Genomic DNA, 72,089 nt, shown 5'->3' with positions numbered 1-72,089 from the left:
GTAAATGTAATGTAAATGTAAATGGTATTATCAGTTTTGAGAATGTAGCAGACGTAGAGGATTATAATGTAAAGGAGCTCATTCAAATACTGAGGTTCTAAACCATTCAGGGCTTTATAAGTAATAAGCAATATATTAAAATCTATACAGGTTTACAAATGCTAGAAACGTGGCTTTCTAAGGAAATGTTTCAAGGGTAATCTATTAAAGATTAGTACGTTAGCACACTAACATAAGCTAACAAATATCAACAACAGAATTATTAGGCCATATGGGTCAGAAACAGGCTTTAAAATTAAGATAATTCCACTTAAATTACAAGAAAAAAATAGGCCTTTAAACAGTACTGGTCCAGAAATCCACATTTTTAATTTGCTGTCAGGATAGCTGATTTTAAACGCTAAATACAGCTATTCGTCACTGATAAAATCCTGAGAAAACTACATGGTCTTGTCAAACATGTTTGTAGAAGCACAAGATAGTATAATTTTGAACTCACCATCATGTAAATGTTTACACAAAAACATATAAAAGGTCTGGTAGAAACGTGATGTCCCGTATCCTCCAGTCTTGACCTTTGACCATTTATGATAGTTCTAGGTTAAATTTATAATACTTCAGCCCTATTTGGTTTATTCTAACATGCACTCCAAATTATTTTTTAGCAACAGAATCAAATCAACATCTTTACTAATGACTGGTGTAAGTTGAAAACTCATATTAATATTAAATCTCAACCCCAAAAAAATTTCTGTAGCCTTTTTAATGTGCCATTAAAAGTACGCTGGTATATTTAAGGTCTACACGGTGTACTTCACAAATAAATGTACACAGCAGATGGCAGTGCTGCTCAAAAGCAACAATACATTCCCAAATATCTGTTTATTTTTACTGAGTAATTTACTGTTGTGTTTAAAGGACTTATGTGTTTTTGTTTTAAAAACACTATTTTAATTATTCAGTGTTTGCTAATATTAGCATTCAGCATTGCTAATGTTTTTCTTGTAATGTACAGTAGATGGTGCAGTGTGCATTTACCTTCACATTGGTCTTAGCTGAGGCTATTAGATGGCAGTCAAGCCCCAGTATAATAGAGGTGCAAAAAATAAAGATGCTGCTTTGCATCGCTCTGAGCAGCAGCCACTGGGTGCAAGATCCTGCCAAATCTCTACAGAAGCATTAACTAGAAAGAATGTATGACTCAGAGACAGGCAGGATCATGTTTGTCATGGCCTATCTCAGAAGCCAGAAAGGCTTAATACCATACAGTAATGGCATATTACACATTCATATGGAGGACAGCCAGGAGCATGTCTGAGCTCCTGTGATTGTGGAACTGTAGGTAATTTCACATTTGTCAATATTGAGTAACAAGTCCAAATTCACCTGTAGCCAGTTCTTAGTCGTTCATGTACAAAATGATTACTGCAGAAACACTTAAATCTTTATGTTAAAAGAAATCTGTACATGGCTATAATTAACTATTTTATACTGAAAATTAACAGAATTATAATTATCCAAAGCTGGTCATTATGGATGGTTCTCTAGGAGGAGAACTGTCTGAGCTCACTAAGCCTTCTGAACATGAGGAAACTGAATGTCCCAATTCAGCATTTTATTTAAAAAAGTTTTTTTTTTTTTAAATAGTTATTTCGTACGTTACATAAGCAGAGGAGAGAGCAGTCCTCCAGAACCGCGGACAAGAGCTTCCATCACAAACAATGCGAATGGAACGACTTCATGCACATCTGAATCTGTCTGAATCAAACAACACTATGTGATGCAATATAACATCTGCAAAACAAATATGAACTCTTGAAAGACAGTCAAAAAACTTATATAACATCAACAATATTGTGTGGGTTTTTGTGGTGAGAGTTAAAAAAATATTGAGGTCACATATCTCTTTAATATAGCACAAGAGGGTTTTACTTCTGTCATGTGACAGCTCTCAACTTCTCCTTGGGATTTAAATAAGAGCAGAAAACCAGTATGTTGTAGAAGAGTAAGATTCATATTATGAACACAGACAATGCTCTCATACAGTTGTTCTCTGCTGTTCTTATGGGACATAAAACATCAGACTTCGTACATAAAGAAAACCATCATTGCTGGTGTCTTCCAGGAATAAGATCAGTGTAAAATATTATGATTAAATTACTGTAGAAATATCAAAAACAGTGTTTTCCTAAACCCTGATCAGAAAGCAGTGAGAAAACAGGACAATGAATGCTATTTATGCATTGTGTTATTTTACATTATTTATATATTATGCAGGAATGAAAGAAATCTCTTAATGCTTGCCTGTGACAAATACAAAAATGACATCAAACTATTGATACTAACTAAAGAGGAATCAGATCTAAAGTTTCCATTCATTTAAATTCACATATATATGATTAGCAGTTTTAACATCATATTCTTTCAAAGCAGTTTTACAGAAAATGCTATATATAAGATATAAATAACATGTATGCTTTTATCAGAATTGACAGAGTCAAATGTCCATATAGCGGAACTATGCAGTTCTAGTATTATACAAATCATGCAGTTGGTTAATTTCAGATATTAATTTAAGAAGAAACTATTAACACATTAAAGCAATATTATATAAAGTGTTTATGATTACAATATACAGAAAAATAATTTGTGTGTTTTTATGCTGATTCAGAAGATATTGGATTAGGGTTAGGGTTATTGGGCTATGCTCTCAATGTCAAATGCAGAATTGTTAATCCATGCATTTATGACCTCAAGGTTAGATTATTGTAATGCTTTATTGGGTGGTTTTTCTGCACACTTAGTAAACAAACTACAGCTGGTCCAAAATGCAGCAGCAAGAGTTCTTACTAGAACCAGGAAGTATGACCATATTAGCCCGGTCCTGTCAATACTTCACTGGCTCCCTATCAAACATTGTATAAATTAGAAAATATTGCTTATTACTTATTAAGCCCTGAATGGTTTAGCACCTCAGTATTTGAATGAGCTCCTTTTACATTATAATCCTCTACGACCGCTACGTTCTCAAAACTCATGCAATTTGATAATACCTAGAATATCAAAATCAACTGCGGGCGGCAGATCATTTTTCTATTTGGTGCCTAAACTCTTAAATAACCTACCTAACATTGTTCGGGAGGCAGACACACTCTTGCAGTTTAAATCTAGATTAAAGACTCATCTCTTTAACCTGGCTTACACATAACATACTAATATGATTTTAATATCCAAATCGGTTAAAGGATTTTTAGGCTGCATTAATTAGGTGAACCGGAACTGGGAACACTTCCCATAACACCCTATGTACTTGCTACATCATTAGAAGAATGGCATCTACGCTAATATTTGTCTGTTTTTATCTTATTCCGAGGTCACCGTAGCCACCAGATCCAGTCTGTATCTAGATCAGAGGTTCACTGCAGTCACCCGGATCCAGTACGTATCCAGACCAGGTGGTGGATCAGGACCTAGAGAGGACCCAACTGAGCCTGGTTTCTCAAAGTTTTTTTCTCCATTCTGTCACCGATGGAGTTTCGTGTCCTTGCCGCTGTCGGATCTGGCTTGCTTAGTTGGGGTCACTTCAGGAAACTTTAGGAAAACAGTGTGTCAATAATGTAAAATGATAGTTAAAGGCAGTTCATCATTGAATTCAGTAATGTCATTTCTGTTCAGTTTAAATAGTGTCTGTGCAATTATTTGCAATCAAGTCAACGATATTGCTGTAGATGAAGTGACTCCAACTAAGTCACCTTTATTTATTTATTTATATAGCGCTTTACACAAAATACATTGTGTCAAAGCAACTGAACAACTAAGCAAGCCAGAGGCGACAGCAGCAAGGAACCGAAACTCCATCGGTGACAGAATGGAGAAAAAAACCTTGGGAGAAAACAGGCTCAGTTGGGGGCCAGTTCTCCTCTGACCATACAAAACCAGTAGTTCAATTCCAGGCTGCAGCAAAGTCAGATTGTGCAGAAGTACTTCCTTGTTCTAGTATAAACTCTTGCTGCCACATTTTGGACTAGCTGTAGTTTATTTACTAAGCGTGCAGAACAACCACCCAATAAAGCATTACAATAATCTAACGTTGAGGTCATAAATGCATGGATTAACATTTCTGCATTTGACATTGAGAGCATAGGCCGTAATTTAGATATATTTTTGAGATGGAAAAATGTAGTTTTACAAATGCTAGAAACGTGGCTTTCTAAGGAAAGATTGCGATCAAATAGCACACCTAGGTTCCTAACTGATGATGAAGAATTGACGGAGCTACCATCAAGTCTTATACCGTGTTCAAGGTTATTACATGCAGAGTTTTTAGGTCCAATAATTAACACCTCTGTTTTTTACAGAATTTAGCAGTAAGAAATTACTCGTCATCCAGTTTTTTATATCGACTATGAATTCCTTTTTTTTTTTTTTTAATTGGTGTGTTTCACCGGGTCGTGAGGAAATATAGAGCGGGGTATCATCAGCATAGCAGTGAAAGCTAAAACCATGTTTCCTGATGATACCTCCCAGGGGTAACATATAAAGCGTGAAGAGTATCGGCCCTAGTACTGAGCCTTTTGGTACTCCATACTGCACTTGTGATCGATATGATACATCTTCATTCACTGCTACGAACTGATGGCGGTCATACAAGTACAATTTTAACCATGCTAATGCACTTCCATTAATGCCAACAAAGTGTTCAAGTCTATGGAAAAGAATGTTGTGGTCAATTGTGTCAAACACAGCACTAAGATCCAATAAAACTAATAGAGAGACACAACCACGGTCAGATGATAAGAGCAGATCATTTGTAACTCTAAGGAGAGCAGTCTCAGTACTATGATATGGTCTAAATCCTGACTGGAAATCATCACATATACCATTTTTCTCTAAAAAGTAATATAATTGTGAGGATACTGCCTTTTATAATATCTTGGACAGAAAAGGGAGATTCGAGATTGGTCTATAATTAACTAGTTCTTTGGGGTCAAGTTGTGGTTTTTTGATGAGAGGCTTAATAACAGCCACTTTGAAGTTTTTGGCAATGAGGAATTAATAATAGTCAGAAGAGGATCTATGTATTCTGGAAGCACCGCTTTTAGGAGCTTAGATTGTATAGGGTCTATCATACATGTTGTTGGTTTAGACGATTTAACAAGTTTATACAATTCTTCCTCTCCTATAGTAGAGAATGAGTGGAACTGTTCCTCAGGGGGTTTATAGTGCACTGTCTGATGCGATACTATAGCTGACGGCTGAATGGTTGCAACTTTATCTCTAATAGTATCGATTTCAGAAGTAAAGTAGTTCATAAAGTCATTGCTGCTGTGATGTTGGGAAATGTCAACACTTGCTTAGGCTTTATTTTTCGTTAATTTAGACACTGTATTGAATAAATACCTGGGGTTATGTTTGTTTTATTCTAAAAGAGAAGAAAAGTAATCAGATCTAGCAGTTTTAATGCTTTTCTGTAGGATAGGTTACTTTCCCACCAAGCAATACGAAATCCCTCTAGTTTTGTTTTCCTCCAGCTGCGCTCCATTTTTTGGGCTGCTCTCTTTAGGGTGCGAGTATGTTCATTATACCATGGTGTCATCCTGGTTTTGGAGTAGGTCCTGAAACATGTTGTTTTTACACTGTTAAAGAGTTGGATTCCCATGCTAAACATGGACAAAGTTTCAAAAATTAAGTTGTAGGTTTGTCACAAGTTTCGGAAAGTTTTTTTTGAGTATGGGTCTGTGTGACGTTAGATGGAGGGGAATTTCCTTATATGGGTCCTAAGAGCACTTCTCCCAGAAGAGCGCACGCGTGCCCATAGAGCAGAGCGGAGCAGAGACATTCACTGATTAGAGCGAGAGCGTTGCGAAATGTCACAAAAGAATGTGTTTTTGGTTGCGAGGGCAACACAACCCTGCACAGATTACCAAAAAAAAAAACATTAAGGGACCAGTGGACGGAGTTTATTTTTTACAGAGCATCGACGGAGTTGTGCAAGTGTTTTTGTTTGTTCCCTGCATTTCGAAGATGCTTGTTTTACAATCAAGGCCCAGTTTGATGTCGGATTTCCGTATCGTTTATTTCTTAAGGATGATGCAATCCAAACGAAAAAGGGTCACGATCGTGTGTTGGAACCGCAGGCGGTGAGTAAAACTGCTTCAGATATCTCTGTGTTGTTAACTTAGCTATCGGCGCGTAAGCACATCAAGTAAACCTTGTACACCTTTAAAGAAAAATAAAAGACGACAAAGTGGAACTTAGTAATTTTCCAAAACCGCTAAGCAAATATATACGGTTTATACAGTTTATAATACATACCACATAGAGACGTCCTGTTGTAGTCGTTGCTGCTGCTGCTCTCGTTCAGTTTCAGCCTCGGGATCTGATTCTGGATCATAAATAAATGGCTGAATCTGACTGTTAGCCATGGTTTGTTTTGGATGATGTTTTTTTTTTTCTCACGGTAATGTCACAACTTCCAAACACTCTCAACGCAAAAGCCTACTCGCGCTTGTGATTCTTTAGCTCCGCCCACACATCACGCCTCCAGCGGCTCGTGTTTTTCCGAAAAAAATCAGCACAGACTATTTTTCTCTTATAAATATAATAAAACTAAAGACGTTTTGGAGATATGAAGGATGCAGTACTACTCTATAGGTACTTAAGATTAACAGGAGATTGAGTGAAAATGAGCATTTCACCCCCCCTTTAATAAAGTCTGTATGGTGCCCTGATGGCCTGTATACAGTAGCCAATAAAATAAAAAAACATAAGGGGATTTATCATTAATATTTGTTTCTCTGTATAATGTTATATGAAGCACCATTACTTCAAACGAGTTATACTTGAAGCCTGCCCTCTGAGAAATCCTGAAAACGTTGTTATTGAGACGCGGCTCATGATTATAATCTTTGGGGGTGGACTCCTTTAAAATAATGTAATCATCAGGTTTTAGCCAGGTTTCTGTCAAACAGAGCACATCTAGATTATCATCATAGATATCATCGTGCTAATCCTGATCCGGCTAATTGGGTTCTTCGAACACACCTGTTTTGTATGATTAGTATCTCTGGATTGAGTTATCTGAGATAATTGCGCATTCATGTGTTGTCTTAAAAGGTGATATGTATCGATACTCGAAACCGTGATCAGCAGTACAGCGATTGGCTGGTGGCAAGACGGCAATGTAATGACGTCATATAATTTAAAACGACACCTGACGAAAAACTTGACAAATTTCTGGACTTTTATAAGGAAACAGCCAAGCAAACAAAACTACATTAATGTTATAATAGAGACATGAAACAGATAATAGATACATGCTTTTATTTTATTAGAATTTTTTTCATGATTTCCAATTATTTAGATTCACAATTTATAATAGTTGTGCAGTCTTTACATTTTTATTTCAATGTAGAAGTTATCTATTCATTTCATTTTATATTTGGAAAGATTTGTTACCTGACAGCATTAATGAAAGTTTCTTAAGGGTCAATATCATGTTATCTGCATCTCCTGGGCTCCATCAAGTCACTCTTATAATAGCAGTCATCACTCAAAATAATGCATGACTCTATTATCTGTATAGCATGTGTGAAAGAATTTAATACAATTATGAAGTAATAATTTTATGTAGGGCCGGGACTTTAACGCGTTAATTGAGATTAATTAATTACACAAAAAATAACACGTTAACTAAGATCAATTAAAGAAAAAAAAATTCCCGCATTTTTAATAACTTATTTTTGTACCACGGAACGTTTCTCACTGGATGAGTTTCGCCGGACCGATTATACTGAAGCACCAACTTGCGTCCGGATATCACCGCAGCACATCCGAGTCTCAGGTATCACCTCAAAGCAAAACATATAGCAGCTAGCGTGGACTTTACACTTTATGTTGAACTATGTATTATTTTGTTGGTGCAACTGGCAGTTTATGTTGAACTCTTTATTGTTTTGGCCAAGGTTATTGAGAGTTGGACTTAGTATGTTATGGCCTCTGAAGCAACAGAGAGATGTTTTCTAATAATCAGGGTTTCCAGTGTTCTGAATGTAATTGACAGTATTGTGTTTTACTTAAAAAAAAAAAAAAAAAAACCTTTACAGAAGGTTCCAGCACCTATAAGCTTCCTGAATTTCTGAAATGTACTATTTCTAAATATGCTATTGCTACAATTAATGGCAAAAATTGCACTGGTCTGCTAGACTTGGTTGAACAAAGATAAAAAATATTTTGTTGCTTAAGCTTATGTATTCAGTCATTATTCAATGGTATACTATAAATCCATGTGAAAAACATTACTTCTCACTGTTCTCAGGTCAAATATTTATATGCGATTAAAATGTGATTAATTTCGATTAATTACAAAACCTCTAATTAATTAGATTAATTTTTTTAATCGAGTCCCGGCCCTAATTTTATGACAAATAAATATTTCAGTGAGTAAAACTGGCTGTGTCTATAGTAGGATGTTATGGACTACACAACATTTTTATATTATTTAAAAAACATTTTTAATTATTAATATTTTAAATTATTGTCCCTGTATCAGTACGATACTTTTGTAATAAAGTAGCGGTGGTAGCAGACATATTTTGAGTATCAGTTCTGGTTGAAAAGAAGCGATCTAATCCTGTTTACATGAAATAAGCCTGTTCCCGAGCAGGTTTAAGCTTACGGACCTGTTGCTATGACAGCACCTCTGGGATGAGCTTCGAAGAACCAAACGATCCAAGATCACGCCAAATCGTCAACATACAAATCCAGCTAACTGAGTTAGCGACGTACAAACGGGCCCCTGATATTCAATAAGCCAAGCTTTATCATTTATCTGTATTGCATCTGTTTTTTATTTGTTAAACCTCAATTAAAATGTTAATCTTAACATGGTTTGGACGTTTTCTGTATTTTCTAGTTCGGGGAACAGACACAGTCTCTATAGTGTGATATCTAGGTGAAAGAGTCTCAATGCGCTGAGAATTAACTGACCTCTGTGACGTGAGGCAGCTAGCAGATGGTGTAAAATATGTGCAAGATTCGCACTGCGTGTGGGATGCTGGATGTGCAGCATTTATTCTTATTTGTTTTATCTTTATCGATTAGTTCGAATTAGTAATTTGCATCGGTTTGTTTGAAGGAATTTTTTTTTTCTTTTTAACATCCACCGACGCTCCACTCAGGGCTCCCGTAGTTTAGATTGGGCTCAACCCTCCCCGTGCATCTGCCACAGAGACATGCTGCAGAGTATGAGTATTAGTGGAGCGGTGTTATTCTGACTGGAGCGAGTGAGAACCACGACGCTCACACTCGCTCCAGTCCGAATAACACCGCTCCACTAATACTCATACTCTGCAGACCTGAAGCGCTCTCTATAATGATTACAATTCATGGCAACAGCCCGTAATATAAGTGCATATTCAGCAAGAATTCATGTTAAACATATATAGCTTGATCAGAAGGTTACAATGACTGCAAGAGTTGAGCAGGATGTTACAGGCTATAAGAGTTTGTCTGTTTTCTTTAACTAATTATTTTCAGGGTTAAAGCATGATTTGACCAGATACAGCACATGGACACGCAATGGTTTTAGCAATAACGTATACAAACAAATGTAATCTTACAGTGCTACCACATTATGAGTAGACTATCTGATTTTGAAATCTTGAAGAAATTCATCAATCTGTTTAGATAAAATAACTGACAGAAATGTACTGTTATTTTCATCACAAACAAAATTTGCACAGCAGAAAGCAGCAATTAAAGATTTAATTCTTAAAATGTTATTAGCTTGGCAATGTAGTAGGGAAAAAAGAGGTTTACACTTTAAAACACTCCTGTTATTTATTTGTATTTATTATAAGCTACATTATGAATGTAACATTTCAAACATACTGAAATACTTTATCCACAGAGTGAAGGTGGAGCGTGTTTCTGGTATCCGTGAGCATGGATCAGAGTGATTATTAAATGCTCTAAGCTTAAAGGAGAAGTTGTTGTTGCTTCACTCCCCTCACAGACTCTGCTGCTGAGTGAGAGAGATGTTTCACCCTACGAAATAAAGACGACCACGGCAGCATAAGCACAACATATCCGCCAAAAGCAACCTGCAGCAATGCTCCTTGCTCGACTCGCCAAGCCTTACTGTTGTAGGTCGCATGGCAGTAAATAATACGATGATATGACCATGCAGTCAATACAGATATTTAATAAAAACATTAAAAACATGCAGGGATGTAACATAATCCATTAAAAAACCCACGCCAGGTCTATACCAGACACAAGTGGTGTGATCCAACAAAAGACAGAACCCATGATGATGACTACACAGGACACAATCCCCATCAGTTAACGGATTCCTCGTTTTATCTATTTAAATGTACTGACACTGCATTCAGATGATTTGACACTGTAGTGTGATGTCATCAAGTTTAGACACAATTTTGAGCACAGGGGTCGCGCAGACAACTCTGCTCTATTTACAAATAAGATATATAAGAAAAAAAAAAAATACTAAACCAGCGGCATAACGAGATGGAAATATAGACTAGAAATATATTTACACTTGCTCTGTACTCCATTCATGACACTGACTCACTGCGGAGCTGACAGTTTTAATCTGAACAGCTCTTAACACTGATTGGATGGTTAGATGCATGATGGGCTAAGATTAACAATTTTTATTTTTAATTTTTAATTTTTAAGGGCATATGTTATCGCCCAGCACTAAAAGCAAGTAAAGAAGGCTCCCTTTAAAATAACTTAAGTTGTCAATTAATAAAGCTGTTTTTTACATTGTGTGCATTTTGCTGATTATAATGAGAGAACTTGAATTTAATCATCAGGACGTTTTATTAATCAATCCATTCTTTAGCTCTTCAAAGAGCTAAATCGTGCAGGTTTAATTTATTCATTTCTTGTTTTAGGCTAATTAGGCCTAAATAATGGGAACAAAATTATACAGTACTTCACATTTTGCTAAACATGCAAAAATTTCTTAATAAGTTTACAGACAAACTTTAATGCCCTTTGAATGGAACAATTATTCTCACTTCTCACTTAACCATAATAATAATTAATTACATTTATATAGCGCTTTTCTAGGCACTCAAATCGCTTACATAGCCAGGGGGTATCTCCTCATCCACCACCATTGTGCAGCATCCACCTGGATGATGCGACGGCAGCCATAGTGTGCCAGAACACCCACCACACACCAGCTTACTGGTGGATAGGAGACAGAGTGATGAAGCCAATCAGCAGATATGGGGATTGTTAGGAGGCCATGATGGTCAGAGGCCAATGGGCGAATTTAGCCAGGATGCCGAGTTCACACCTCTACTCTTTTCGAAAGACATCCTGGGATTTTTTAATGACCACAGAGAGTCAGGACCTTGGTTTAACGTCTCATCCGAAGGACGGTGCTTGTTGACAGTATAGTGTCCCCATCACTACACAGGGGCGCTAGGACCCACACAGACCACAGGGTGAGCACCGTGGCCTCACTAGCACCTCTTCCAGCAGCAACCTAGTTTTCTCAGAGGTCTCCCATCCAGGTACTGACCAGGCTCAGCACCGCTTAGCTTCAGTGGGCAACCGGTCTTGGGCTCCAGGGTGATATGGCTGCCGGCGAATATCATGGCAGAATATCCTGTGATGTCCACTTTGCAGGGCACTTATTGTCAAATAGAACAAACGTCCTAAGAGAAACATACAAAATGTGCAGACTGGGGCGGGGGGGGGGGGGGGGGATGGGTAGCAAGGACTGGAACTGACAACAAGTACTGTAGAACTGCTGTCTCTGTGACAGAGAATACAAGCTTCTAGGATTCTCTGGTAGGATTTGGCATCCAGCCAGCGACACCTTGGAAACTCTTGACAGAGCAAGCAGCCTTTTGAAACTCAATCATCAAATCCTCTAAAACACCCTAATGATTCCTGATGATTCTATTAATGCTGCACTCTTGGATCCCATGGCAGGAGGAGCTACTTTAACCACAATCCATGGCCAGAAGTCGCTGCCAAGTACCTGCATTAGTGATGTTAGCTCAATCAGTGAGGCTGCCATTTCCAGAAACAAACATCCAGCTTCTCTCTTTCTTTGTGCTCAGAAGTGCAGCGCTTCCTCCAGCTCTCTCAGTACCATGTCAGTCGCTCTCAACAATTCTAACTTTCATATGCACAATTTTTTAATATTAGATGAAAATGAAATGTCTGCTTCTGTAGAGCCCACAAGTCAGTGTAATTCCAACCTTATTTTAATTAAATTTCTGCAAAAATCATTTTTAATAGCCACATTTCTGGTAAATTTAAATCAAACATAATCCCCAAAAATCTTCTAAAAAGAAATAATTTAGTACAGTATATGGTGTATATAATATTTGCACTATTTGTGTAGTGTATGCAACTCAGTTTAGTTGATCTTGTCTAGTCTGTGGTTTACCTGAGAATGTTTGGGGTCATGGTGAACTATATGTAGTCTTGCTATTACAAATCATTACATATTAGTCAATAAGGGGGAAATGTAATTTACTGAGACATACATTTTTGAATGTTCTCGTTCCATTTCATCAGATAATAAAGCAACATTTCAGCCACCTATAACTCGAACCATAATGGCATGGAATTTAATCAAATTATACTATGACTGGTCAAATCAATCTCTGCCTTTGTTAATGAACACACTGCAGGCAAAATGAAAAGTGCAGGTTAAAGCGAGCCAAACACTGCATGTCAGGAAATCTGTCTTGGTTAAGTCAGTGAGGTGGAGGAAAGAACAGGGAATTCATTCATTTTATTGTCCATAGAACAGATTCTGCATTCCATTAGTGTTACTTAAAGATCACAGCCTGGGGTGCTTTCCCAAAACCATAGTTGCGAACTAAGTTAGTAACGTTGTTGGTTGCAATGCAATTTTCCATTGCCAAGCAACAATGTTTTTTTTGGAAATGCACCCCTGATCAGTGCAGCAGATCATGTTGCATGCTGTGACGAGTCAGCTGCCTCCTCCCTGATTATCATCAGCACCCTGTCCTAAATCGCCGCCCTTCACCAGGCTCACGACAGGAGTGGGTGTGTGAGAGGAGGGGCGCTGGACGAGCCAGGGCTGGCGGCATGTGATGGGACACACATGATGGAAATTAAATGGGGTCTCATCACCGCCGCTGTTTAAAAGCCAAACACGCCTCTCTTCGAGAGACCGGTCTCTGCCCCGTGCATGCACACTGGTGTCCTCACGGGTCCAGGAAGGGTGCGTTGGGGGATTCCCTCGCCACCAGAGACGTGAGCCACCGGACCCGCTGTCTAGACGAGAACCGCACACGTTTACACAGCCGACGGGCCAGGATGCCGGGCCGTCCATCTCCTGCAAGCGGCGCGGCCGACGAGAAGGATGCGGCAGCTAGAAGAACTCCGCCCCGTACCTGGACCCTTCCTCCATGAGCACTGCCCGACCAACACGAACCCCGCAGCAGGACGAGGACACCAGATCCCCTGTTTTGAACACTCCTCCCATTTGGCCACTTTTACAATGCAGAAATTAAGTTTACTATTCTCTTTTAGAGCTGCTTTACTACAGACCTGAATTTTGTCTGCATCAGTAAAATATTATTTTCCCGTTTATCACTCTAAAGCTGTAGTGTATAAAGTGCTATAAAAAAAGAAAGTTACTTACTAAGTCTTGTAAAGTGTGAAACAGCATTCCAATTTATATGTTGCCCTAACCCATTCATTTACACTGAACACGTGTGCGGCGCATTACGGCTGCGACAAGGTTTTATTCCGTCCTCCACGCGGTGCCAACTCACACCGGGAGCATATCAGAAGCAGAGCGACTGGATGCGTGAGACCACGTGATTTGCCTGTCCGACGTGTTTTTCGGATTCAAGAATGAATCTCTCGTCGTCCATTTCTTGTCTCCTAACAAGGATATATTGCCAATATACATGCAATACGTTTGGGAGTCTGCACAGGGTGTTTATTTTGAAATTGACAGGGATTTTTGACTTATTTTGTATTTCTGGAGCAACTTGGACGCGCGTCCGTCAAAAATAGATTAGGCGCCTTTATTTAGCGAAGCGGCGCGGCCGGTGTAAACATGAATGGGCGCGATCAGCTCCGGTAGCCGTGTCGCAGCCATAATGCGCCGCACAGGTATTCAGTGTAAATGAGCCGGGTTCACACCGCAAGCTGCAGCAGAGCAGAAGCAGCGCGTATTTTTTTCGGTGCCTATCAGGCACGTGCACAGGTAGGGCTCAACCTGTGCAGAGCACATGCCCTTTTTGCCCTTACACTCCGAAGTGCCCTTTTTTTGGTGGTGTTTTTAAAAAATTTTTTATCAATGCTATTGGTCACCCTTTACATCTGTCTGTTTTACAAATATTTAGCAAATGAAAGTTCTTAAAACGAGCTTGTGTAAATCTTATTCGATCCTCAAGCTGTCAGTAAGCTGATAACTCCGCCCCCTCTATTCATTGAATCAACTGAAGTTCCACATCAGCCGCACAGTAGACAACAGCTGAGCTGAACACAGTTTTGCGAAGGGTAAATAAATATCTTGTTGTTTGAATAAGTACTACTAAACACTATGTCTATAAAGGCTCATATTTTATTTATTGGATGTCTGACTGACTGACTGAGACATGTGGGGTGTCGCCTGAGAGAGGGGGCTAGCATTTGCCATCTAGTCATAGCCAATACATAGCCAACACTTAAATGGCCTGTGCATACAGTAGCATTTAATCTTTTATAAAATGCGATTTTGGCCAAATGCATTTTACCACAGGAAAAACCGAGCGCTCCGTCTATATAGCTACAAAAACTAGTTTGTAACCTGTAGATTAAAGTGTAATGTGAATGTGATGCCGGCAGCGGCAGGCACCGTCGCCGTTTTAATGACGGACAAAAAAAAAAAAAAAAAAAAAAATATATTTACATTTGCACACATTCGCTGGTCAAAAACTATATATTGATAAGTAATACAACAACATATAATTTGTTTTTACCATAATTTGTTTTTACCAATCATAACAGGTGCGCCCCCGCGCTGTTTCGTACTGGAACTTACACAAAGCGACGAGTGATCCTCGTCACCTAGATAACATTTATAAAATATATTTCTAAGAAATTTCTTCTTTGATTTATGATTGCTGATACACTTAATTTATTAACATTTAAGCTAATCATGTTTTGGTATACTCTACGTTTGTCCTCACATGTATAAAATGTAGTAAAACATGGTAGGCGGATGTTGGATATGTTATAGTTACGGTATGGCTATAGTTTCTTATAATCTGGAATTGAGTTGGACATAATTAAATTTCAAAAAAGTTTGTCAAAAATACTTGACTCATTGCTCACCTTCCCCTCTTCTCAATGTCATTCATAATCATGTAAACCAAATAATACAAATTAGCTTATAAAACCAAACAGAATAGCTAAAAAAGAGAAATATATATATATTTTCTTTGCAAAGTTCATAAAAAAAAGTGCATAAAGTTCAATAAAAAAAGATTTTGGTTTCGGTTTGGTGTTATAAGCTAATTTGTATTATTTGTTTAACATGTTTATGTATGAGTCAAGTATTTTTTTTCGCTATAAATGAAATTTAAAAAAAGAGGGAGTACACAAGAGCTGTTGTAATTAGGTTTAAAGAAGCCCTTAAAACCCTGTTTATCTATATTATCTAATATTATTATTATGGTTGTTATTAATCGTGAATAAATCTAAAGCTTTTGAGACTATTATTTGGTGTTAATGTATTTGTCATGAAGATGTGACCATTTCTTCCTGTTATGCAGGCTTACTAAATAATCTTGATATAAAAAAAAGGGAGGGGGGTGCCCTTTTTCAGTTTCAGCACATGCCCCTCAAAAGGTCTGTGCACGGCCCTGGTGCCTATGTTAACAGATGAGAGCGTTCACACCACGCGGCAGAGCATTGCAGAAGCAGAGCAGAAGCAGCAGTGCCGCGATCGTTTAGGAAAGAAAATTAATCTAAAAATGATCATGGCCAAAATACACATGTACTGAAACGAAAAAGGAATTTTGCCCAAAATTTGCATTAATGATATCTCCTGTGTTTTTAGCGAATTACATTTAAAAAAAAAAAAAAAAAAAAAAAAAAAAGTATGATATTTAAATTCACATATTTTCAAAATCTGTCAAAGTACTACAGTTCTATGAAAAAATAAACTTTTTTGCTGAAATACAAAAAATTTAAATAATTTATATTGCTAGTTTAGCTTTTTATTGCATATCTGCATTGATTTATTTATTATTATAGGCATATTCATAAGAATACGACTAATATATATATATATATATATATATATATATATATATATATATGCGCAGAAGAACGGATGTCGTGCTGACAATCATAAACAACAGCACGTGGTGTCACAGGCAGTGGTCTTCAGCGTGCCCCTGGAAAGACAATAATGGACTACACTGGTCTCATCGTGGAAGTTGAGAAATATCAAGTTCTTTATGATCCACACAATGTACTTTACAAAGACTTGCAGGAGAAGGAAAAAGCATGGGATGAAGATGCAGCGGCTCTTATTGCAGATGGTAAGCAATTGTATAGTGTTTTTGATGCTTTCACTGGCACATGAGCAAACAAATCAATATTTGATTCAAAACTGATTCAACTGGAACCATTTATTTACAATTTCTAAATTACAGAAGCACACCAATAACAAAAGCAGGTGATAGGCTATGCATATATAATAAACAAGATGAGCAGGAAGTCAAGGCTGTGAACCATTTACAATACACATAATTTAAAACAGTGTATTAAATTGGTTTTCAGGTTGTCCTTTGGTAAACGTGCTTGCAAACAAACCCAGTGACAAGATGGGAATATGCACCATGTTCTCTCATACGTCGGTTAATGGGATGAACCCAAAGTCTGCGTCTTTCATAATCTCCTTAATAACAAATACAGCGCGATGACCTTTCTTCTATTAACAACACATAGGCTACTGCACGGAAAATAGCTAAAGACAGCAAAACAAAGATGCAACAAAAGTTACAATGAAAAAATTAAAAAAAAAAAAAAAAAAGCTTCTTGCCAAGTCTTTTTATTTAAAAATATTTTAAATGGAAATAAAAGTAATGCGAACTTTATAGAGTACTCTGTCCAAAATCCACTGTTCAGTAGCGCGCTGCCTCCGCTGCCGGTGTGAAAGCAAAATAGGCGCGCGCTGCTTCTGCTATGTCTACCTGCTGCTAACGCGCTGCTTCTGCTCTGCTGCAGCTTGCGGTGTGAACTGTTACCCCTCATTTACACCGAACACGTGTGCGGCGCACCGGAAATACAAAATAAGTCAAAAATCCCTGTCAATTTCAAAATAAACACCCTGTGCAGACTCCCAAACGTATTGCATGTATATTGGCAATATATCCAACAGAATCCACTGTTGATTTAAAAAGCAGCATGACAAGTAATTTCCTTCTGTTGAATTCTGAAAGATGTTAATTATTAGACCAAAAATCTCTGCATGTAAAACACTGTTTAATACTTTATGGCTGCTCTGTTAATTCTTTGTCATCAATTAAGAACCTGTGTGTGCGCTATTTGATAGTTTTTAAAAGGAAAGATTGTTTCCAACATTCAACATGATATTTTGAAATTACAAACAAATTAATGCGTTCATGACCTTAAGGTTAGATTATTTAATGCTTTATTCGGTGGTTGCTATGCACGCTTAGTTAAGTCAAAATTCAGCAGCAAGAGTTCTTATTAGAACCAGGAATTATGACCATATAAGTCTGTTTCTGACAATCCTGCACTGGCTCCCTATTGAACAATGAATACTGTAACAACGTTTGTAGAAATGGAAAGTGGAAAGAATGAGGCACAAACTGGCGAACATTTTAACTTAATCACAAAATGAAATTAAAAGTGGCAGCACCCTATGGATTTCTACTGCATAAAACAAAAAAGCACCATAAATAGCCCAGGCCTAGTTCTCTCTTGCCCTTCAACTGTTGTTACTCCTTCACTTATCCTTCCAGAGCTCCTCCTTGGGACCCAAGATCCGTGAATGGTGCAGGTGTCGCTCATCATTTACTAATTTTTCAGGAGGCCGACACTCTGTCAGTTTAAACTTAGATTGAAGACCCATCTCTTTAACCTGGCACACACATAACACCCTAAAACATTTTATAATTCATATCCATTAAAGCAGTGATCCTCAAATCTGGCTCGCGAGATCCACTTTCCTGCGAAGTTTAGCTCTATCCCTAATCAAACACGCATGAGTTTGCTAATCAGTGTCTTCAGGATCATTAGAAAAATCACAGGCAGGTGTGTTTAATTAGAGTCGGAGCTAAACTCTGCAGGAAACTGGATCTCGCGAGCCAGATTTGAGGATCACTGCATTAAAGGATTGTTAGGATGCATTAATTAGGTCAGCTGGAACCGAGAACACTTCCCATAACACCCAATGTACTCATTACATAAGAAGAATGTTAGATTAACATCGGTCTAAATTACCTAGAGATAACCTGTACAGACCATGTCAACTAGATATGCCCTAGACACAGATCCCCTGTGAAGACCCTGTCACCTTGATGACCATCGGCACAAGACCATAGGAATTAGATTAGTCCTCTGCCCAATCTGACCGGTGTTGTAGACTAGAATTAAACAATCTGTATCGTACAAAGTGCTATAAATAAAAAGGGGATTTGTATGCGGTAATTTTATCAGTGAAAAACAAATATATACATTTCCAGTTTTTGGAAGTCATTCAATAGGTTTTCAAAAATTAGTATTTTCTGTTCCACAAAACACACACATCCAACATTTGGAACCACTCCAGGGTGAGTTAACGGTGACAGAAATTTGGAGTTTTATATATTTTAAAGAAAGGGAGATTGGAAAAAAGAAAAAAACTTTGAGAAGGACAAAGAGGGTTAAACAGGAAGCAGCTGGTCTCTGATAGAATCAGAGTGATATGAGAAAGAGAGAGCGCGCGAGAGACATGTAATTATGATAGGAGTAGACAATCCCAGGTAAGGGCACATCATCATATGTAGATGTGGAAAATGCAAATAGCATCACAGCAGGAAAAACAGCTGGGAGCAAAACATTCAACATGTGACATGTGCTCTCTCGCACAGAGAAGAACAAATTAAATCGGTCACATCAAGCCCATGGCAGACTATATGCAGCACAGACACATTTATTAAGATCCTGTAATTAGGAACTCAGTCAGTGTTTGGCGGATGGGAAAATAAGCTGCAGAAGACAACACCATGTCTGTTTGTCCAGACATAGTATCATCTGCCACTTCAGCGGTAGCATCTTAAATGTCTACTGATGAACTACTGCTTTTCATATTAAATATGAGCTAGATTTTGATGGATAAGGGCAAATGGCAAAAAAAATAATAATATTTACAAGTAAACACTAGGTATCATTTTAAATGTATCACTGCACAGTAAAACTATTAAAAACACTTAATAAAAAAAAAGAAAAAAAAAAAATAAAAAAGAAAAAAAACTTCACATACTCCAATATTCAATTAAAACAATCACCTGTGTTAATGAATAAATCTACTCAATTTCTGAGGCATCCACCAGTATATATCCTTTAAGCAGACTATAAAACAAACACGTTAAAATGGCCCAGATTAACCAAAACCATGAGTCACAACCCTTACCTCCACAATTTACTTTATTAGTGTTCACAAGGCAACGACTGGTTTCATTAACAAACAATGTTGAAAAATACCACACAGCTTCTCCTACTTAACACATGGTCCCACAAAGAGAAAAGCCAAAAGATTTGATTTCCCCCTTTAAAGTACTTTGACTCCTGGGATCTGTTGTCCAACACATTTGTAGTCCCAAGCAAGCCTAATATGGAACCACTACGAATGCTACCTCCACCCCATTACACTAGTTTTACTTGATCTTAGTGCTGCATACCACACCATAGATCATGACATACTCATAGATCGATTACAAAACTATACAGGTATTCAAGGGCAGGCTCTAAGATGGTTTAGATCCTACCGGTCCAATCGCTACCATTTAGCTTATTTAAATGGGGAGTCATCTCATTTATCACCAGTAAAATATGGAGTGCCACAAGGATCTGTCCTAGTACATGTTACCCCTTGGTAATATTATTAGAAAATACGGAATTAGCTTCCACTGTTCTGCTGATGATACTCAGCATATATATATATATATATATATATATATATATATATCCATCCATCAACGAGACCAGATGAAGCTAACGGAGCATGTTAAAAATGTAAAAGATTGGATGACCAATAATTTTCTCCTATTAAATTCGGATAAGACATATATTAATTATTGGACAAAAAAAAAAAAAAAAAAAAAAAAAAAAAAAAAAGTACACAGAATCGTGTAGATTACAGTTCGCAACTAGATTATGTACGGTTACTTCCTCTACAGTCAATAATCTGGGTGTTATATTAGACAGCAACTTGTCTTTTGAAAATCATATTTCCAATGCTACAAAAACTGCATTCTTCCATCTTAGAAACATTGCCAAGCTACAAAACATGTTATCGGTTTCTGATGCAGAAAAGCTAGTTCATGCATTCATGACCTCTAGACTAGACTATTGTAATGCACTTCTAGGTGGTTGTCCTGCATCTTCAATAAACAAGCTACAGGTCGTCCAAAATGCAGCAGCTAGAGTCCTTACCAGGTCAAGAAAATATGATCATATTACCCCAATTTTACAGTCTCTGCACTGGCTACCTATTAAGTTCTGTATCAGTTACAAATTATCATTACTTACCTATAAGGCCCTAAATGGTTTAGCTCCTGTGTACCTAACTAGCATTCTACCACGTTACAATCCATCACGCTCCCTAAGGTCACAAAACGCTGGACTTTTGGTAGTTCCTAGGATAGCAAAGTCCACTAAAGGAGGTAGAGCTTTTTCGTGGTTCAGACACTCGGTTTAAATCTAGATTAAAAATGCATCTTTCAGCCAAGCATTCAAATAATGGATTCTCTTAAATTGTGAGTGTAGTTGAATCTGATCAAATGCACCTTCTTATTCTTTAGCTTGGGTTAAACTAATTAGTTTTTGTTGATTAACTTTGTTGGATCAGCAGCTATGCTAATGAGGTCTCTATTTGTTTCTATGTTTTGGTTTATATTAAAACTATTATAATTATATAACTAGGACTTACTAGGATCCAGAACACCTGAGAAGAGATGATGCTGACCCTCAGAGGACCTCAGATGATGCAAACTCGGAATCAACAAACAGAACTAACAAATATTGCTACAAGTGTGACTGCATCATATAAATTATTAATATTAATAATGTTCATCATCTGGCTGACTATGTCTTGTATTAATTTTTCTAAAAATCCATGTGCGCACAAACTGACAGTCACCACTTATAAGCTACTACTAAATATTGTAGAAACAATTTTCTGTAAAGTTGCTTTGTATCGATTTGTATTGTAAAAAGTGCTATACAAATAAACTTGAATTGAATATTTGGTTAACCTAGCATGTGAACGACCGTCCTGAAGCAGGGTTGCTGACCTTGATCATATCAGTCAAACCCAGAGTCAAGGAAAGCGGTCTCAGATGAAAAGATTGCACTTGCTTCCTTTGGAGTAGATCTCTCTTGACATCTGATGCCCGAGTTTGTCTGTATTGAGCAGTGGAGGAAAGATCAAAACAAATCAATGTCTGCTCCTCTGGAACAGCAACATTTTCTCACAGTTGGATGTCAAATGACCTAGTTCAGCTCAGCAATCTCCTTAAAGGTTACAGCAGCCTCTCCAGCCCTCTAGGAATTTAAACAGCCAATCTCATCACATTTCAGACTTGAAATCCCGAGCTGTAAGCCAGATGCATTTTATTCCTTGAAATAACAACAAAACTTTATTGGCTGATATTTGTCTAAATGAAGTGAAGTGGTAATGTCCCAGAAAGCATTATATCAAACAATATATTAAATGTTTATATAAATATGCAAATATTCTATAATATTTAACAGCTGCTCCCGTTAGCTCTCTTTTTTGGGAAGTTTGGGGCTAATGGGGCCAGACGCTGCAGAACTATAACTAGGACTAATTCATAATGTTTTACAGACTTGTGGAAAGTCGTGGGCTAGTGGTTAGGGAGTATGACTCCTAAACCTACCGTTCAGAAATGGAGACAGGCTTAGTTCGGTGCAGGGCGGCAATCCAATATCAAAAGTCCAGTAACAGAGCACAAGTCAAAGGGGCAGGCAGCAATCCAACAAGTGACAGGCTAGGTAATAACAAAAACGGCAGTCCAAGGAAAACAAGAATAATGCTCCTAAATATTCACCAAAGCAAAACAGTACTTTGCAATGAATCTGAGTGTAAGAGCTCATTAAATAGTCTGAGGTAATGGGGAACAGGTGAAGGGTGATGATCAGTGCCAGGTATGGGGCTGATGGGAAATGAAGTGAGCGGGAAAACTAGTATTCTGGTGATGGAGCCCTCTGGTGGCCCAGAGAGGGAATCACAGAAGCACTTTCCATAACACACACATAGCCTAATAAGTGCACAAACAAAACTTGCCACAGCGCACCAGCAGAAGTTATTATATATTACCTTACTATATCATTAAAGAGGGCATTCCTTGAATCATTTATCAGCATTATATGAATATTTTTTCCCTAGAAAATACTTGTTCATTTATCAAAACATTCTAATTTAACTCTACATTTTTGACCCCTTAAACTTACCCATACCACCAAACCCTAACCTTACTTTCCGGGATTGACTTCTTTATGATTTCTCACGCAATACTGCCTTAGAATTTAGCCAAAAGTATCTCTCCTCTTTCAGCCAGGAATATCACACTCTGTGTTTTTACCTCTGCTTCACTCCTTCTGTCCCATATCAGCACTGCACTTACTGCCAATGCAGCTTTCCTTCATCCACATAGTGTCATATGCTGTCTCTGTTTGAGTGATGCTGTTACCAGTTGTTGGCCTCGTCACCACAGCTTTAGCCTCAACACAGTTACAGCAGAGATTCACATGGCATCTTATCCTATTAAAAATGTGTGTCTGTGAATGTCTGTGTTGGAAAAAAAATAAACATTTAAGAATATGCTTCCTTTCAATTCATCTATAAACTGAATGACCACGTCCACAGGATGTTGAACTGAAATTTGAATTTCATGATTTGAGTTTGTGTAAGAGGCTTTAGTAAAATATTTATTGTAAAAAATAAAATAAAACTGAAAGAAAATTAAACATAACAGAAAGATTTCATTTATTAATCTAACTCAAGATAGGTAGTAGTAGTAGTAGTAGTATAGTAGTATACTTTATCGCTCTCAAAAGGAAAATTGTAGTGGACTACATGTTGCTGCAAAGACATACAGTAAACAAATAATAATAGTAAACAATGATTAAAACCTGTCAAGATAAACACTTGTTAAACAAATACACAGATATTGGTACAAAATAATTCTTAAACTGTTTTGTACTGAACACATCAATATAAATAGCAAGAACAGACCACTTCTTGATCACACATATGAAAATATGTATATTTCATGTTTTTGTGTGTTACTGTAATGCAATTAATTACCAAAATAAAGGCAAACCAGCACTGATGGAGGATGAGAATGTGAGACTCTGCACAAAGTCTAAATGCCCACTGAACTTATGTATTATTTACAAAATTATATTCACGGCAGATTTATGATTCCATTTTAATTTTTAATATAGTTAAATTTAGGAACTGTTCTGGTATTCAAAATAGATTCTGAATACTACATAAGTACACTAGTTACATTTTTATTCACTAGTTAATAATAATAATTGTTAACTGGTGTTGTAATATTTATTCAAGACAAATTTGCCTGCGAGAATTAATGCATGTAATAAATATTATGGATTCCAGCATTGTGCTTTGAACGCTTTACTGTGTAAGTGACGTTAGACATCCCTCAATGTTGATGATATGATCTGTGACTGAAGGGTTCTTTGCGTCTAAGGTCAAAAACAAAAAACATTAACAATTCAAGTCCTTCAGAGTCTTTATTAAAGCTCAGCATTCTTCCCATTATGACTTTAATTCATTCTACCAAAGTACACAAATGATTTAAAGAAAATGAAGATTACATTACAAGTCCTCCTAGGCTGTTAAAGTGAAGGACGTTTGAGAAACACATGAACACTGAGCCCTCAGTTAACTCTAATGCCAAAAACACAGGAACTAAGTAGAGTTTAATTTCCTAACCCACTGAGCCATACTAACCTCAGCATGTGGACCATACAAATGAGATGATCTGGGGCTGCAGAACGTTCCAGAACCAGGTATTAAAGGGACATGTCCTCTCTGAACACTGACCCAAGTTCCTTATTCATGAATGCTGTAATGATTTATATTAATTATTTATTAATAATTATAATTGTTTTATATTAATTATTTATATTGACCTGGAAGAGAATACAGTGCTGAATAAAGTCGTAGTTTTTGTTATTTTTGGATCAAAATGTATTTTTGATGCTTCAACTATTGCTTTACTATTTAGACATTTCAAAAAATCTGACAAATTTTCACTAGTTCACGCTTACATATAATTCGCTGAGGTATGGTATGCGTATTTGGCGTGCTGTCCAGGGAAGGGCTCCGAGCTCGGGAATGGCCCGAACCTAGAGTACCCCCCTTCCCCATCTATTTATAAAGTGAACTCGAAGTGAGGAGATGGGGTGGAGGAGGGATGCTGATAAACCCTCAATGGATAGAGGTAAGTCAGCGATATTTATGCTATGGGATTGACTGCTTGATTATGGTCCACCTGTGTTGGTTAGGCTAAGTATCTGACGCGCTCCTCCCGAATCTTATTAATAAATTACATTTATTGCTGTCTAATCTAACTGCTGTCCTATCTTAATGAAGGTAAAAAAAATAATAATATTAATAAAAAAGAGCCATTATAGGTCTGTGAGAGGCTGGTAGAGGTGGGTTCAGAAACACTGCAGAGTGCAGCTGAAGCTACAAGATGATAATATCCAAAAATAATCTTAGCATGATGGAATCCTCCAGACTAGGGTGAAAATGGCAGCAGAGTAATGCTTTGCTGCTGCTAGATGAAAGTCATTACAATGACACATCCCTTATGAAGCTGCCCTGTGTAAGAACATCAAAGAATGTTGATTCAGAAATATGTCATACTTGTGCAAATCATGTATAAAAAACACTCCAAAAGGTGATTACGCTGCCTTAGGACAAAACTTTATTTGTTCAAAGCAGCATTGCATGTATTCTTTGCAGAGAAAGCAATCCCACAATGCATAATGACAAGATGGTGAACAGGTATGATAAAAAAATAAATAAATAAATAAATAAATAAGTGACATGACTTACAGCCAAGTATGGTGACACATACTCAGAATTGGTGTTCTGCATTTAACCCATGCGTGCGTGCGTGCAGCCATTTATGCTGTGGTACCCAGGGAGCAGTTGGAGGTTCAGTGTCTTGCTCAAGGGCACCTCAGTTGTGGTACTGAGAATGGAAAATGGTGTACATTCATTCAGACTCACAATCTTTGCATTACATGTCCAACTCTCTAACCATTAAGCCACGACTTCCCAAACATACGCAACGGTCACAGTGTTGTCCATGCGGACTAGTAAGTGCTTGCCTCATAAGCGAGATGAGGACGAATCAAGGCAAGGCTCACTGCCAGCAACTCTAGGCAATTGATGTGCCAGTGCAGTTGGGAGCCCATCCAAACCCTGACCCCACCTGCCCATCGAACGTGCCCCCCCCCCCCCCCCGCAGGTGGTGGAGTCATCCGTGTGAACTGCAGCATGACTTGAGAGCTGTTCTAGGGACATTCCTGCCCGAAGAAATCATTATTAATATAATTAATCAAATACTACAAATTACTAGGAAAAAAGTTCAATCTAATGAAATTTTTGCACCCAATACTGGATATATTTTTACACTTAGACTATCATAGCAATAACTTCAGAAACAGCAAACTCTAGATTGTTGAGCTGAGTATCCAGTATGCTTTACACAAGCATGGGGACACTTAATTTCCAGTGATATCGTTGACTTGATTGCACAGATACAATTTAAACAATACAAATTGGATGATGGACATCACTGTATTAAATGATGAACTGCGTTTTTTATTTTTTGACACACTTAACGTCTTATTTAATGATGTTCAGTTGCTTTGCACATAGCGTTTGTAAGCTAACCCTAACTCTAGCATGGGGAAGTCATGGCCTTGTGGTTAGAGAGTTTGACTCCTAATCCTAAGGTTGTGGATTCGAGTCTCAGGCTGGCAATACCACAAATGATGTGCCCTTGAGCAAGACACTGAACCCCCTACTGTTCTCTGGGTGCTGCAGCATAAATTATGTCCACTGCTCTGGGTGTGTGTTCACTGCTGTGTGTGTGCACTTGGGTTAAATGCAGAGCACCATATGGGTCACCATACTTATGTAGGCAGAAGACAGCAAGGCAGTTCACAAGGCTTCAAAACTAAATTATGGTCTTCAACTGTTACAGAATGGGTGGAAACATATGATCCAGATCCTGTCCTGATGGCACACATATTTGAATCCAAACGATGACAAAGTATTTCATCTGCTTTAAGGGTAGAATATTTTTTTTTATCTGAAACTCCCACTAAACTATTAGCTGGTGAAAAATGTGACAGCTTTGGGGGGCTCATCTCTCCTCCGTCTCTTAGCGTGTGATTTATCCCTGTTTAATTATGACTGTGTGTCAGAGCTCAAGGCAGAGGCTAATGATTTTCTGTGCTAAGGGTGAACTCCATTCTGGATTGTGCCAAACTTCGTGTGTTGCTTTAAAATCAAGAAGGAACACAGCAAGTATTGTGTGTATTAAAAATACATCAACAACTTAATAAACACTAATCAGTCTCCAGAAACACTTCAATATCAGAATAATATTCACAGTGGGACTCTTCTTGCTTTCTTTCCTGCTTGTTAGGGTTAGGGTTAATACACGCCATGTTGACCATTTCACAGGACAATTGCAGTTTTCTTTACATGATTTTAACATTATTTAAAATTAACAAAAAACGTTCTTCCATTTTCCCATTTATTACCCAAATAAGATAATGTTATTTGAATGTTTCTTTTTAATATTCTAAGAATCTTAACCTGCAATTTTCTGTTGAGATTAGAACATTATTTAACGGTTACAGAAATATTTATTACATCCTTCCACAAATAATTTTCACCTGAAATATGTTTTTGAATGTTTATTTTTTATATTCTAACAATGTGAAATGTCTAGATTTGTTGTTGTGATTATTACATTATTTAAAGATTACAAATACATTTCTTAGAATATTCATCCAGTGCAACTTACATCATAGGGCTGAGAATCTTGATCCCAGAACGTTTTCTCAACACTATGAGAATGTATATCAAATATTACTGATGCAATAGGAACATTAGATAAACATTAAGAACATTTTGTCCTAACATTTATAAACATCATTGAATGGCCCCCTATTAAACAGAATACAATGGATTCGGTTGACCTCACCTTATGTCCTCTTTCCTCCTCCTCATCTCTGGAGGGTCCTGTTCTCATATATCCCATACAGAGACCCTTGATGTGGATGTTTAGGGACCGGTTTCGCCATTGTACCGTGAGGTAATCGATTGCACTCAGGGCTGCAGCTAATGTGATTTATGAACCTATTTTTGCTGTTATGCTCCATGTACAAATTGTCTTTAGTGATGTAAATTTGCCATCCTCCTGCGTTCTTGCTGACTCCAGGGCCAGTTCACAAAACAAATGTAATTTACTCATGTTTTTCTTTCCTCTGCACTCCAGACATCTGCAAATCAAATAATGCAAGAGACTAAAGGACAGTTCACTTTATCTTTATTGGATTGTGCTTCCCTGCATGCATACTGTCATTAAAACATCACTCATTTTACTGGCTGGGCGGAATGATACAGCTATTAGTCATGACATAAAGATGCAACACAAAAGCTCCATTTTTCTTGTTAATCTACTGCAAATATGTCATCTGTAAACAATCTAATCTAGGGACAGAGAGAAAGGTTTATCACTGTTAAGGTTACATATAAAGCAACACTGAAACATCAGTTTATCTGTGGGGTGTTGGCTGTTTTTTAATAGTTTCACTTGTGCGGTATCACATTTGATCAGAGTATACATCTTGATGATCAAGTGACCATGAACTAATAAATAAATTAGGCTTTACTAAACCACAAAGAAATCAAAAAGGTTTCTATTATTGCACTTGTGTTCCAACAGTAGATGGTAAATAGCATTTGTGCTATAAGAGAAATTAAACATACAAACAATAGAGCTATAAACAGATGCCAGAAGCATCTTGTTTATTGTGTTTAAAAGCATGTACACTCATATAAGAGCAAAGTGGTGTTATTCTTGTAATCACTGAATCTACTTAAGAAAAGCAAGTAAACATAACTGATTTTTACAAATGTGTTGAATTTATTTAATTACACTGTGTTATGTGAACTTTCAGGTTGGTGCAATCGTTAAACTAAACAACTTTAGTTAACTGTACTTAAGAGCATCTAGTTTGTTGGACTGAAGGTCTGTTCCACTTACAGTGGTGGACGAAGTACACAAATCAAGTACTTGAGTAAAAGTACAGATACGTATAGTAAAATATTACTCCAGTAAAAGTAAAAGTACTCCTTTTTCAATCTTACTAAAGTGAAAGTACAAAAGTACTCAAGTTTTTATGTACTTAAGTAAAAAAGTACTGAAAGATAGATGTTTGCAATTTTATATAGGCTACATAATTTAATGTTATATTAGCACATATTTTTTTATAATCCTACTGCTCAAAATACCTGGGATTTTTTCCAAAATAACCACTATATGGAGTCAAGATATATTTTTGTTGTTGATATGGACTACGCTGATGAGAGTGATGTTAACTGTGAAGCTTACACTGTGATGTACCTGAGAGAAAACAGAGATGACCATCTGATTTTCACCAGTAAGAACAAAGTATTTTAAAGTTAGTTGTTTTACAGAACATCAAAGTTACAGTACAGACCAAAAGTTTGGACACATCTCCTCATTGAAAGAGTTTTCTTTATTTTCATGACTATGAAGATTGTAGAGTCACACTGAAGGCATCAAGGGCTATTTGAGCAAGAAGGAGAGTGATGAGGTGCTGCAGATGACCTGGCCTCCACAGTCACCGGACCTGAACCCAATCCAGATGGTTTAGGGGTGAGCTGGACCGCAGACAGAAGGCAAAAGGGACAACAAGTGCTAAGCATCTCTCGGGGAACTCCTTCAAGACTGTTGAAGACCATTTCAGGTGACTACCTCTTGAAGCTCATCAAGAGAATGCCAAGAGTGAGCAAAGCAGTAATCAAAGCAAAAGGTGGCTACTTTGAAGAACCTAGAATATGACATATTTTCAGTTGTTTCAAGCTTTTTTGTTATGTATATAATTCCATATATAATTCCACATGTGTTAATTCATAGTTTTGATGCCTTCAGTGTGAATCTACAATTTTCTTAGTCATAAAAATAAAGAAAACTCTTTGAATGAGAAAGTGTGTCCAAACTTTTGGTCTGTACTGTAACTTTATATATGACATGATAATAAGGCCTGAAGTTAGGAAGAACATTAAGGAAAATATAATTATATTTTCATAATGATTTTTTCCTTCTCAAACCTTGTCTATGGTTTAAAAACTACCCTGGCCAAACGGGGTGCATCTCTTCCCACTTTAATAATTACTGTAGTTACCATGTTCTGAACATCACATCCTTTCTTTTCTACCCAGATGTAATCTCTCTCTCTCTCTCTCTCTCTCTCTCTCTCTCTCTCTCTCTCTCTCTCTCTCTCTATATATATATATATATATATATATATATATATATATATATATAGGTGGTTGAATAAAAATATTTGGACATTATTTATAAAAATTACCTCAACTTAGCACCAACAAGCTTGTTAGCTAGACAGTTAGCATCAGCTGACAATATTTACTTATTTTCAGTACTGTTATGAATAAACATTCATGTCTGTCTACTCGTCTAGTTAATCCAAACAATATACATATGTATAACGTTACTGTTGATAAACAATATAAAAACAGACGTCACATAGGACATTTTAATAAAACTGTTTAACATTATGGCAGCGGGCAATTTGAATGTGCATGAGTTATTGTATTTAATCTGTGTTGTTTAAAAAATATTTTACCTAAAATTGATGTGTCTGCACTCGAGCATTTCAGTGGGCTTAAACAGATCACTCTTTACAACGGATTTAGTTCCCAAACAACTGAAAATTTTGACCTAAATATGATTTTCAGTTACAATAATTAATCCAATATTTCGACATTAATAACTTACTTTTAGCAACATCAGACGCACGCGCGCTCACAAGATCTGCCGGTTCTTACTTCTGGAGACTCGCACTAAACGGTTCATTTGAATCAGTGAGTGGTCGACTCCAGAACAGCTGCAATCGGATCATTCTAATTCGTAAACGAGTCGTTTGGTGCGATTCGCGATCCGATTTAAAGGTTTATTTTGAAAAGACTCAGTTCATTCATGATGAATCAGACACCGCTTCTGCGTGTCGGAGCACATGATATATTATAGGGAGTAACGATATGTTTTATGAAATGTAGTGAAGTAAAAAGTACGATTTTATGCTTCGGAATGTAGTGAAGTAAAAGTAAAAGTTACTCAAAATAAAATTACTCAAGTAAAGTACAGATACTTGAAAAATTTACTTAAGTACAGTAACGAAGTAAAGCTACTCCGTTACTGTCCACCACTGTCCACTTAGATATATTTAGTAATCTTTACTTAGTTGTTATACTTACTAGGTTTTATGAAGTTGCAGCTACTTTCAAGGCAAATAAAAATTACATTTTTTGAGTGACACATACTTAAATTATTTAAGTAGCCACAAAGGAACCAATGACATTCACAAACCAGTGAGCGGCAGCAGTCCACTAATATGTTGCTAATGTGCAACATAACAACAGAAGAAGAAAATAAAAACCGTCTTAATAGACTTTTCACCCATTTCCTCCATGTCTGCAGTTATCTTTCACTAGTTGCATTCACTCATCTCTCAAAATCGTTGAATGTTGAATTTTCGAATTGTTCGAAATTTCAATTTTTGAACTCAAATGTTTGAGAGAACATCACACTTTTTTACTCCACATTACAGTGTTTAGCATTCTCTTTGATTGGGCACTTGGCACTTCATAAGAATTCTTATAATTTTCTTTCTATATATGCAGCAATGCACCATGAAATTGGAATTAGCCACAGAGACTTAACAAATCCATTAAAAGATTTTTTAGGCTGCATTAATTAGGTAAACCAGAACTGGTAACACTTCACATAACACCCGATGTACTTGCTACATCATTAGAAGAATGGCATTTACGCTAATATTAGTCTGTTTCTCTCTTATTCCGAGGTCACCGTAGCCACCAGATCCAGTCTGTGTCCAGATCAGAGGGTCACTGCAGTCACCCGGATCCAGTACGTATCCAGATCAGATGGTGGATCAGCACCTAGAAAGAACCTCTACTGCCCTGAAAGACAGCGGAGACCAGGACAACTAGAGCCCAGATACAGATCCCCTGTAAAGACCTTGTCTCAGATGACCACCCTTATGAAACAAAAATATATTGAAGTATATTGGAAAATATAATGTTATATATTAGGCATATATATTTATATATATTTATTTTTTTCCAATATATTGCAATATATTGAAAGCGGCAATCATTTGTATATTTTGCAATATATTATATAATATATGTATCATCAATATATTACTAAATGTATTAAAATATATAAAATATTAGAAAATAAAAAGGGAAAATAATATATTACAATATATCACAATATATTTTAAGAAATATATTGGTAAATATATTTTTCTTTCGTAAGGGCACCAGGACAAGACCACAGGAAACAGATGATTCTTCTGCACAATCTGACTTTGCTGCAGTCTGGAATTGAACTACTGGTTTCGTCAGGTCAGAGGAGAACTGACCCCAACTGAGCCTGGTTTCTCCCAAGGTTTTTTTCTCCATTCTGTCACCGATGGAGTTTCGGTTCCTTGCCGCTGTCGCCTCTGGCTTGCTTAGTTGGGGTCACTTCATCTACAGCGATATCGTTGACTTGATTGAAAATAAATGCACAGACACTATTTAACTGAATAGAGATGACATCACTGAATTCAATGATGAACTGCCTTTAACTATCATTTTGCATTAATGACACACTTTTTTCTTAATGAATGTTGTTCAGTTGCTTTGACGCAATGTATTTTGTTTAAAGCGCTATATAAATAAAGGTGACTTGACTTGACTTAATCACAAAAATGGGAACAATTACATTTCATTTATTTGTATTAATTGTAACAATAACCATTTTATTTGCTCTTTTTATTGCGCTACTACTGACAAAACATAAAATTGGAAAATAAGAATGACAACTGTAAAACAAAGCAACTGCATAATTTATTCATGCCGCAATGCACTCTGGGAGTCAGTAATTCTGAGTAGTAGTGTTCCTCAGATCACAGATTTAGTTAAGAAAACTTAAATGGCTTAAGTAGATTAAACTCAAAATAATTAAGGAGTACTTTGAAAAGAATAGCAGAGATTTAAACTATGTTTAAAACAATAAAGTTAAGATTAATTAATTGAATTAAGACAATGAGTCTGCACAATTGAATTAAGTAAACTCAACAAATAACTTTTTACAGTGTACTCAAGGGTAGTCACCAAAACTACCATGTGACCAGCAGACGCAAGTTAATACAAAATTAATTAATAAATAATAAAAATAGACAAAATGCATTTGCTAAAAGTAACAAAGTGAAACAAGTGATGCCAAGCCAAGTTTTACCATGGAATTTGACTATTTTTATGCTGTTGTTTTCCGATGGATGTTTTTTATTCAGCAGGTTAAAGCCATCTCTCTCCACTCCCTGGACTGCAATTTGGACGGAGGGGAAAACCATGGGGGAAAAAAACTTGATTGGGCTAGTTTTTAATAGCAATTGGGCAACCCTGGCAGTAACAAACTTTTCTTTTGACAAAACTTCACTGCTCCTCAACCCTCTCTTTTTCCACTCTAGATTCTTCTTCTTGTCATTCCTTGAGTATCAGTGCTCTTGTATGATAAACTGCTGGTATTTTTACTCATTTGTATGTGGTTTAAGATAAAAAATGTTGGATAAATAAATAAAGAGCCATCAAAGCAAGATCAAGAGTGTGAAAGAGAACATCTTGTGGTGTTTCAGTCATTTCCCGCCTGAATAAAGTCCAGTATTTCTTCCTACGTCTGCGGCTTAGAAGTGTAAAGATCCAAGGTTTGCCTTTAGCCCTGTTATATAAACAAAGCCCTAGTGGAGCAGACATTTATCCGCTTAGTGTAAACCAGTGGGACAAAGCAAACATTTGTCTAAAGCATATTGAAACCTAGGGAGTTAAAGGCAGCGTTCCTTAGCGCTCCCCGGTTCTTCAGCAAGCTTTTAATGACCTTTGATGATACAGTGCCAGTCTGAAAAGCCTGAAGGGAAGCCACTGCGTTCTCTGAGCTAAACCTTTAACCTTCACTGAACACAGAAATAACTCTCTCACCTCCATACAGACTGACATCAATGAACAACCTCAACCAAGGACAGATCTAAACACCCTGCGGTGCCAGACTTCTGACCAAATGCTCACGTCTATATTGTTGCTTATTCTGACCAGGAAACCCAAGCTTGGATTGGATGAGCCACTAAAAGTGTCCAATCACATTTTTTTGTTTATGTTGTTTTACATGCTTTAGATGTCAATACTGAAATACAAACAGCTGAAAATGTGTAGAAACTCAGTCTAGAGCAAATAGAGAAATTATTATTTCATACTTCTGTGAGTGGGTATCTTGTTTAATGGTCACACAGTGCCTCAAATCAAACTCAAATCTTTAAGTGATCACGAACCTGCCAAACGCAGCAAATCCAGAAAATAATCCTAGCTCCCTGTGCCAGCCTGGGATGCTGTAAGAACAATTTTGTTTTCATAGACTTATAAAAACAAAAATGTGCCATTAATCATGGTAGTTACATAAAGACAATCAATCAGATAGGAACTTATTACATTTCAGATAAAAAAAATCCAGTTTTGTGTGCATCAATGTTTCATCAATGTTCTGACAGAATGTAAATCTACTGTACTGTGTACTGCATGCTTCAATACATTAAGATTAAAATTAGGATGAAAATATGTTGACCTGTTTTTACATGCAAACAATAATATATACAGCAAGAAACATTTTTCTCTCAAGAGACAGACAAGCCATCAGACAGATAAAAAATGTCAACGGAGCAGCTTGAATGCTCTCAACTTTTATCTTTCTTTCATTTAGGTGGAAGAACAACTCTACTGAGCAGTTTACCAGTGAAAAAGTATCAGTAACACTTCTCACAAACAAATAAATAATGAATAAAACGTGCTGATCGGTTTAAAAGAGAACCACGTGATCAGTCCTGAGCACTTTATCAAAGTGAGCTGAATGCAAAGCTTAGGCTTGCTAGGCTCAAGCTGATGAATGATGAATACAGCAGCATTATGCGGGTGGAACGGATGACTAGGGTAACTAAATTATCTCATTCTTTGACAGAATTACACAAGCAGCTTTGGTCAATATAAAAGTGGAGCGGGGAAACATACCACCCACCTCCATCTTCATTTCAGTATGTTTAACTAATGACAGGCAATAAAAGAAGATGAACATAAGTGTGAAGATGAACATGGCAAATTGTTCAAGTTTATAGTGTCATACATCTTGTGACTTTGTAGTGAGTATACTGTGATTTTTCACTTCCAGTCTCATACATGTCTCGGACCCGTCTCATAAGCAGCGCCTCATAAGCAGCGCCTCATAAGCACCACACACACATTAAACACGGCTCTATGCATATTTTATTCTTAGGAGCTCCTGAACATAACAAAAATTCACCTTCCCATTACAAAGTAACATTGGGCTCCTTAACATGATTACAGGGGCATTTTTTTTCTAACTTTATTCAAATAAACCTTTATGTCAAATTCAAAAGTCTATTTTTTATAAGCTTTTTTCAAAATTTCTAATTAAAACAATGGAATAAGAATAAGTTACAGATCCAATAAAAACTAATAATTAACAAAAATCATTTGCAATACAGAGGTGGCACAGAGCACAAAAGTGGCTTGTAGGTATTTACAGACATATAATGAGGCTCAGAAATGGCATGAGTACAATTAACTTCATACATTATACAACAATTTAAATAACTGAAATGATACTTAAAAAATGTAACTAAAACTGGCATTAGGTGGTGGCAAGTTACTGATTTTATTACGGATTCATTCAGGAATAAAGCATGTGACTGTCTTTATGAATTGAACTGAACTGATGATTCATTTAAAAATGCAGATTCATTCATAAATGAAACATCGCTGTGTTTGAATGGAGATGTGCAGAGGCTGAGTTGTGAGTTTGTTTGAAACTATTTTAGTTGACAAAAATAGAGCAAAATCAGGCAATACTGTTATAGTTAGAGGACGACTGATGTATCGGTTTTGCAGATTAATCGGCACCAATAGTTGATTGCTGGAACAATCGGTTATCGGTAAAAGAATATTTGCCAATACTTTTTCAGGTTTGTGTCCATTACTGGAGCAGCTAAGTCAAGTCAAGTCACCTTTATTTATATAGCGCTTTAAACAAAATACATTGCGTCAAAGCAACTGAACAACATTCATTAGGAAAACAGTGTGTCAATAATGCAAAATGATAGTTAAAGGCAGTTCATCACTGAATTCAGTGATGTCATCTCTGTTCAGTTAAACAGTGTCTGTGCATTTATTTGCAATCAAGTCAACGCTATCGCTGTAGATGAAGTGACCCCAACTAAGCAAGCCAGAGGCGACAACGGCAAGGAACCGAAACTCCATCGGTGACAGAATTCACCTGAACAGAGTGAGAAACTTCAGACCCTGATTTAAATTGCAGCTGACAGAAAAATCCTGCCCTGCCACAGAGTGTCAAACCCCTGGACTAATGTGTTTTTGCCCCTGTGACCCAGTTTCTGTCTCCCTTGGTTTGTTAATTTAATTCCAGGTGTGTCTAGGTTCTTTCCTGTGTTTTCCATGTCCCCATTAATTTAGTAATTCCATGCACCTGTCTGCTCCTTGTTATCCTGTCTTTATAAGCCTTTTCCTTTCAGTTCAGTTTTGTCGGGTCTACAAACAAGTCAGTAAATGTGTCTTCCTCCTGTGTATCTCAGATCATTATTTAGTTTTTTGAAAACTTCATATAGCCAAAACTGTAAATTATACTTCTTGTTACAAGTATGGTAGAACCATCACTTCTACCTAAGTTATCTTCCTGATGTATCCAAATTCCTTAGAAAAGGCCAAAACCTCAGAACAACTTGATGATGTAACAATAAACTATGGACTCTCTCTTTTCTAGCATTTTAAATACAGTTGCTCCTTTATGCTTAAGGAAGGTTAAGGAAACCAGTCTGACACCATGGTATAATGAGCATACTCGCACCCTAAAGAGAGCAGCCCGAAAAATGGAGCGTAGTTGGAGGAAAACAAAACTAGAGGTATTTTGTATTGCTTGGCGGGAAAGTAACAAAAAAAAACTGCTAGGTCCGATTACTTTTCTTTTCTTTTAGAAGAAAACAAATATAACCCCAGGTATATTCTCAATACATTGGCTAAATTAACGAAAAATAAAGCCCCAACAAGTGTTGACATTTCCCAACATCACAGCAGTAATGCCTTTTGAACTACTTTACTTCTAAAATCAATACTATTAGAGATAAAATTGTAACCATTCAGCCGTCAGCTACAGTATCACATCAGACAGTGCACTATAGACCCCCTGAGGAACAGTTCCACTCATTCTCTACTATAGGAGAGGAAGAATTGTATAAACTTGTTAAATCATCTAAACCAACAACATGTATGTTAGACCCTTTACCATCTTATTTTCTAAAAGAAGTGCTCCCAGAAGTCATAGATCCTCTTCTGACTATTATTGATTCCTCATTGTCATTAGGATATGTCCCCAAAACCTCCAAAGTGGCTGTTATTAAGTCTCTCATCAAAAATCCACAACTTGACCCCAAAGAACTAGTTAATTATAGACCAATCTCGAATCTCCCTTTTCTGTCCAAAATACTAGAAAAGGTGGTATCCTCACAATTATATTCCGTCTTAGAGAAAAATGGTATATGTGAGGATTTCCAGTCAGGATTTAGACCGTATCATAGTACTGAGACTGCTCTCCTTAGAGTTACAAATGACCTGCTCTTATCATCTCATCGTGGGTGTATCTCTCTGTTAGTTTTATTGGATCTTAGTGCTGCGTTTGACACAATTGACCACAACATTCTTTTGCATAGACTTGAACACTTTGTTGGCATTAATGGAAGTGCATTAGCATGGTTAAAATTGTACTTATATGATCGCCATCAGTTCGTAGCAGTGAATGAAGATGTATCATATCGATCACAAGTGCAGTATGGAGTACCAAAAGGCTCAGTACTAGGGCCGATACTCTTCACGCTTTATATGTTACCCTTGGGTGATATCATCAGGAAACATGGTGTTAGCTTTCACTGTTATGCTGATGATACTCAGCTCTACGTTTCTTTGCGGCCCCGTGAAACACACTAATTTGAAAAACTAATGGAATGCATAGTTGATATAAAAAACTGGATGACGAGTAATTTCTTACTGCTAAATTCTGAAAAAAATGAGGTGTTAATTATAGGACCTAAAAACTCTGCATGTAATAACCTAGAACACAAGACTTGATGGCTGCTCTGTCAATTCTTCGTCATCAGTTAGGAACCTAGGTGTGCTATTTGATTACAATCTTTGCTTAGAAAGCAACGTTTGTAGCATTTGTAAAACTAAATTTTTCCAATATATCTAAATTACGGCCTATGCTCTCAATGTCAAATGCAGAAATGTTAATCCATGCATTTATGACCTCAAGGTTAGATTATTTTAATGCTTTATTTGGTGGTTGTTCTGCACACTTTGTAAAAAACTACAGCTAGTCTAAAATGCAGTCCTGTCAACACTCCACTGGCTCCATATCAAACATCGTATATAGGGAGAATGAGTCAGACTGTTGTTCGTTATCTGGCTCGGCTCGGTGTTCATATTCAGTTCTCTCTTCACAGCAGTTCAGTCAGAACTGTTTGAGTAAATGAATTACTCCGAGATATTGGTTTGTTTGAACTCAGAGGGAGTGTCAGCCACATTAAAAAAGTTAACAGCTTAAGTCATTTGTGTATTGGAAACGCGAACGATTCAGTTTGATTTGGTGAACTGGTTTAAAAAGATCAGGTTAGATCGAATGATTCGTTCGCGAACCGGATATCACAACTGCTTTGTTTTGAACTCTCTCACAACAGACACGGAAAAGAAGACAATGCTGAAAAAAGTCATATTTTTTGCTATTTTTGGACCAAAATGTCTTTTCGATGCTTCAAAAAATTCTAACTGACCCTCTGATGTCACATGGACTACTTTGATGATGTTTTTCTTACTTTTCTGGACATGGACAGTAGACCGTTCACACAGCTTCAATGGAGAGACTGAGAGCTCTCGGACTAAATCTAAAATATCTTAAACTGTGTTCCAAAGATAAACGTCTTACGGGTTTGGAACAACATGAGGGTTAGTTATTAATGACATCATTTTGCTATTTGGGTCAATTATCCCTTTAAGTGTTCAAGAATAGAAGCAGTTAAAGTGTGAGAGCATACATTGTACTGCTATAATTGAAGAGCGTTGCGAAAAATGTGGACGGAATCGCGGAATCCTGTCATAAAAACGTAATTCACGGTTTAGCGAGGAATGATGCTCACAGAGATTTCAGTGTCTGTCGTCTCACTAAATGAGGACAAAAACACATGAACTACATCTCCAGAACTGCTCTGAGAGTCACTTCATGAGCATTCGATCATTTGATTTGAGCAAAAGCATCATATCACATAAACAGAATTGTCAAAATAAAAGTTAAGTAGAATGTACATAGCATACTACTACTAATACTACTACTAAAATTAAACAAACATTATTTTTAAGGAATAATCGCACATTTCTTCCATTTTTTAATTTTAATAGTAAATTCTTTTTTGTTTGCCAATTTTTTTTTAATTTTCATTCATTAAAATATAAATTAAATAAATGTTTCATGCCTTGATCTGATAACAATAAAAATGTAAATACACAGACTTTGAGGGGGAAAAAATTATTTATTTATGCGTTCAAATAATTAGAAATAATTAATTAAAACAGAATTTGGGAGCAATAAAAAAATATGATAAAAAAAAAACTAAAACATTTCATAGGGCCCTAAATGTATTTTTTATTCAACTTTTTTTTGTAAATAAAGCACTATTTTATACTGTTTTTGTTCAGTAAAAACTAATCATCTATTAAAAACTATCAGTTAATTAATCAGTATCGGCCAGTGTGGTCCAAACTAGCTATCGGTATCGGCAAAACCCACTATCGGTCAACCTCTAGTTATAGTCAGAAACTGTAAGACTGTAAGTAACTTAATGTTAATTTTTTGTTTATTGACATCACTAATTGTTCTTATATGCCAATAACCCCTGCCATTACAGTTTTGTTAATGATAACATATATGCTATTTTGATGTACAAGGTAACGCTACTCTAACATCAGCCTCGTTTTCTGTACTGCTTAGGATAATGTCAGCCTTATGTGGTTCATTGTAACATTCCTGTCATCTGTTTGCAGTGTCACCCGAAGCAGCAGCAGCTTCAGGAGCAGGCATATGAAAAGACTAAAAGAGTGTAATCATTTCATATCTCATTTAATGATTCACATTAGGTAATTTCAACCTTGCACACTCAATGCTGCAAAAGAGTTGCACAATAGTAATAGTCAGCAAAGGAAACACAGTGTGATCATGAAAGAGTTGGTGCTTCGCAACACAGGCAGGGTGAATTTATGAATGAATGTGTGCAAGGTCCTTCACAAAACTATCAGTCTGCTTTATTGTAAATTCTTCCACATGTACAGTACATACATACAGAGAATTGAAATTGCGTTACTCTCAGACCCATGGTGCATACAGATAACATTAACAGTCGAGCCTAAAAATCTAGATCAAATAGAAAATAGAAAATACAACTATACAATAAACTATACAATAAGGGAATGTAAAAAACATAAAAAATCAAAGTTAAATAAAGCAGTGCTAGGCAGATGGAAGATAGAGTGCAAGCCAGTGAAGTGAACAAACAAAGTGCAGATAAAAAGAAAAAAAGATTGTAGTGCAAAAGGTATTACAATCGGTAAGAGACATCCATCATAAGCAGCATCTCTTTCTCTTTCACACCTCACACCTCACCAACAAATATTGCATGAATGAGAGAATCAGGAAAACATTCACAAATTATAAAAACACAAAAATGAGCAGTCACTACTCACTGTCCCCCCCCCCCCCCCATATCATTGTAAAGCAAAGGAACCAGCCACCTCTTTCAGCTTCACTAACATCTACTGAGCCCATCATTCTCCTCATACTTACATCTTTATTAGTACGTTGTTGTTATTTTTTTGTATATGCGTATGTATTTAATGTTTTTGGCAATACACTTTCTATTTACCAAGTCAAATAATGTTATTTAAATCTGAATGAGAGGGAGAGAAAGAGATAGAGAGAGAGCAAGAGAAAGAGCTGAAGGAGCCACATCGTGTCAGGGAGAGGGAAATGCAAACACACACACACACACCTCATTAACACACATATGGAGAGAGAGAGAGAGAGAGAGAGACTGGATTCCTCACTCCTACCACCAGCATTCCTGATATTCCTGATGCAGCGCGTCGCTGCAACAGAAAGCATGTGCTGAGACAGGAGCACTGATGCACAGCATACCGCACAGATGGACACCAGCTTCCTGCTCAGATCTGAGGTAGCAAGCGGTCAGGACACATCGGATCCAACTGCATCTGCATTCACAGGACAAAGAACCAAACACACATGAACCACTGGAGCGATCACCAGCACACCCTGATGGTTTAATACTACGGTAAGTCGACTTTCATCTGAAATAACTGAAAAAACACTGGCTGTATGTTTTTAATCTGAAACACAAAAGAGTGAGTTTAGCTTTAGTCTGATTTATTTTTTCCTGTGCTGAAATCAAAATCCCCTTCTGAAATGACTACAGCAGCCTTCTCTGCACACTCCAAACTTAAATGGATTACATCCAAGGCATTAGGGATCTGGGGGCTGCAATTTGAAGACACATGCCTGACTGCGGGATACAGCACATCCAGGGGAAATCTGTGTGTTTCTTGTCACTTTACACATGGATTACGGTCTAAATTTGGTCTCCCTGAGAACACGGGGTGAAGACGGTCCATAGCTCGTCATTATGATAAACTTCAGATAAAGCAGAAGGTAGATGTCCAGTCAGTTTCCAAATTTCCTTTTAAATGTCTTCTCAGAGAGTGCATTAAATTCACCTGTAGATGTATGTGTCTTGCTAATGGCCACAAAACAATATCTTTGTAATACAGCTATGAAGATCTTGAAACAGAGGCCAAAATTCTGTCAAACTATAGTACTTCTTGAAGCTTTTACTTAAACATATAGGATTTGATGGTTTGAGCATTTTGGGACTAGCCTCTTTGTGATGGATGTGATTTTTTTTGTGTCCAGCTAGTCAATCCTGGAGCTCGTCCATGGAAGCAGCATTGGAGGGCAGAAGAGTCTGAGTCCTCTCTGTCCACCTCCCAAAGGAGCCTCCCCAAATCCGCCCATCAGGGAAGAGATCAGAAGGGTCCGCCATCCCACCCACATCAGGATGGTGCCACCCCCTCCCACCAACAAGCCGCACGTATGCTTGTCCACCATCATAATCATGTGCAGCATGGCACTCATGGACGCGTACCTCGTTGAGCAGAACCATGGCCCACGAAAGATCGGCATCTGCATCATGGTGACAGTCGGTGACCTCTGTTTCCTCATCGTGCTGCGATATGTGGCGGTGTGGGTCGGGGCTGAGGTGAGGACGGCAAAACGAGGCTATGCCATGATACTTTGGTTCCTTTACATTTTCGTCCTGGAGATTAAGGTGTATTTTGTATACCAGAACTACAAGTCTGACCGTAAAAGCCTGGACGCCTTGGCTCGGAAAGCTCTGACACTCCTGCTGTCCATCAGTATTCCCGTGCTTTTCGTGATTCTGGTTGCTATTGACCACATGGAGTATGTGAAGGCTTTCAAGAAGAAGGAGGAGATCAGAAACCGTTTGTTCTGGGTGGTGGTAGATCTGTTGGATGTTCTGGACATTCAGGCCAACCTATGGGAGCCACAAAAGAAAGGGCTTCCTCTCTGGGCAGAGGGACTGATGTTTTTCTACTGTTATATTCTTCTTTTAGTGCTGCCCTGTGTGTCTCTGAGTGAGATCAGCATGCAAGGCATCAACATCAGTCCTCACAAGATGATGCTCTACCCCATTCTGAGTTTGGTGACTATTAACATTGTCACTCTCTTCATCCGTGGAGGGAATATGCTCCTTTATAAGGACAACAGAGTGTCTGGGATACTCATGGCCAAGAACATCCTAGCCATTGTTCTGAAGACATGTAGCTTTGTGCAGTATAGGAGACAGTTGCAGAGTGCCCCGCCTGGGTTTGGAGTTGAATTACAGAAGAACTCTGTAGTGTCCGTTCGATCCATACAGACACCTCCACAGGTAGTGCTGCAGGAGCAAACGTCACTGCCTGAGATCACCACATGTGAACATACGTGACCCGGAATCTGGAGACTACTTGTACAAGGAAGCACACCTGTAAGGATGCACATCTCTGATGAAACAATGTGGATGTAAGCTACATGTCACACATTATTTTCAGCTGAGAGAAATAAAAATGGAGCATAACGGTATGAAGGTAGTCAGTAATTGTGTAATGTTAAACTCCCTTCCTTGTATACTTTGCAAATGATGCTACCTTTCTAAATATGTCATTGGGCATTGATTTTTTAAATGGCTTTGATCATTGGGGTCCAGGTTTGGCTGGTTACTTTGGTCCAGTTCCCTGCTGGTAGATGTCCAATACACAATCTGATTGCAAGCAGAAATTCAAAAACATCTGAGTCCAGAAACTTGCAGTAGAATTTTCACGTGGCTGATATATTTCTGTAGGCTCTTGAAATTTGTCTCTTCTGCTAATGTCACAACTCAGGACAGTAATTAATGAAGGATTTAGTAATGCTTTGAGACATACGTGATTGTTATTGTGAAAATTATTCTTCATACTACAGTTGTTTTAAAAAAATATTTTGTCATACTGGTGCACTGCTTTAAAAAAACAGTATGAAATAAACTATGTAATGTAACATCATGAGATCGGGTTGTTATGTCCAGCAGGGGGTTCAACCACAAACTATTTCAAACAGAGTTTGATCCGAAATGGTGTAAGCATAACAGACACTGTTAGTTTGAGAAGATCAAAGAGTCTGCATCATAAATGCAAAGGTTCATCATTTAATCAAACAAATTAAGACATTTTTAGACATCATGACATTTGAATCAAAAGAAAACAACTATTGTGATTCTGTAGCACATTTTTTTTCTAGTCATGCAATATCAAAAGCTCTGGTTACTATTCATCTGCGCCAATAGGTATTTTTAAAACAACAACAACAACAACAACAACCAACCAATCTTTTAGTACAAAAGGGGGGATGCTTTGATAAATAATTGTGTGCATATGCGTGTTTGTGTTTGTAACAGCATGTTTTACTCAGGTCAGACACACAGATGTACTGATTACACTGAAGATGGAGTATGTTTCATGAAATAATAACAATTCTGATAAGGGCTTTTAATTAAAGTGTTACAAAGGGAAAATAACCAGTGATTCTCATCGCTTCATTTTATTCTCCAATTAGCCGTTATCTAATTGCAAATGTTGTTCCTTTTGCTAACACTATTTATCTCTTTTTTCGTTTATTTATATAGTGCTTTTAACAGTACAGATTATGTCAAAGCACTTTACAGTAATAAATAGGAAAATAGTTTGTCAATAATGCAAAATGACAATAGTAAACACTCAATACACCATTCAATACTGATTGATTCAAAGCAGCTTTACAGGGTCAAAAAGGAAACTAGTTTGTCATTGATGCAAGAAGACAATAACAGTGTCCTTTTTTCAGCTAAAGTCAGTTCATTAATGATTCAGTGTTGATATCATCCTTTTAGCTCTCTTTCAATAGTATCTGTGCAATCAGTCAAGCGTCCCTAACTAAGCAATCCAAAAGCGATAGTTGCAAGGAACCTGTAGGAATCTATAGCTAAAAAAATACTCTTTTCACGCCTTGCTGATCTACTTCGTTTTTGATAAATTGTTAAATGAAAGAAAACAAAACTATTATATTATGCTACTTTTTCAGTTTAATTTATGTTTGATGCTGGTTATGAATTAACAGAATAAATTTACTGCTTTGTGAATAACTTTCAACAGAAGAAGAAAACACACTACCATAACAAACATGTTACTGCTCATGCATTTGCTTACCTGACAAGTAAAGGAAGATGCTGACAGGGAATTATTTTGACAGAATCCTGGGAAATAGAAGAGTCTCAGAACACTGTAATAAAGATGCAAAGTCTTGGAATAGAGAGAAAATAAGTGTTACCTCAGAGTCACTTAAACCATAAGCAGGCATTGTGCACCACAGGACACATATTCTTTAGTCTCTGAATATTATCATAGTAAGGGTTGGGAACCGAGAACCAGTTCTTATTTCTTTTTTTTTTTTTTGCAAAGAACCGGAACCGCGAACAATTTCTAAGTTTTGGTTCTGAAATTGGTGTCTGGTGTGACACGTGACCAAGTGCTGTGAGCAGCCTTGCGCCAGTGTTCTTACGATTCAGCATTTCCCGTAAAGGTTGTATGTGACGAGCGGGCCTGGGCAAAGAGCCATGGGAATGGAGCGAGGCCGGTGGAATGATTTGGAAATGCTGCGCCACTCACCGGTCTCTAGTCCCACGGAGGAGATCAGAAGGATAAGAGCGGAGTTACGACAGTGAAGGACAAGAGAGGACCAGGCCTAGCCTTTTTGTGTTTTGGGTTTCACGCTATTTTTGTGTTTATTTTATGATTAAAGTTTTGTGTGTCTAGGAACCGGAACAAATTAGTTTTTGCTCCTCTCTCCCCTCTCTCGTCTCTGTCTCTTCTCTCATCTCGTCTGTCTGTCCTTACCCCCAGGTACCCACGGCCACCCTTATCTGTTCCCCCAGAGCGGGTAGGGGGGAGTAGAGCGCAGTCTTCTGGGTACCTCTTTAATTACTGAGCACATTGTTTCCAATGACATGTCGCATTGTGTCTTTAACTGCCGAAGTTTCCCTTGACTGTATGCACACTCGCGCCTTTGATAACTGTGCACATCATTTTGTCTGACTGTACATGTACCTGCAACCACCAAATTACATCATATTTGTCTCATACTGTCATTAATATACATACTGTCTTCAACTTGAACAACTACATAAATAGACTGCTATTGTTATGCAAGTATAAGGGTTAGATTATTTAGTTTACAGGTCAGTTCAAGAGGTGGAACTGGAAAATTTCTATAGTTGAGGTTCTTATGAGTATGGGGGTCACATGATTTGGCTCAAAATTTCTGAGCTTGTTTAGTCAGTTTGACGTAAAGCAACATGTACAACCATGGGCCTGGACATTAAGAAATTGTAGAAATTAGGCATATATTAATCTTACTTTTTTCAGCAAAAAAATAAATAAAAAATACAATACAACTGTTGGTATTAATTGTGAACATTATCTTAAGCCATAAGTTATTTGTGCTTTTATTTAACCACATTGTAAAACATACGTATCCCCTGAGACACCTTTCCTGGTTATTTCATTATTTTGCATTCTGGGGTGGTGTGTTTTGAGGGGTTAGTCTTTTCCCCTTGATGGCTATGTGGGGTGGGGGTGTAAAAATCACAGTCTACAGGAGGAGGACCACCTTGATTGAAAGAAGAAAAAAAATCTCTCTAAGAGGTGGGGCGGAGGGTGATCATAAATCACATCAAATCGTATTCCAGGGTTAGGGTCCCTTGGGGAAGTACCTTATAGGCACACTGCACACAACTTTCTATTCATTTTTAGTTAAATTATTGTGCAATTATTAATATTTGCTTGTAAAATTTATATTGTTACATTTAGTTGACTACATCTTTGCAATTTTAGATGGATTTTTGTCCTTGTAGGGCTTCACACAGCTTATTTTATGGTAGATCAGGGGTGTCCAACCCTGCTCCTGGAGTGCTACCATTCTACAGTGTTTAGTTCCAACCCTGATCAAACACACCTGGAAAATCACAGCAAAATCCTTAGGAATACATTATAAAAATGGTGCGTTGTTACAGATATTATATTATGTGATTGATTAGGCATGGAGCGAAACCATGCAGGACAGTGGACCTCAAGAGATGGAATTGCCTACCCCTAAAGATGAAGACACTTCAGCAATGTAAAAATACAAGAAATGTCTGTTCCTCAATTATAAGAGCAACATATTTTTAATATTACATATTTGTTTGCATCAAATAAATCATATAATTATTGATGACTTCAGCTGTTTTTTATACTCTAACAGGGCAACGTATCCTGGGAGACACAACTCTTAAAATCCAAAATATATCAAATATTTATAAAAATCCATATGATATTGCTGATCATTTTCCACTATTGATTGCTTTAGGGTCAAAGTCTACATGAAAACGAATTCATTAAGGACCCCTTTTTTTACCTTCATAATCTGACATATTTTGTTAGGAACTGCTCTGAGGAACATATTTCACATAATTTAACAAATTGGGTTTATAATTTAGTATATTTGGATTTCAAGTTTACTTTAAACATTTAATTTGATTAATAAAAGACTGGTGAGAACTTTGAGAAACATTTGTAAAACAGATTTTGTGATCGAATGCCCTTATGTGAGGGAGTGACAATGGCTATGAATATTTGGTGATTCGCAACTGAGAGACAAAGGGCCTCCCATAATGAGCAATCAATTTGTATCTGACTCAGGTAAGAAAGAGCGAGAGGAGACTAATATAATTAGTTTTTTTTATATAAAACACAACATAATAAAATATACACAGTGAAGGTCAAGGACACATAATTGAACATACTCATCTGAACAATGAGACTTGAACAGTAACACACCTTTTTGCCGAACATTCATAGACTCTTATTTCATTGTTAACACTCATTCTTTTTTGTCTTGTGGTTTTATATGTTAAAAACATTAAATAAACATCTTAGCATTGTAAGACATTTAGACAATGAAATTACATATTTCAAAATGTTTCACTTGATTTCATACATATAGTCAGGAATTATAGTTTCAAGTATTTTTTTTTTTTTTTTTTTTGAATACTTTTTCAAGTATTCGCTAAGATTCAGGTTGTTTTATTTACATGTCTGTGAAGATAGTTGACAGAGCAAGATGGCGGAGAATGCACCGTTTATCTTTTTTATTTTACAAAAGCACATGGTTTTGTTTTTATTATGACCATGCACAAATAAAAGTAGATTATTTGCAGTTTCAAATGATACCTTATTCTTATCTGTACGTTCAAAAATTAACAGAGTATTTTTTGTTCTTTTTGAGGTAATCAAGAAAATACGATAAAGGCAGGTGCAGGCTTTTACCCCAGAGCAAAAATTCAGAGTATGGTTCACCATACTTGGCCACACATTAGTTCACTTTTTCACTTTTTTTTCAGAACCATTACTGGCCTGCAATTTCTGTTGGCAGTTGTTGAACGGCATCACTTATGTATTATAACCTCTCTGCTAAACTACTTCATAAATTCTCTTAAAGAATGTACAGTGAATAGGACGTCTTGAGTCTCCACAGCTGCCCTAACTCAAGTTAAGCTAACTGCCCATAAAAAAACTTTAGCACAAGCAGATGGTAACAACAAAATTGAGCAGAGCTGCAGTGTATATGTACTGTACTGCTTTTACTAATGCTGCACTGCTTTTATTTGTAACACCTCTGGGGAAGGAAGTGAAAAGCACCTGAAAACTCAAGTCATTAAAGTTCATATTAAACACTGTATAGATGAAGGTTTAAGTATGTTCCCTAAGCGAGGTGTGTTTATCATACTGGTTTAGCTTTTTGCAAAAATTCATGTCAAAAGATGGATAAGATCTTGTGGGATTACATTCATAGCGGAGTTCCATTCGTGAATTTACACATAAAAACTCCCCTCTCTCTTTGACTTATCAGAAAATTTTTGGTCTGCACCCCATTTACCTTATATGCAAATATATCAGTTAATTCAGCATAATATTTTTCAGGTTATTTTTCTTTGGTACCAAGTGTTTAGGCAATTGAATAAAGAAATATATTATTGCTGATTAATGGATGGTGCTAAGAACAGTTACCAACAAACAGTAGGATCATTGGACAAATGTGCTTCTGCCTAATTTTTGCAAAACTCCAAAAACCTATACATATAATTGAAACACCATGGGCCCTATTTTAACGATCTGAAACGCAAGTGTCAAAGCGCGAAGCGCAAGTAACTTTGTGGGCGGGTCTCGGCGCTGTTGCTATTTTCCCGTCGGGATAAATGGCTCTTGCGCCCGGCGCAAATCTAAAATGGGTTGGTCTGAAGTAGCTTTCTTATTCATAGGTGTGGTTTGTGCGTAACGTGAAATAAACCAATCAGAGCGTCATCCAACATTCCCTTTAAAAGCAGGTGCGCAAGTTCCATTATGGATTGCTATTATTATGGCGTATCTACCAGGCGCAGGCCAGGAGCGGTTCACAGCCGAGGAGACTGGTGTTCTTGTAAGAGCAGTGAAAGACAGAGAAGTTGTGTTGTATGCGGATGGGAGAATAATTAGCCTGAATAATTTGTAAGCTAGATTTATGCCTATTTTTTCACATCTTCGTGGCACACCACAATGATTTCCGTCATCTCATGTGTTAATATTTTTTTAGTGTAACAATTTATGATTTGCAAAAATAACTGTTGCATCTGTGTAGATTACATGAGCAAAGTGTATGCGCGTTGTGCACGCTATACAAACGCGCAACGCGCCACTGACTTTAGACTAGGTTTTTTCTGGTCAGTGGCGCAATTGTTTAATGGAACAGCAAAATAGCACCAGGGATTGTTTGCGCCGGAACACGCCTCTTTTTTTGCGCTGAACCGCCCAGGGAGCGCAATTTCATTCACTAGTTTAGCGACGTGCTTCTGTGGAGGGAAAAGCGCGCTTTGCACGGGTGCAAAATAGGAATGACACATGCGTCGGTGTACAAAGTCAGTTGCGCTGGGTGCAAGATAGGGCCCCATATGACAAACACAAGTGGCGGTAAAATACCAACAATAACAGACTGTTTTTCCAATGAGTCTGGGCTACAGCTATACCTGTTTGGAGATCTAACTATCAGGAATTAGTTTGATAAACTGGGTTAATCTCACATCTAAACATTTCCTCAAAATCAAAAATTGGACTTAAACTCACACAAAGGAAAAGTAAACTGGAAATTTAAAAAAAAAAAAAAAAAAAAACATTAGTTTCTGGTGCTTGGAGTAGTGTAAAATCTTTGAGAAATTATGAAAATAATTGTTTGTTTAACTTATATGCCCAGCTAAAGTGGCTGCTGTTGATCCTGGCAGGCAGCCTACAGCTGAATGAACGTGTCTTTAGGTGGCTCTAGTGTGCTGACAGATGGATGGTGAGAGCTAGACATCGACTGACAGAGGAAGGTAAAGTCGCCTGTTGAGCCACTGATGTTCTCTCGGCCTGCTGCAGCTCCCATAATTGTTTAAAGCAATCGATTTCCTTCTGCTCAGTCAGTTTCTCTTATCTGCTTTTTACCATGGTCTCTAAAAGCCACTTTATCACTGAAGGGCTTTTGTGTCATAAACTTTATGTGCCTTTGTTCCATATTCTGAACAAGTATTTGGTTACTGATGTCTGCCACTCTTGTCTCAAGCAATTTCAGTTCTTCTATTTATCATGTATTCTGATGTGAAGCAATCTGGTCCAATGAAATAGACCTAAGAAACAAAACTTTATTCCTACACAACTTTATGGACACATTTTAATAGTTAAGAGAAAGCCCTGAGTGGACAGGAGTAAATTGATTACTGTATAAAAGAAGCTTAGAAAATATTTTATAGTCTTATTTAATATTTTGTGCTCTTGCCATAGAAACACATACTTTCTAATTCCCACCATCAGTTTATATGAAAAGGATATTGAGAGAAATTGACTTTCTTGGTGCATCAGGTGGATCATCATGGTGATAAAGATGCTTCCAGACATTTATGAGAGTTGCAGCCAAGGAGAAAATTTAGCTGTTTCTAGTGATGTCCGTTTCTTTAACGAATCGTTCTTTTGAGCCGGTTCTCAGGAAGTAACCGGTCAAGCCGGTTCACAAATCGAATTGAATCAAACTTTAGTTCCAAGTTGATGAAGCAGGACTCACAGCCAAAGTAGCACGTCAAACTCAAAAAGAACCAAATGAGCTGGTTCAACTTACTGTCGAAGTTTGCAGAGGAATACCGAGGACTCAACAAGAAAGGAATGAGCCGTAAAGAAGTTTGCAGAGGATTACCGAAGATTCCTATGAGTGAGTATATGAGGGAAATATGCTTAAGAGAGTTATTTATTTACATTTTATTAAAACCTGTAAAAACAATTAGTTTACAAGTGATGTAAACTTATTTTACAATAGTTTATTGTGCATGCATGTTATATTTAAAGTTGCTTAAATGAAATCAAGGAGTTTATAAGGTTTATTCATTTTTTTTAACTGTAGGCATGTAGAACATATCCACGTTTGTGCATCAATGTCTGTAATGTGTGCTGTAGGTGTGAAACTTTTAGGAATCTTATCCAAGTTGTAGGATAGTCAATAATGGTCAGTAAGTCATATCTGACAAAGGATCTGCAAATAATATGAGCTGATCTGTCCGAAAATAACTTCTAGTTGCAGCACTTCTATTAAAATTTATAAGATAATCCAAAAATGATACCTACAACAAAAAGCAAAAAGCAAACCAACAAACAAGAATAGAGAACGAACAACAGAAACTGACGGCTATATATACAAAGGAAGAATAATCAAGGGAACTGAGAACAAGTGTGAACTAATCAGGAACCAGATCTGGGTAGTAACGGATTACATGTAATCTGGATTACGTAATCAGATTCCAAAACTCAAGTACTTGTAATTAGAATAAACTACTTTTTAAAATACTCGTAATCAGACTAAAGTTACTTTTTTATGGATTACATGATTACATATTAATTTCACAATGGTAATAAGTCGTTCACAACTCATTGATTCTCCTAAATTTCCTTTTTTTAACGTTCATAATTTTCCTAATAAACCTGCCGCTTATATACGTTCGTGATTCTTCGAGTTTTTCGGAGGAGAGGGGGATGGGGGTCAGAATCACGCACAGAAAAAATCAGCAACAAGATAATGGACAGCCTTTAAATCACTGGATGTACAGACATAATTAAATTTTTAAAGAAAGACACGGGAAAAATTTCACTATTCAGTGTAAGCTCTGCCTACCATTGATTTATTTGCGGTCCATGGAAATCTTTGACCTAGCAAAGTTATTGGTGGGAATTTCATGTTCTTTAATATATTTTTTGTAATGTTGATTTTTCTTCATTGTTGGCTACTACCTTATGCACTTTAAGTGTTTTGAGATGAAATATTTTACCTGGAAATGTTCTTTATATATTAGCCAGGGCTCGACATTAATACTTGTCCGGGACAAGTGGATTTTGTGAAAGGGGAGGTAAAAAAGAATTTTACTTGCCATACAGGACAAGTAACCTGATAAAAATGTTAATAACAAACAATAACTAGAGCAGCACAATTTGGCGAGAATGATTCTGATTTCAGTGTACACGGTGACTAATAATGGACAGTATCAAGATGCCATCAGTTGTGGCTCGTGCAGCTTCGTGGAGAAATCAACTCAACAGCACACACAAAGAAACAAACATATTGCGGAAGAAAAAAATATAAATATTCTGTATAACATCAATATTTGCAACATCACACGACCAGGAGTGATGTTTTCCCGACTTTCAGCTTGATTGCAAATGTGATATTGATTTCATACATCTTCAGTTAAATAAACAAGTGTTAACTGACTTACATTTTATAGACATTACGGATAGTTTTTGCTCCATTTTAAACAAAAATAGCTCTAAGCAAAGTCACAGAAAAACAGTTGCGCATCTCCGAGCAAATCACAACATAGTTTCATTACTAAATGATTCATTTTAAATGAGTCAGTGATTCAGTGAGCCATCTATAAAAAAGGTTACTTGCTTCATAAATTGAACGAATCAGCCGTTTGAACGAATCAGTTGAATCAATAATTCACTCATTAAGACCTACTGGTGGTTTAATGTCATATTTAAAAGTATCATTGCATTTTTCCAACATTTCATATTTTGTATGTCAAAAAAGTATAACATTAATCTAATAACATTATGCATTTGGACAGATGGAGTTTGTTGATACTGATTTCATTTTAATAATATCAACCAACCTAACCCTAAACTTATCACTGTATCTAAACCAACAACAGGTTTATTAGATCCTGTACCCAGTAAATTACTGAAAGAGTTGTTACCTGTTGCCGAAGAACCGCTTCTCAATATCATTAACTCGTCGTTATCTTTAGGTCACGTCCCAAAACCATTCAAGCTGCCGGTTATCAAGCATCTTATTAAGAAACCAAAACTAGATCCTAGTGTACTGGCAAATTATTGGCCTAATTCAAATCTTCCATTAATTTATACAATTTTAGAAAGGTTGTGCCTGCTCAATTGAGCTCCTTCCTGCAAAAAAATTATCTGTATGAAGAATTCAGTCAGGTTTCAGGCCCCACCATAGCTCAGAAACTGCACTTAAATAAAATTACAAATGGCCTGCTTCTTGCATCAGATCAAGGCTTCATCTCATTGTTAGTTTTACTTGATCTTAGTGCTGCGTTCGACACCATGGATCATGACATACTTATAGATCGTTTACAAAACTATACAGGTATTCAAGGGCAGGCTCTAAGATGGTTTAGATCCTTCCTGTCCGATCGCTACCATTTTGTTTATTTAAATGGGGAGTCATCTCATTTATCACCAGTAAAATATGGAGTGCCACAAGGATTTGTCCTCTGCTATTTTCAATATACATGTTGCCCCTTGGTGATATTATAAAAAAATACTGGATTAGTTTCCACTGTTATGCTGATGATACTCAACTATATATCTCAAGGAGACCAGATGGAACTTCTAAATTATCTTAGCTAACAGAGTATGTTAAAAATGTAAAAGATTGGATGACCAATAATTTTCTACTATTAAATTCAGATAAGACAGAGATATTACTTATTGGACCCAAAAAAAAAAAAAACAGTACACAGAATCTAGTGTACTACATTTTGCAACTAGATGGATGTACTGTTAATTCCTCTACAGTCAAAAATCTGGGTTTAGACGGCAGCTTGTCTTTAGAAAACCATATTTACCATGTTACAAAAACAGCATTTTTCCATCTTAGAAACATTGCCAAGCTACGAAATATACTACCTGTTTCAGAATCAGAATCAGAAAGAGCTTTATTGCCAAGTATGCTTGCGCATACAAGGAATTTGTTTTAGTGACATAAACCTCCAGTACACAGAGACAACAACACAAAGACAAAAAAATACAAAAAATAAGGCAAATAAATAAGTGTATAAACAGTTGTGCTATAAATGATAATGGAATGTACTAGGATGGAGGGGTTACAAATAAATATAAGGATATTGCACATTTTTATTGCATACGTGGGGAACATTTAACTGTTCATGAGGTAGATTGCATGGGGGAAGAAACTGTTCTTGTGCTTGACTGTTCTGGTATTTGCGGCTCTCTTGCCAGATGGCAAAAGTTCAAAGATGGGCTAACTTGAATGTGAGGGATCCAGAGTGATTTTCTGAGCCCTTTTCCTCACTCTGGATGTATACAGTTCTTGAAGGGTGGGCAGGGGAGCACCAATAACCCTTTCAGCAGTCCGATCCATTTTTTGTAGTTTTTTGTTTTCTGATTTTGTAGCTGAACCAAACCAGTTATTGAAGTGCACAGTACGGACTCAATGATGCCAGAGTAGAACTGTTTCAGCAGCTCCTGTGGAAGGTTAAATTTCCACAGCTGGCGAAGGAAGTACAGCCTTTGTTGGGCCTTTGTTTGTATAGCTTTTCTGATGCAGAAAAGCTAGGTCATGTATTCATGACCTCTAGACTGGACTATTGTAATGCAGGTGGTTCTAGGTGGTTGTCCAACATCTTCAATAAACAAGCCACTGGAAGTTCATCCCCTTTTGCCAAGCATTCAAATAATGCATCTAGGATTTACACAAGCTCCAGTCTGGATCCAGAACACCTGAGAAGAGATGATGCTGACCCTCAGAGGACCCCAGATGACGCTAACCCTGAAACATACAGAACTAACAAATATTGCTACTTACTGTGCAATCACATACCGACTGCTGTTGACCATGTCTTGTATTAATTTTTCTGAAAATTCCTGTCATATGCACATAAACTTAAAGTCACCGCTTATAAGCTACTACTAAATATTGTAGAAACTTAACTTTCTGTAAAGTTGCTTTTCAATGATTTGTATCCTAAAAAGCACTATACAAATAAACTTGAATTGAATTGAATTGTGGGCAACACTCCCTGCCCATTCATGCTGCCTAACATGCAAAGGAGCAAGGAGAGCATAAACAACCCCCTAGGGTAAACAGAACAGAACCAACATTAATGATAAAATGTAGCAGAAATCATTCATATTCTAAGTGATTATTTTACATATCAACATAATTCAGTGGTCTGACTCAAGAAGAAATATCCAGTGCCAAGTCCAGACTGGAAGAGAGGAAGATTTGGGCATGGAGGTGGGTGATTAGCACAAAGTGATACCTGCTGAATAATGACTGAAAGGACCTTAATAAAGGGAATAATGATTGGTATCGTATTCCTATAGGTAGAAGTGCGAGCTTGACTAACGTGACCTGTCAGAACTAACTCTATACTCCATTTATAATATCATCACATGAACACTACTTTAAGAACATTTTGTACTAACGTTTATATAACTTTTCAAAAATGTTAGTGAAAGCTTGCGAGAGACACATGAAAAAGCAAACACTTCAAATCAAAATGATTTTAATTCTCCTAAATATTATATTTTTGCACAGTAACTCTACATAAACATAAAATAATTAGCCACATTCACACAAAACTACACAAAGATATAAACAAATTTTAAACACTTCAAATTACAAATAGTGAAGCATCTCAAGGCTTGATTCTGTTCCAAATTTGTCAAAAGGGAGAAACATGCGTTATACATAAATAGAATTCAAACTTACACTAAAACAAGCAAAGATAAACTTAATTTTGTAAATAAAGAAAAGGAATCTTAAGGAGAAACAACAGCAGCAGTATAACTGCCTCAGTGAGGATCTGAACTGATCCAAGACAGCAGTGATCTACAGACAGAACATAAGTTTTAGAGAGAAGACAAACTGAATCAGATCACAAGGATCTCTCTGTAAAATCATAATCTAGCACAGTTTTATCACTGGTAGAAACTTTGTATTGTAAGCACTTCCTGTGTTTATTTTCCTCTTTATAATGAATTGCTTGCTGTGTTCCTCATTTGCAAGTTGCTATATATAAATGAATAAATGTAAATGTAAATCTAGAAAGCCACAATTTACAAGTAGCCCAGTTCTGCAGGAAAACACTGCTACTGGAAACCATTAGGTGATGGGTTTTAATGGCTAACGGCTGTTGTTTTATAATGGTATTTGTGGTTGAAAACATTAGAACCTCTGTGACAGTTTCTGTTGTTTATTTCAACAGGATTTGATAACAAAAGATTCTGAAACCAGCCAAACTCTCATCAAATCAGACGTCTCCCTCATTACCTTTGCATTTTCTCGAAAGAAACAAGAGCCTGTCAGCTGAGCCAAGCTATTGAATAATACAGGTTTTCTTTACGGTATTGATCGAGGCTCCAGGTAAATTATCTTCCTGCCCTGAGTGTTTGGGAACAACTTGTGTGCCTGTAAATTCTCCCGTACACTATAAATATAAAAGAGAGACGTGTGTTAATCAGAGGATGAACAAAAGCCAGGGTGATTTGCTCTTGGAAGAATAAGACAACCTGTTTAGGAAATCATTCTTGGTGCATAAAGGCATGTTTTGAATCTGCTAAATCACTTTAGGTGGTAATAGTGAGGTCTTGATGAAGAAATAGATATTTTGGGAGAGACTAAGACTTCTCTTTGTTTCTTATTATTACAGAGGATTTTGTGCAAATGCAATGAGATGCACTGCAAGAGCCACTGAAACCCATGATGCCATCCAGAGAGGCTTGAGAAAGCAGCAAAGCACTTTAAAATATTATATTAAACAGGAAATTAATATAGGTTTGGGAGACATTCTGAGGTTCCTGTTCTCCTCTCACACTTACTGAAGTAAACAAGGCCTGTGAGGAATAGTGAAAACACAGAACTACACGTTGCAGTTTCTTTAAGGACGATGCAATGTCAGAGCTTTTATACAGCAAAGCAGAGATTTCACAAGGCTTTTGGATCATCATATCTACTCATATGAACAAGGCAATTAGTGGGAGGCTACAAACATTAACTTAAAGCACTGCAGAATGACACTTTTCATCAAATATTTGTCTCACTGTAAAGGCAATGGTATGATTCAGTTATTTCTAGGGATGGGTCGGTTCACTGAGAAAAAAAACAAAAACAAACCTTTCGGTTCTCCACACACTGTTTCGCCACGTGCTGGAACTGTGGTTCAACTCAAATCTGACAAAGCATCTGTAATATGGTTTGCTATAAATAACACGTAAAACAAACAGGGTTCAGCTAATATATTTCTGGCTTCTAATATATTTCGCATTCTGGCTTCCCAGACATTACAATAACAGCGATACAAATAAAAACCGTGGACAAACCATGCACTCTTGTTCGATGTGAATGCCGTATGCTGGAATATGAGCACTCATTTATTCCGTCATCACATGGGTGGTGATAGCGCATGCGCAGAGATTAGACCTGAACAGATCTGTATGAAGAATTTCAGTCAGGTTTCAGGCCCCTAGCCTGGTAATACCAGACCCTGCTACTTCACTTTGCTTCGTAGACAGAGTCTGGAATGGCATAATAGAGAAGTGTTTTCTCTCTCACTAGGGGGCGCTTGTCTCAAGTTTAAAATCATTGGTTACCCGTAGCCAATCAGATACGTTTAGTTATGACGTATGTTATGCGCCTGTACAGCCGCATCGAAGCACAGACATCATGCATCGAACTCAAATCTATGATTGAACTTCCACTGTAAACCTGTTGTTAACACATGATGATGCGAGCGAAATACCGGAGTGAACATGGCTGTAAACGACTTTTGCCATTTGAAAAAGAGTTGAATGTTCTCCATAACAGAGCGAATTGCATCCCGTGTCTCGTTTCCCATTTCCGCGGTCGTTTCAGTTTTCGATTTCTCTAACCTACAATGTAAAACTCGGCGCTTAGCATCTTAAAGAGCCACACAGATGGGAAATCAAAAATTACCTGTATTACAGTGTATGATGTAGCTGTCCATCAGTGTAAACAATGTGCAAAGTAATTAAACCAAAAAGTACACGATTTATAAAGTTATTGGCTTCTAAAGTAAGGAGTCGACTCTGAATCGCTGAAATGAGTCGTTATAGATTTCAAATCTTTTGCCCATCTCTATGTACATCACTAGGAGCACTTTGCATAATAATCTCCGCCTACCGTCTTGAGAGAAACGGAACTCTGACCTGCCCCACCCCCCCACACAGACGCTCGGGTTGGTGTGATGGCATCATGTCGAGGAGACAGTGTGTTTTTAATTGTAAAGGCAAGTTTGTTTTATTTTCACTGCCAAAGAATGAAAATCAGAAGAACCAATGGCTAAAATTCATTTTTACCACAATACCAGAGCAGTACAACAATTCCCTTTTGTTGTGTTCACAACATTTTACTGATGACTGCATTTCTAATCTCGGTGAGCACAGCAGGATTTTCAAAGCGTTTGGCCATAAAAGAGGGTGCATTACCAACTTTATTTAGAACAACGAGCATCTCCGAATCACAATGCGAAGTATGATAATGAAGTTATGTATTTGTTTTCTCCCGAGCGTCTTATCAGTATGTGTGCTGTCTGCAGCCTGTCTGCGCTGATCGTCATGTACAAACACGTCATTAAAATGAAGTGTAACTCCGTGAATTCTCAACGAAGAGACATGAGAGAGATATCTATAGAAAGCTTGACATGTCTTCTTTAAAACTAAACAAGTGCTGCCGAACAGATATTCTGTGATAAAGTAATCCATATGAAAACAAAGTGATGTCAGTTTTTCACGTCTCACTTCATTCTAATGTGACCACGCCCCCGCGCTGAACGCGCTATTCAGATTCAAACTGAAGCGCGCGGCTTGAATACACCCACACAGAAGAAAAAGCAGCGAGACTGTTCAAGTTTTTTATTTTACTGTTTGCTTCGCGGTGAGAGGAATAAGACATAATTCACCCCAAACAGATGCTAACGCATAGTTTACCATGGAGGTGTGTGCGGAAAAACCAATCAAAACTGACTATGTTAGTTGACCAATCAGAACACAGTATGCTACCAAAAGGTGGGGTTTAAGGAAACTGAATATTTTGAACAGCTTCGCGCGAACCGTTTGGTGGATCTCTGAGAATTGAGGTAATTTTAAAATGATATTTTGACAAAATGACAATGTTTTTTAACCTTGGATGGATTTAAACCTAATGTACAGGACTTATAAACAGTGTTAGGAAGCTTAGAATTTTCATCTTACTGGCTCTTTAACACACACTCAGGTGCACACGAATGCATTTAGAGTGTCTGTAATGAGCCGATTTCGTGTATGTACGAGTAAAGAAGCCCTATGACTGCAACTACCATCATTTAAATTTTCATAAAATTTGGAAATTATCGTATACATTACATTATCGTCGTACATCGTACAGAGGTAAAAAAAAAATGATCGTACAAATATGATAATTATCGTACGTCTTGCAACACTGGTTTGAATCTGGCAGTTCTGTGATGCCACTGAACATTCTAAATCATACTCTCAGGGGCACAGAAATAAGAATCCAAAATATGGTGCAATAATGCTAAAAATGTTAAAATGTAATTTACATTTGAAATTATTTTTGTTAAAATATATCTGCCGACATTTGGACTGCCAACCAATCAGCAAACAGCAGCTGACTGTGACCCCAGCAGTCTATGATATAAACAGATAATTTTTGATTGCACATTGCTAGCTAGCAATATGTCGCAGAGCTCCTTTCTTAACTTTTTTTTTTATCAAAAAACCTTGGCTTGATGAACAGCCGGACACAAGGCCTTAACGTTACACCTGAATGAGGATGTTTCTCTCTCCCTGGACCCCGGGCCCAACATCAACAGACAGTGTTGCCAGATTGGAAATGTCCAAGTATTGTACCAGATGTTCAAAATTATCGTATTTGGAAGAAAATTATTACATTTAACAATTAACTACATTTTGACATGACCTGCAAATTACCACTAGGAGTATGGTAGGACGGAAGCAGTGCGACAAAAATACTATCACATAATTTTGCACAGTAATCTGACAATAAATGTGGCACACCCAGATTTTCATATGCACACCCAGAGTCTCTTTTCTGGCTACGCTACTGTTACAAATGACCTGTTTCTCGTGTCAGATCAAGGCTGCATCTCATTTTCAGTTTTACTTGATCTTAGTGCTGCGTTCGACATCATGACATACTCATAGATCGATTACAAAACTATACAGGTATTCCAGGGCAGGCTATAAGATAGTTTAGATCCTACCTGTCCAATCGCTATCATTTTGTTAATTTAAATCGGGATTCATCTCATTTATCACCAGTAAAATATGGAGTGCCATAAGGTTCTGTCCTAGGTCCCCTTCTATTTTCAATATACATGTTCCCCCTTGGTAATATTATTAGAAAATACAGGATTAGCTTCCACTGTTATGCTGATGATGCTCAGCTATATATCTCAATGAGACCAGATGAAAGTTCTAAATTATCTAGGCTAACAGAGTATGTTGAAAATTTAAAAGATTGGATGACCAATAATTTTCTCCAATTAAATTCAGATAAGACAGAGAAATTAATTATTGGACCAAAAACACTACACAAAATCTTGTAGATTTCAATCTGCAACTAGACGGATGTACTGTTATTTCCTCTACAGTCAGAAATCTGGGTGTTATATTAGACAGCAACTTTTTTTTTGAAAATCATATTTCCCATGTTACAAAAACTGCATTCTTCCATCTTAGAAACATTGCCAAGCTACGAAACATGTTATCTTTTTCTGATGCAGAAAAGCTAGTTCATGCATTCATGACCTCTAGACTGGACTATTGTAATGCTAACCCTAAGGTCACAAAACGCTGGACTTTTGGTAGTTCCTTGGATAGCAAAGTCCACTAAAGGAGGTAGAGCTTTTTGACATTTGGCCTTCCTGATAATGTTCGGGGTTTAGATAGATACACTCTCGCTGTTTAAATCTAGATTAAAAACACACCTCTTTCACCAACCATTCAAATAATGTATCTCTTAAATTGTGAGTGTAGTTGTATCTGATCAAATGCGCTTGGGTTAAACTGATTAATTTTACTTGGTTGGATCAGCAGCTATGCTAATGATGTCTCTATGTGTTTCTCTGTTTCTGCTGGGATCTTCATCCCGTGGTAACTAGGATTTACACAAGCTTCAGTCTGGATCCAGAACACCTGAGAAGAGATGATGCTGACCCTAAGAGGACCTCAGATGATGCTTACTCTGAATCAACAACAGAACTAACAATTATTGCTACAAGTGTGACTGCATCATATAGTAATTATTAATCATTAATAATATTAATAATGTTCATCATCTGGCTGACTACCGCTTGTATTATTTTTTCTAAAAATCCTGTCATATGTGCACAAACTGACAGTCACCATTTATAAGCTATTACTAAATATTGTAGAATCATAATTTCATCATAATCAAAAGTTGCTTTGTAACGATTCGTATTGTAAAGAGCGCTATACAAATAAACTTGAATTGAATTGAATTGAATTGAACAGCACACATTGATATCTGTGTTTAAATTAAACTCATTTAAGCTTTGTCAGTTTAAAAATTAAAATGCCAAAGGATGCAAACTCGAATGCGCAGTGAGAAGCAAAAACCTGCACTTCGAACTCACACAAATATTAAGCTCTCTGTGAAATTTTGTGTTTAAATGGACAAATTCAAACAAAAATAATTTAAATATGCCCGTCTTGGTAAGTATCCTATATCAGACATAGATGGCTGAACGTAGGCCTACTGTATCAGTATGAAATTTTCACGATGAAAATGTTAGAGAGGCTCAAAGTAATACAGATGTTTATGTTACAGTGTGAATGAAGTTGGTGTGAAGCACAACAGCTCTTGAAATGCAATGAACTCCAATAATAATAAAAACACTGTGAGAGCCAGAAAGTCTCAGCTCTGTTATCACATTCCCTCTCTATCCGATTCAATAAGACTCACATTGTGTGGTCACATTTTCACCATCATATCGCATTTTGGCAGCTGTTTAGCACAGAATTACATCTGCAGCCCTGGTGCGCTTAGGTTACACCTCAATGGCTCATTACAAATGCTGTTTTTTTTTGCTACTAAACATGAATGTGCCACAGTTCCCCAAGTGTGACCTGATCATTTCCAGACTCTTGGTCTGCTTCAGCTACCATCGATTATTCTCCCTCATCTTGTTCCACATGTATGAGATTCTTTATTATGTGGAAAACAAACGTTTTTTTTTTTTTTTCACAGAAGTAAATGTGCTCCATTGTTGTTTGGTTGCTAACAATCTCAATATCTTCTGGTGTGTTCAACAAAATAAAAAGCCATTCAGGTTTGGAGCAATGAGAGGAGAGTAAACAGTGACAGAAATATAATTTTTAGCTGAACTGTTCACCTTTAAAGGGTTAGTAAACCCCAAAAAATTTAATTAGCCCATTGATTACTCACATTGAAGTCATCCGAGTTGTACAGGGCTTTCTTTCATGCGAATCCAGTCAGAGTTATTTAAAAAATTGTCTTTGATCTTTCAAGTGGTTTGATGCCACTCTGCGGGTGTCGCACTCAATTGGTTCAGGAGAAGTTTAACAAAAAGAGCATCCAATAAAAGTGTCTCACACGACTTCGGGGACCCTTTAAGAAGAAAATGTTTATGTACAGAGGGGTCCAAATGTCTGAAAACAAGGGGGAAATTAGGTTTTGCCTTCTTTAGTAATATCAAATAAAGGAAATTTATTTTTTTGTATCTTGAATAATTATGCATAATAACTTTTTATATTCTAAGATTTTAACCAGGAATGCTAACATGCATTTTGACTGTTTGGCTTTTACTACCAGATTAACAGAAAAATGCATACTGTATATCAATATTAATATTAGAATATTTATTAGACTTGCACATGAGCTGACATTATTTAAAATACAGCAAAATTAGATATTACACCATAGCTCAAACCCAGAATACAAAAAAAAAAAAAAATCACATTGGAATGGTGAAGAACAGAGGTTAATTGCATGATAATTACTGTTTTTGCCAAACTACCTGATGTCAATAAAAATATCTGGACTTTCAAAATGAAACAATACAAATCAATCTTCTTTCTGCTGACATTCAATACATTTTAGCTGCATTCAAAATCGAAATCAATTACTTCTGAATCATGTTTCATTACGGCTTCACCACAGCACTGTCAAGATGCTCCCGCGGCCCCAGACGCATCAGCTGGCAGGTTGTTAAATGCTTCTGAGGCCCATCAGATTGTGTGGTGATGGACTGGTTCTGAAAGAGCTCTCCCCAGTGTGTGATGAATCTCCCCGTACAGCTCAGTTCCCTACAGCCCAGTGGCTCGCCGCCTGGCTGATTTAGCCCTGCGTGTAAATCACGAATGAAGTACGCAAGCGACCAGCATCATTTTGATCCAGCCACAAATCACAGCGCTTGGCTGCATGGGAGACGTCAGTCATAAAGCCAATGTTCCTCCCCCAGTGCTCCAGAATAATCAGGCGCCGGGACTCATTTATTTGTGAGGTTGAGATGTTCAGCACATCGTTTGTCATCACTGTTACCCAGGATACATCTGCCTTTGACAAACATGTGGATTCTACTGCTTTATGCAACATTTGTCAAAGTGTTACCTGTGTCGGTCAGGATCCTCAAACACAGTGATCCGCCCACAAGTTATTCTAATTCTGGTCTTAAAGGGTTAGTTCATACAGAAATTCAAATTAGCTTGTGTCTTACTCTTGAGACACTTTCAAAAGAATCCAGTCGGAGTTATATTAAAATTGTCCTGGCTCTTCCAAGCTCTATCAGCAGTCAGCAGGTGTTATAGTTGAACAGTCCACAAGTCGTCAAATAAAGTGCTCACATCCATAATAAATGCCTCACACAGCTCCAGGGGGTGAATAAAAGCCTCCTGTATAGAATCAATGCATATTTGTGAGGAAAATATCCATATTTCAAATGTAATAAACACTTTTCTCTCACTTCCACTATCAGTCAGACGCAGAAGCCATTCCGGTGGATGCCATAATATGTCGGCATTGCGTGATAAGTGCTGAACATAGAGAGAGAACAAAACAAAACGCTGGTCATGAGTTAAAAGTACAAACAGAGGATTTGCAAAGAAAGATGTTGGATGATTTCGACATAAATCAGGAGGAGACTGTTTTTCCTTTGCTGAAGTAAGGAAACTTTACTTCTTTTGCCCCTTTAAACAAACTTGTGAGACTAGCATATCATATCTCAGAGGCACGTGTGCTGTGTATACATGCTACGTCATCCACCGAAACAGCTTCTGTGTATGACCGATAACAGAAGTTAGAGAAAAGTGTTTATAAGATTTGAAATTTGGATATTTTTCTTACAAAAATGCATGGATTCACTACAAAGACATAAAAAAAGTGTTGTGTCGTAACGGTCATGAATGAGTGACAGTTTTTAATACATTTAAAGGGAGCACTCTTCGCACACTGAATACGATAATATATTCAGAATTTAAATAAAACTTGTGTTTTTCATGCATACAACCGCATACAACACATAAGTATCTACTACACTATATAGAAAAAGATAATAATTTCAGAAGCACAGATGTGATTCTGCAACCAAACTTGGTCCAAATGCAGGATTTAGTTAGGATATGGCCATTATTTTTGACTTGGATGCCAAATCATCTGCTTGCTTTTCTGTTTAATTTAAGAATGTTTTTGTGAACATATATGCTTTAATAACAAATAACTGTTACACATTTTTCAATAAGGTTAAATTAGGTAATGTTAGTTAACATATTAATGTGTTAGTTAATTATTTCAAAGTGTTGCCTAAATAATGTATTTCAAGCATTCACTTGAAAAAAAATTACCCCCCCCCCCAACCAGCACATGCTCACAGCATACTCTCCTATAGTAGAGAATGAGTGGAACTGTTCCTCAGGGGGTCTATAGTGCACTGTCTGATGTGATACTGTAGCTGATAGCTGCATGTTACAATTTTATCTCTAATAGAATCGATTTTAGAAGTAAAGTAGTTCATAAAGTCATTATTGCTGTGGTGTTGGGAAATGTCAAAGGCTGCTGATGCTTTATTTTTTGTTAATTAATTCGTAGCCACTGTATTGAATAAATACCTGGGGTTATGTTTGATTTCTTCTAAAACAGAAGATAAATAGTAAAATCTAGCAGTTTTTAATTCTTTTCTGTAGGATAGGTTACTTTCCCGCCAAGCAATACGAAATACCTCTAGTTTTGTTTTCCTCCAGCTGCGCTCCATTTTTCAGGCTGCTCTCTTTAGGGTGCGAGTATGCTCATTATACCATGGTGTCAGACTGTTTTCCTTAATCTTCCATAAGTATAAAGGAACAACCGTATCTAAAATGCTAGAAAGGAGAGAGTCCATAGTTTCAGTTACATCAGCAAGTTGTTCTGAGGTTTTGGATATACTAAGGAATTAACATAAATCAGGACGATTACTTACAAAGCAGTCTTTTGTGGTAGAAGTGATGGTTCTATATGAAGTTTACACAAGAAGAGATAATGATCTGAGATATATCATCACTTGGCTGAATAATTTCAACACCATCAACACAAATGCCAGGTGACAGTATTAAATCTAGAGTATGATTCCAACAATGAGTAGGACCTGACAGGTGTTGTCTAACCCCAATAGAGTTCAAAATGTCTATGAATGTTGATCCCAATGCATCTTTTTCATTATCAACATGGATATTAAAGTCACCAACACTTTAAAGGGGTGTACTTTTCACATTTATCTATAACCCTAGCCAGCCCTAATGGGTGCACATCCTTATTTGGCCACTGAATCCTCTACCGCACCATAAATTACATGAGTGCACCACCCTCTCTTGGACCCTGTAGCCCTAGTGGCTCTGGTATGAGTAGCCCTGAAAAAAATAAAAAAATAAAAATAAAAACTAGCTTGGAACCAAACCACATTAAACCTAACTGTCACTGGGGTCAAAAGCAGACCAGAACCCATAGAATATGTTGGATTAGTGCCAGTAGTGATGGCGACTAAGAACAACGAACAACAAAAAAAAACTCTGATAATGTCTGGGACCACTCTATCTACAACACACTCTCTATATATTTGTTTAAAAACAAACATTTTACCTTTTAGCATTTCGATAGAACAATAGTAGAAACGAAATTAACATTCTCAAACATCGCTGCCAAAAATTCTGACTAATTCTGTGACTGTTTCGGGGAAACTTAAGATAGTTTGCAGAGCAGGAGTCTGTAAAAATGTATGACTGATAAATTATGGCATTGTAATGCAGAAAAACTGGAGCATGCAAGCACTTTTCCAGCAGGAGGAGATGCTGCTGGGTGTGAGCCCATGCAATTTTACACTCTCTGCGAAATTATTTGGCGTGGCAGTTTAGTCCCATTAAAATACTGCCAACTCTACGAAAACTGAATAGAACTGACATCCAAATGTGTCTGTGACATGTCAAATATAGTCAGAGTGATGGCAGCAAGCCGACCTGAAATATTAATGTGTCAGAAGGTTTTCAGAATCACTGTGTCATTCTACTCTAAGGAAAATCGGTTTGTTGAATATTGAAGGCTTGTCATGTCACTCCAGTTGTGAAAAATGAAAACTTTGCACTTTATTAAGAAACTGACCCTTCTGTGTTATCTGCAAATGCATATTTATATCACACAGAACATAAACAGCCAATAATATTTTTGCATCTTTAAATTCACACTATTGCATGGCATGCATCCTGCTAAACGCCAATTCTGATGATTTTTTACAAACACTTAAATTGAATTATGACGTTCAATTCGTTACTGGTTCTTGAATGACAGAATACCATTATAAAGAACTAAATTAATACTAAAACACTAAAATATAAGACTGAAAACAAGATAACGTTTCTTCCCTTCTGCTTGTTTGTATGTCGTTGGGATGAAAGTCCTGGCTGTCGTTTTACAGGTGCTGCTACAGCGCTTCTATACTCTCAGTTGGGTTTCTTTTCGCATCATGCCGCTGGTGTCATGAGCAGAATGATTTTCTTCATTAATTGGATAGTGATAGAGTAGTAGATTCCTTATTATGAATCCAATAACACTCTTTTGCCAGGTCATTAGGATCAACCAGAGCCAACTTCATTAATTATTAAGAGGACTGCTATGATGTGACTCCTGATGAAAATAAATCATTCATTACTCTATATGTGGGAGATGGGTTATGGGTCTAAAATGAAAACCAGTATCATGGTGGTAAAATAGGAGGAATCAGTTGCAGGGATAACAATTATTTATTAAGTTCAAAACATAGAAACAGGAACTCAGGAAGTAAATCACTGTCTGAGGGAGTATAATCCGGAGAGATTCCAGCCAGGTCCAAGGAAGTGAGTGTTAGCCCAACAGGAGAAAGGGATTCCAGAGCAAATGGCTGAGAGACACAGCCCAAGGGAAATGAGACAAGCTCACCGATGAGCACCAGGGAAAACTGATGGACAGAGAGAGAGGTGGGGGAAGGGGAAAACCTAAATTAAAAATGCAGGAGCTCAAACACAAGAAACTAGACAGAATAAACTGAATAATAAAGGAATAAACCTAACTTCAAAAGGCATAAAATAAATGGCACAAAAACTGTGAAAGACTAGATTTGGCAACAGCAGAAACAAGATCACGAACAACACAGATGAAAGCCACGTGAACTCAGATTCAATCTGGCACAGGACACAAAACGAGGGTGATATAATGTGTGACTAATGATCTAAAACAGGTGTACACCCTAACAACATAACAGGTAACAAGAGGGGTGAGGTCACAATAGACAGAGCACATGGTAAACAGAACCAACTGACAGTCATGTGCTCCAGACAAACAAGGACACAACACAAACTAACTCAGATCAGACCGACACCTTGACAACCAGAGCTGACATAGCATTAAAAACTAATTATAAACACACAGCACACTTTTAACATGCTCCTCAAAAAGAAAACAACCAAACATTTCCAGTTCCAGAAGAAAATGGTTGGACATTTCAAAACGGAGTCCTCATTACTGCAGTGAGATATTTCCATTTACACACAATCATGTATCTCTGTATCATGATGCTCCATTCAAACTGTTTCCATGTAAATAAGGAGAAATTAATCATGGGAGATTGATGGAAGTGGATTATTATGGATATCGGTGAATATCTCACACTAATATGCTTGAGACCTGTAACAAATTCAGCCTTCAGTTTTCTGGGACAGAGTGTGCAAGTTTGCATTCTAAGTAGGGTGAGGTTTAACACACAGTCTATAAAGCAGCCCGCCGTCCCCCATCCCATCTCTTCATCTCCATTCACACTAAATGCCATTCCTGCAGCACATACATGGTCATGCCTCAATTACATGTTAGATCACTTGTTTTCATGTGTAAATAATGACCACCCTGACTACATGTTTGTTAGTTAATAGAATAAGAGTTACAGGTTAGTGCTTGATTAGTATGCCTTAACTCATATTTCGTTCTACTTAAAGTAATATTTAATTTAGGTATAAGTACATGATTATTCATTGTAAAGTGTTACCCAAATATACAAGTAATTGTTTGGGGTGGCCGATCTGTAAATTTATATTGTGATCTATCTCAAAGGCATCTACAAACTACTTTTCAAGCAAATCGTAGATATTGTAAACTTTTATGTCATCATAATTGTGTTAAAACTACAGCAATGACTGCCTATTAGATGACTGTGGCTGATCAAATTATATCACATGTCTCTATCATGTGTCTTTCATGCATGGTGACATATTTAAAAAAAAATGTGGAATAAGCTGTTTCAATCATTTGAAGTGGTAAGCTTTCGCCTCTTCTAAATTTAATTTTCAAATGTCTGTCTTGGTGATTATTTGCATAAAAACAGCCAGTTATGTCTTAAGTGAACATAAACAACTGTGAAAGAAATCAAATGCATGTCATCATATAAGATCCACGCATTCTGTCTTAAAGAGACAGCGGCCTATTAAACCTACTGCTGTCCATTTCATTAATCTTAATCAAACAACAAAAATTAGAGAAAAATCGGTACTCTTGAATTAATCACTTTATAACTTTAAGAATAAGTATAAATTTGATTTATACAGTGATGCAGTGTTTTAAAGTTTAACTCAGGCTTTAACCGGTCAATATCTGGTGTGACCACAATTTGCCTCAACATCTTTCACATAGAGTTGATCAGGTTGTTGATTGTGGCCTGTGGGATGTTGGTTCACTCCTCTTCAATGGCTGTGTGAAGTTGCTGGATATTGGCAGGAACTGGAACACTGTCGTATAACCTGATCCAGAGCATCCCAAACATGCTATATGGGTGACATGTCTGGAGAGTATGTTGGCCATGCGAGAACTGGGATGTGCCTTTGGAGACGGCTTATGGTAGAGAAATGAACATTCAATTGACGGGCAACAGCTCTGGTGAACATTCCTGCAGTCAGCATGACACCTGCACACACCCTCAAAACTTGAGACATCTGTGGCACAGTGCTGTATGATAAAACTGCTCATTTTAGAGTGTCCTTTTATTGTGGCAGCCTAAGGCACACCTGTGCAATAATCAAGCTGTCTAATCAGTGTCTTGATATGCTGTAACGGGAAGTCGTGGCCTATTGGTTAGAGAGTTGACTCCTAATCCTAGGGGTTGTGGGTTTGAGTCTCTGGCTGGCAATACCAAGACTTAGGTGCCCTTGAGCAAGACCTGAAAAATAGGCCTTTTATGTACACAGAAAAAGTCTTAGATCTTTGAGTTCAGCTCATAAAAAAGGGGGTAAAAACAAGTGTTTATGGTTTTGTTCAGTGTATTTTGGAAAGATGGCCCAAACCTATTGAATTTTTATAAATATTTTATTTATTTGTTTTTACAAATAAAAGTTGCATGCTTTATTCCCAGTCCAAATAAGATAACCCTGAATTCAAAAATAAATCCAATTAAAAACTATTTATTAAAGAACACAAAAGAAGGTAATCCAAATAACAGGCAAGGCTACAAAACCATGTACTTGAACAGTTTCTGCAGGAGTGGCCATTTAAAATCCTCCTGCATCTCCTCAGCACACGCATTCTTCTCAAACATTAATGCACAGACTGTTATTACATTTTGGCAATATAATAAAGTTATTAAATGCACTTCCAGAGTGCTCAGACCTGTATAAGTAATGTCCTGTGATGCCTTCAGGTCTGGCAGGCCATGCTACTCCTTCCGTTTTCCCTCATTAAAGGCAGGCGACTCGTCTTGAACCCCCACTTAACCATTCCAGAGATTAATTGAATCAGAAGCCTCTCTTGCATTATTAATCTCTATGCCGGACAGTGCCACTCAGTGCAGTGCTTAAGAGTTGTAATTTACATACAGTGAGTGACACATACGTGTTGTCTAGTGACACAAATAGCATCTCCAGGCAGAAATGACTCATACAAGTAATGTGAATCAAAAATTAGCATGATGCACTGGGCTCTGTTGCATTATATAGCTGCTCTCACAAATGAATACAGGCCAACAGATCATGAACTGTGACACTACAGCAGAGCATCCGTTTCAGTAACTACACTTAGTTAATTATATTTCCAAAAAGGGATTATTCCTAACTAAATGTACGCTGAAACACATACATGCATGAAGAAATTAACAAAGAGAGCAACTCTACACTATACTAACAAAAACCATCTAATTGCTCTGGATGGGCAAAAATTTAGTCATAAATAAATGCCACTAATAAATAAAAACTAGAAAAATCTACCCATTCAGTTCAAAACAAATAATGTCAATAACAAATGTCGGATTATAAAATCAACTGCTGCCACATTCAAATTAAAGGGTTCAGGAAACAGGTTTTGGTCTTTTCATCATAAAGGCACATTTTGGACATGTTCAGATCAGATTGAACAATGGTCTGCTTAGGTTCCAGACACTATTTATACGCAGACATTCAGAGGCTGATATCACATACAGTAGCTTGTAAAGTCTAGCAGTGATAGTGCTTCAGATGGTCACTGGCTGCAAATAATTGTTTTCCTCCACTGAAAGAAAATAGAACCTTCAGTTCAATCAGGACCACTTCCGTCAAGTATATTTAATGACAATTATAATTGCATACAGTTAGTGTTGGCGGTATGGTTATGTTCTGTCCATGCAGCCATGCTTGGACAGAGCGGGGAAAGCAGCAAGACAAACCCCCCTGGGGTACAGAACAGAACCATTATAAACATACATAATTAAAATTCTCAATTACATGAGTTGTAAGCAAAATGTCATGGAGACTGCTTCCAATGAAGACACTGTAAAGAAAGAACAAGTTAGATCAGATTACTGGTTCAGTAGGTGGAGTTGGGGTTGGAGGAGGGAGTTAATTGCAAGCAGCAATGCAATGGAGAGACACTGAATAATGGGGATTTAAATAGACCGCAGGAGATAGGTGTCAAGACTGGATTGGTACACGTCAGGAACAGCTGACTCAGCTGATGCAAGCATGACTATCATGACCTGACTGAACTAACGCGATGCTCGAATTCTCAGGAAAACTTTACTCAACAGAATTCTATCACCAGGAAATTGGCTTGTGATTTAACCTTAAAATAGATTTTTGTATTTTATATTAGAGGCAGAGAAAAGAGAAATGGTGTGGCTGGTAAGAATGCTAGCGTACTTTAATGTTTAATGAGAAGTAGCTTTCTTATGTGGTTTGAGTGGATAAACAGTCAGTAGCAAGTCATTAGCAATGTATTAATTAAACTTTCATTACGCAGTTATTCATTCAGTACTTGGCTAGTTGGCCAGTGACGTACAGGGAGCATCTGAGCATAGTTCAAACAGATCGTATTGAGAGTAAATACAGCATTGAAAACAGAAAACAGGATTTCATGTGTAACAGCAGACCGGTAGAAACGGAAGCATCTGTGAGCATTAGTGCATCTCTGAAGATCATTTTACTGTACATTATCTGTCATTTATTTTTACAAATCACATCATCTATAGTCGATGTGTGACCTGCCATCATCTTACCATGACTCAATCTGTTGAGCTGATCCAGAGGTCTGGAGAACGGCTTCAGCTAACAGCAGCCACGTTTACAATGGACAATGAAATCATTTTGATTCATGAGAGTGAACGGTGTTTACATGAATGTTAAATGATGTGCTTGGGTTGATGTGTGTGTTTATGTTTCACAAGCTTCAGATTGGATTTCATCTTTTAACATGCACACACTGCAGGAATAC

The 72,089-nt window shown here is 37.2% G+C and overlaps 1 protein-coding gene across 1 annotated transcript; it reads left to right on the top strand.

Moving 5' to 3' along the window:
* Positions 1–41,698: 41,698 nt before the first annotated feature.
* Positions 41,699–43,326, top strand: LOC113113138 (transmembrane protein 121-like). Its single transcript, XM_026279319.1, has one exon. It carries the CDS (start codon positions 41,923–41,925, stop codon positions 42,871–42,873), a length of 951 nt encoding a protein of 316 aa, XP_026135104.1. The 5' UTR covers positions 41,699–41,922; the 3' UTR covers positions 42,874–43,326.
* The last annotated feature ends 28,763 nt before the right edge of the window (positions 43,327–72,089 follow it).

The sequence above is a fragment of the Carassius auratus genome, chromosome 13 (assembly GCF_003368295.1).
Source record: "Carassius auratus strain Wakin chromosome 13, ASM336829v1, whole genome shotgun sequence".
Classification (NCBI taxonomy): Eukaryota; Metazoa; Chordata; class Actinopteri; order Cypriniformes; family Cyprinidae; genus Carassius; species Carassius auratus.
This window is presented reverse-complemented; position numbering and strand designations above follow the sequence as displayed.

What these genes read in the sequence shown, in the direction of transcription:
- LOC113113138 (XM_026279319.1), top strand. Translation starts at nt 41,923, where the DNA reads ATGGTGCCACCCCCTCCCACCAACAAGCCGCACGTATGCTTGTCCACC.